This window comes from Alnus glutinosa, chromosome 4, assembly GCF_958979055.1.
Source record: "Alnus glutinosa chromosome 4, dhAlnGlut1.1, whole genome shotgun sequence".
NCBI classification, from domain to species: domain Eukaryota; kingdom Viridiplantae; phylum Streptophyta; class Magnoliopsida; order Fagales; family Betulaceae; genus Alnus; species Alnus glutinosa.
In genome coordinates, this window is record NC_084889.1 from 29,496,899 (window position 1) to 29,568,987 (window position 72,089).

Consider the following 72,089-nt stretch of genomic DNA (forward strand, 5'->3'; position numbering starts at 1 on the left):
GCTAATCAGTCCCCTTTTCCACTGCCGGCGACTTATTTAGGGTCTTCTGCCTTTGTGTTGTATTTTCCCTTGTTTCTATGTACAGTTTGCCTTTGTGTGGCTCAAGTTTTACTAGAATTTGTTTAGTTAGGGAATTTATTGTAATTCTAGTGAAATTTGTGATTCTGCTAGGCAGCTGTTTTTAAGCCAAATCCTTCTGGCTTAGAGTGTGAGGGGTATGTCCCTCATTTCTCACTATGTATACCCTTTGGGCTTTGATCTATGAGTAGCACATGCTATACCCTCTGGCTTAGAGTGTGAGGGGTATGTCCCTCATTTTTTACTATGTATACCCTTTGGGCTTTGATCTATGAGTAGCACATGCTATTCCGTTAAAAATATATATATATATATATATATATATATATAAAAAAGAAGAAGAAGAAGAATGAGTCACTAAAGTAATAAATCAAGAAAAGACATTAAGACAGGTCATATCCATTATCAATCTAGATATCGTACGAGGGTTAGGTCTAAAAGGAGCATTGGATCCTTTGGTTATTTTGAGACTTTGAGCAGCCAGCCGATAACTTACAATGGGGGAGCACTTTGTGGAAGTCAATGAATTGATTTATTTTGTTTGATAATATTTTTTTTTTTCATCTTGTTTTATTTTTTTCAAAATAAAAAAAATGTAAACAAACAACTAAAAATATAAAATATAAAATATTTAAAAATATTTTTTACTTTATAACACATCAAAATACTTTTTCAAATAAAAAAGAAAATACCCCCTAAACAAGATGTTTTTTAAGCCTTGAAAGTTGTTTTTATGATTGATTATCGTTTAAAAGCGCCATTTCGTTCAACATCTTTTGCTGCTTCTCTCTCAACTGAGAGATGAGCTTTTCCATATCTCTTGGTAGAAGTCTCACCACCTCCTCGTGAAGTTTTCCACCGCCTAATGCGGTTGTTCCGAAGGAGGAGAGATAGTCTTTTCCTTCCCTCCTATTTGTCTTCTTCTTTCTTTTCACTTTTTGTCTTTTTCTCACATTTCAACAGCTTCGATGGCTCTACCTCCACTGCCACTCATCCCCACTCCTCTTATGTTGAGCGTCTGGTTTTAGCCTTGTCCATCTCCCCCAACCACAACTCTGCTTTCTTTTTGAAGTTTTTAAATTTGTTTTTTTCAAAATCAGATTTATCAATTTCATGAAGTCTCGCTATTTATCAATTAAATTGAGATTTGACCACATCAATATTTTTCACTTTTATAAGTCTTGATCACCTTAAATTTATCAGATTTTACCAACTTTTAAAAAATGATAAATACTGATTTTAACTATTATATTGAAATCAATGATCGAAATTTAATAAATTTGTGGGTTAATTACCTTCTCATCCTCAAACTACCACTTATTTACAAGTTGTCCCATGAACTAGCACTTCACTTTTAACACTTCGTTTCCTTGAACTACCATTTTTTTTTAAAAAGAAAAAACCTAGGTGTACAAATTAAATTTACTAATAAACCCTTCAAATTAAAAAATTAAAAAAAAAAACACCACCCTAGGGGTGGTTTGGGGTGGCCGAACCAGTTGAAGGGTGGATTGACCACCTTAAACACTTTTTTGGGATGGTTCGGCCACCCTATTTGATACAAGGGTGGCTTTGCCACCGCTACCGATGGTTCGATGACCATCTTTTTTCTTTTGTCAGTTTTTAGTTTTTTATATTTGCATTTAATTCTTAAATTTTAATTATGTATTTAGTTTTTAATTTTGGTATTTGTTTTAGTTTTTTGTATTTTTTTTTATTTGAGAGTATTTCCATCATTTTTATGTATAAAAAACACATATTCTGTATGATTTAATGAGATGGACTAATGGTGAGGGTTTTTTGCAAGAAAATGACAGTTCGATGAGGTTGATGTCACATGTGGTAGTTCATGAGAGCTATTTGTAAAGGGATTTGATTCTTGTACAACACCAATATAACAACTGTACAACAACCCCTCACATGAGGGTGAGCCCCAGTATGTGGGACCCACCCTCATGTGAGGGATTGTTGTACAGTTGTTGTATTGGTGTTGTAAATCTAACATTTTCCATTTGTAAATGAATGTTATGTGAGGGGGGAAAAGATAATTAACCATAAATTTATGTAGTATAATACCCTAATTTTTTAAAAAGATCTCGGTCCATTTATGCTTATAGACAATTTACGTGACATTTTGGTTTGCATAATCTAACATTCCCCATGTATTTACATTCTCATGAATGTGATGCTTGAGAATATGGATTCTCATAAATTTAACCATTCTCATATTTGGAAATGATTAATAATCTTATAGGATTCATGTGAATATGAGATTTGCATGTTTGATTTAGTTCAAGGCATCATGTTAAAAATATTTATTCTTTTCAAAGTATCATTAAGTTTATCTCTTTCGGTGTATAAGGCTGTTTGATACAATTATTTAAAAATTTAATAAAAAATGATAGGGAAGAAAAACTATAAATAAATTGTCTATACTATTTGAATTTTTTTTTTTTTTTTCTACAACCAAATAAAACTTTTTTTTTTTTTTTTTTTTAATAAAGTAGTTCCTCACGTTTGTATACAAATTTTACAATGGCCACAATCAAACCTAAACAAATGCTTAGCGCCTTATTAACAAAAACATATGATACGCGAATATTCTTGTAGTTTAAAAGAAAGAAAATATTTTCAAGGTCAATGGAATGTGAATTTCCACCTCTTTATAAGGAAATCCACATTTCCATCAAAAGATTTGGCATAAGTGCTGTAAAAAAAAAAAAAACCTACAATACCTATGCTATATTTTATTTTGCTGCTTTTTTGTTTTGTGGGTTGCTGTCTCATTGTTTTTAGTTGTTTTGATCTTACCGTGGAGACTTTTGTAACCGAAATTGTGTTGGTTCCTCTCTTTCATGCAGTCTCTACATTAGACTACGACAGCATATATTCAGCTTCAACCTCTTTGTAGTGGCTGTGGCTAGTTCTAAGTGGGGGTTTAGATATGTTTGCCTTAATCTATGTCTTTTTAGCTTCTGTAACCGCCTCGTGCGGTCCCTTGAGAAGATCGGGTTTGTTGCTTGATCTATTTCTTACTTGTAATTATTTTCGCATTGTTTTGTTTGTGTTAGATCTGTTGTTGGATAACTCACTCTATTTTTGTTTTGTTTTTTTTTTTTTTTTTGAAGGGTATTTTTGTTTTTATGATCACCTACTCTCTTTTTTTTCAAATCAATAATGAAAAGAATCATTTATTGTAATCATTTCCTTAACCGATTAATATATATATATATACGATTGTTGTCATTGTCATTACTTTATTTTTATTTTGGTAAGTTGTCATTGTCATTACTTACAAATAGTTTTTTGCTTTTAGAACTTCATTGTCATTAGGAGACAAGGGATGGCTTCTTTCAGCGAAAAAAAAAAAGGTTGAAAAGCAAATTTAGCTGATTGCTTTGTGGGTCCACAACTTTGTCCTCAGATTTACTTTAATTTTTCAAGTAATAAACACTAAAATGTTTTTTACTGAAGAAAAAAAAAATAAAAAATAATATATATATATATATATATAGCTGATTGCTTTGTGGGTCCACAACTTTGTCCTCAGATTTACTTTAATTTTTCAAGTAATAAACACTAAAATGTTTTTTACTGAAGAAAAAAAAAATAAAAAATAATATATATATATATATATATATATAAAAGTAGAATTCCTTATATCAACTTTATTTGATATAAGGGTGGCTTTGCCACCGCTACCGGTGGTTTGATGAGCATCTTTTTTCTTTTGTCAGTTTTTAATTTTTTATATTTGCGTTTAATTCTTAAATTTTAATTATGTATTTAGTTTTTAATTTTGGTATTTGTTTTATTTTTTGTATTTTTTTTTATTTGAGAGTATTTCCATCATTTTCATGTATAAAAAACACATACTCTTTATGATTTAATGAGATGGACTAATGGTGAGGGTTTTTTGCAAGAAAATGACAGTTTGATGAGGTTGATGTCACATGTGGTAGTTCATGAGAGCTATTTGTAAATGAGTGTTATGTGAGGGGGAAAAAGATAATTAATCATAAATTTATGTTGTATAATATCCTAATTTTTTTAAAAGATCTCGGTCCATTTATGCTTATAGACAAAATTTACGCGACATTTGGTTCGCATAATCTAACATTTTCGAGGTATTTACATTCTCATGAATGTGATGCTCGGGAATATGGATTCTCATAAATTTAACCATTCTCATATTTAGAAATGATTAACAATCTTATAGGGTTCATGTGAATGTGAGATTCGCATGTTTGATTTAGTCCAAGGTATCATGTTAAAAATATTTATTCTTTTCAAAATATCATTAAGTTTATCTCTTTTAAGTGCATAAGGCCGTTTGATACAAATATTTAAAAATTTAATAAAAAATTGGAATAGGACTTGAAATGAAAAAGATGCTTAAATTTTGTTTTGTTATATTTAATATCTTTTAATATAATAAACCGTTAACCCTGAATTTCAAACCGATGTGAAACCTCGGAGGTCCACCAATAGGGAAACAAAGTATTGAAATGGGAAAAAAGAAAAAAAGGAAGATGCTTAGCAAATGCCAAAGGGCGGTCCATGTGGGGATGCAATTTGCCTCGGGCAGGCCGGCCTCACCAACAACGCATAGTGTACGTACCGTTCCAAGCAGGCGGCCAATCACGCCAGTCGCCAAGGCAAGTTACCAGTAAAGCCTTTACGTATATTGCCTTATCGTCTAAGCAACTGGGAGTCACGGACTTTTCAAAGTCCTCTCTTTTTAGTCTTCCTTTACGGTCAGCGCCTTCAGTCTTCAGTCCTCCCTTACCCTTTCAGAGCCGAGCGTAGACATGGGTTATGAATTTTCTTGCTTGAGTTGTTCTCTTTGAGGGGTGCCGTCTCAGTTTGCACGCCTTTCACGCAGCTTGCAACTCCGTACTGGGAATTCAGTATCAAACAGAACAGGTATGTAAAGGTTGCAACTTTTTTTGATTTTGTTTGTAGTTTTGTATCACTGTTTTGAGTTTTTCTTTTTGTTCTACAAGTCTATTTCCATTCTTCCTTGCACTTTTTTTTGTTGTTGTTAGTTTTCTGGAATTTCGACGTACGGAATGTGTTATTCTCACATACATAAACATGGCCATTCAATTTTGACTGATGGGTGATCAGCCACCGCCTTATGTGAATCTGATTGTGTAGTGGTGTACTGTGGATACTGTTTCTTGTCGAGCTTAATGAACTTAATGGAAAATGGGCTTAATCGTAACTAAGCTGATGAAGCTGCTGTTGTTGGTCTCAGTCATATAGATTAATTTGTGGCTAATGGGAAAAATTTCATTGTAGAAGTATGGGAAGATCTTGATCTATGGAAATGAAAAACTGGGTGTCGGTTTTTTGGGTGAGACTAAATGCTTACAGGAATGGTTAGAGTAGTGGAGGAGGGGGTGTCAATAGAAAGGCTAAGTTAGTCTGCAGAGTGGACGATGGCCACATGAAGGATAAGAATAGTCAAGAGAGCTTCACGAGGAACCAAAACTCTGAGAAAAAGAACCCCTTAGGGAGACCATTTTTACTATTATTTTTTTAAATTTTTGTTCCTTTTAATCTCATGTATTTTTGGGTGTTCTAAATTCGTTTTAATGTAAGACGTACAATTGACCAAGTCAATGTTCTCCAATGGTCAGATACATCATGGAAAATGTACTTTAGTAGTTGTGAAGAAGGCAACTACATTTTTCAGCTCATGAATTCTCTTCTGTAATAAAGGCATAATAAAGGTGATTCTGTAAAGTCCATAACTCTGCTGGTGTATCGACATTCCAAATTTCTTCTACCAAAAAAATGAACTACCTGATCCTTACTCTTTCTTGTTCGTTTATGAGGTGATGATTCTAAAAATCTATTTGTTGGGAGAAATCCCCTCTCAACCAAACACACCACGACGAACACAAGAAAAAAGAAAAAGAAAAAGGAACAGTGAGGAAATACAAAGCAAAACATAGAGATTAATATGGTCCCTCAATGTGAGGTATGTCTACTGGTCACACCCATATTCCATTATAAGGCAAAAAAGAGAGTACACAAGTTATCGTTTATGGCAGCTAATAATGATACAAATAGCCCCACACATTTAGGTTTCATGTAAGCAAGAAAACTACCAAAATGCCTCCACATGATTTTGGTCAACAATATTCAACCCCCAAACCTCTAGGCCAACTGTCGCTAACTAAACATCAGACTCCTACAAACACAACACGATCAAGTTGGTGTTTTCCCAAGCTTGACCGCCCGCCTTTCTGCTTATCTAATGCTTGAGGTGGGCTTATACATTTTATTCACAATGGTACGACTGACATACTCTAGCTAAAGGTTTCTGACTCCTTCACTTAAATACTATTGTGTTACTCTTGTTTTCAGAATTGGGCTTATGTTAGCTGATGCTGGAAGAGTTTATAGGGAAGTGTTTTTTCTCCTGATTGCAGTGTTAATAACAGATGTTGAGTTGAAGTCAAATTTGTATGCCATAGGTCTATTGATAATCATAATCACGACTCTATGAAACATATATTATTTTCACTAGAGACTATCCTCTAGCTTTGATTATAATTTTTGTCCTCAAAGTTTATTATTTATGTTCTTTTCCTTGTTGTTTCCTTAAAAAACAAGAACATTTTTTTGAGCATATTATGAAAAATGAAAATTAAGTTTCCGAAAAGGAAGAACAAGATTAGAGCTTATATTCTTCTTCTTAGAGCTTGTTATTATTATTATCGTTATTTTTAGAATGTGGGAACTTCTGTGTTATATTTAATCATGTATTTATGAAAAACATTATTTTTCACTAGTGACTATCCTCTATCTACCAATATAAATTTTGTTCTCAAAGTTTATTATTTTAATTTTTTTTGTTATAAGTAATCGAAATATTATTAAAAAGTGAAAAACGTAACCCTAGTACACATGAAATATACAAGAAAAAAAATCTAGTTAGAAGGAGAAAAGAGAACAACAAAATCATGAAAATTCAGCACATTTGGAAAGACAAATTCAGCTGTCCAATAGTAAAGAGTATTGAAGAAAAAAGACTTAAGTTCCATCACCACCCTCGAAACTTCTATCATTTATTTCTCTCTGAAGACACCACAAAAGGCAGGAGGACACCATCTTCCATACAGCTGTACTCTGAATACTACCAAATAGCCCCCTCCAACAAGCAAGCAAGTCTACTACACATCTAGGCATAACTCAAGACAACTCACCACGATTGAAAATAGCTTTCCATAATGCACAAGCAACCTCACAATGGAAAAGAAGATGATCTACAGACTCCCTATCCTTCTTGCCCATACAACACTAATCAACCACAATGACATGCCATTTTTTTAAAGTTATCCATGGTAAGGATCTTCTTTAGTACGGCTGACCAAGTAAAGAAAGCCGCTCTCAAAGGAGATTTATTCCATCAAATACTCTTCCAAGGGAAGGGAGTGCCATCCTTATGAATAGGGACACTGTAGAAGGATCTAATATTGAACAATCATTTTTTTGGAGATGGCCCAACAAAGCTTGTCTTCACCTCCCTGAGTACAAAAATTGAAAAACGAAGCAAGGATATTTACTTCCTAATCATGAGCTACTCTAATAAAGCTTACATTCCACTGAAGGGAGCCAGTAGAAAGCTCCAAATGAAACGCTACGAAAGCATCCTTTCACGCAAGCAATACTATATAGATCCGAAGAAGCTTCCTTAAGGGCCTTATCCCCACACCAAAGGTCATGCTATAATCTAATTTTGGAGCCATGTCCTAACTCAAATTTAGCAACACTAGAAAACATCCCTAAGCCCCTCCAGAAAAGCTTATTTTCCTTAAAAAAAATAAGAACAGTTTTTTAGCATAAATTAGGTTGCTGAAAAGGAAAAACAAGATTAGTGCTTTTTTTTTTTTTATAAGTAATAGCAATTTATTGAAAAGTGCAAAGGGGAGCAACCCTTATACACGGGAAGTATACAAAAGAGCCCCTAAAAGGGTCGAACAGAAAATAAATTTAAAAAATCTACAAAAGTATAGACACTTAAACTATGATGTGGCGCTATCCAAAAATAGAAAGTATTGAGCAACCGCTTCCGAAGCTCCACCATAGATGTCTCTACATCTTCAAACAGACGAGCATTTTGCTCCCTCCAAATACACCACAGCAAGCATAGAGGAGCTAATCGCCAAGCCTCTTTAGCATGACCACTCCCAATTGCTGTCCCCCAACTATTCAATAACTCCAACACCGTTCGTGGCATAACCCACTCAATCCCAAATAAAATAAGAACGTAGCTCCAAAGAGCCCGGGCGACCTCGCAGTGAAGCAACAAGTGATCAATAGACTCCCCACTCTTCTTGCATAAACAACACCACTCCGTTACTATTACATTCCTCTTACGCAAGTTATCATGCGTCAATATTTTGCCCAAAGCTGCTGACCATACGAAGAAAGCCACCCTTGTTGGAGCCTTAACACGCCAAATATTCTTCCAAGGAAAAAATGGAAGAGATGGGCCATCTTCTCCTTCTTCTTCTTCTTGTTTTTAGAATATGGGAGAATTTGTGTTATAATTTATTCACCATGTAGGATACCCAGATACTTTGTCCCACGTAGTGGGCTCAAGGCAAAATATGTTCTCCTGAATTCCTGCGTATGTGATCTTATTTGTCGTTGAAAAAAATATTATTGAACAAGAGAAAGAGCAAGAATTGAAAAATTGCATTTGTTACATGAGATAAAACAAAAAAAATGGAGAAGTTTTGTGACAATCTTGAGTAAGCGCTAGAGATTGTGAGGGGTGATTGAATAGCCTTAGGAATATAGTGTTGTTTTCATCTGTTTAGGGATGTGGCATTTGATTTTTTGGAAAGGCGATGGGGTTAAGGAACTGAATCTCATATATGAAATAGACAAAAACATCTTTTTTTCTTTTCTTTTTTTGTTTTTTTTGTTTTTTGTTTTAGATGAACCAAAACTTTATAGAACAAGAACAACCACAATTACACGCCAGAATCAAATCTGGTCCACGGGGATTTGGAAAAAGCTTATGATCATGTCAATTGGGATTTTCTCTTGGTTGTATTGAGGAGATGTGGATTTGGAGAAAAATGGTGCTCTTGGATAAAACATTGTATATCCTCTGTGAGATTTTCAGTGTTGGTTAATGGCTCTCCCAATGGATTTTTCAGCAGTTCACGTGGATTGAGACAAGGGGATCCTCTCTCACCCTTGTTATTTGTTTTTGTGATGGAGGCATTGAGTCGAATGATTTCAGCTGTGGTAGGAGGGGGCTTACTCGAAGGATTTAGTGTGGGTAATGTTTCATTCTCACACTTGTTATTTGCAGATGATACTTTGATTTTTTGCAATGCTCGCCATGCTCAGTTGCGTTATCTTAGAAGCCTCTTTCTTCTGTTTGAAGCTGCTTCGGGCTTGAAGGTTAATTTGGCCAAGTCAGCTTTAATCCCTGTGGGAGACGTAGTTCAAGTGGAAGGTCTTGCCGATATTCTAGGGTGTGGGGTTGCTAATCTACCGGTGAAGTATCTTGGCCTTCCGTTGGGGGCTTCCTACAAATCTATTCATATCTGGGATGGTGTTATTGAGAAGGTTGAACGTCGGTTGGCCAGCTGGAAAAGGTTATACCTTTCCAAGGGAGGTAGAGTTACCCTAATCAAGAGTACTCTTTCCAACTTGCCCACGTATTTTTTGTCTCTTTTTCCTATCCCGGCAAGTGTAGGTGCTCGTATTGAGAAGCTACAACGAGACTTCCTTTGGGGAGGAATTGGTGATGAATTCAAGTATCATTTGGTGAAATGGTCTAAAGTGTGCACTCCAGTTTCAGAAGGCGGGTTGGGTATTAGAAATCTGGTGGTGTTCAACAAGGCTCTATTAGGCAAATGGCTGTGGCGTTATGGGATTGAGAGGGATGCTTGGTGGAGAATAGCGGTGGATTCCAAGTTTGGAAGTCTATGGGGAGGTTGGTGCTCCCTAGAGCCTACATGTACTTTTGGGGTGGGGTTATGGAAGAACATCAGGAAAGGGTGGGAGAATTTTGTAGGAGTCTCTAGATTTGAGGTGGGAGGTGGGGCTAGAACAAAATTTTGGCTTGATTTGTGGTGTGGGAACTCAACTCTTAAGGAAGCTTTTCCTGTGTTATTTGGAATTGCTCGTGCGAAAGATGCTTCAGTTGCGGATAATGTGGAGCTTGTGGGGGGCTTCAATCAGTGGAGCGTGTGCTTTTTCAGAGAAGCGCATGATTGGGAAGTGGATACCTTTGCTGCGTTTTTCCAGGTATTGCACTCGGTCAGTCTTAATAGAGGCAGTGAAGACAAATTGTGGTGGACCCCTTCCAAAAAAGGTTTGTTCAAGGTTGGGTCTTTCTTTAGCTCTCTGACTTGCGATGTGAGAAGTCACTTTCCTTGGAAGAGTGTATGGCAGACTCAGGCTCCTCCGCGGGCGGCTTTTTTCGCTTGGTCTGCGGCTCTAGGCAAGATCCTAACGGGGGATAACCTCAGGAAGAGGCATATCATTGTGGTGGATAGATGTTGCATGTGTAAGAGAAGCGGGGAATCAGTGGATCACCTTCTCCTTCACTGCGATGTTGCATACGCTATGTGGAGTGCTATTTTTTCTCGTTTTGGTCTGTCTTGGGTTATGCCTCTAAGAGTCCGTGACTTGTTTGCGTGTTGGTGGACGGCTGGGAGGCAAAGGAGTGCTGTTATTTGGAAGATGGTGCCGACATGCATTCTCTGGTGTGTTTGGAAGGAAAGAAATGATAGGTGTTTTGAGGACTTGGAGAGATCTTTGGAGGAAATTTTAGCTTCTTTTTTTCATACTTTGTATCTTTGGACGGTGGCTTTTGTGTCACCGTTGTCGTTTACCTTTGATGAATTTCTTGTTTGTTTTTCACTTTCTAGCTAGGTGCGTTCTCTTGTATACTGCCGGTGTATTGAGGGGCGCCTTACGCTTTTAATAAGACCTACTTATTACTTATCAAAAAAAACAAAACAGGACTCACAGGGAAGCACATAGCAGAACCCCAACCAGCAAACCCCTACTGCATCAAAGCTAGCAGTTTACAGCAATCAACTAACCAACAGAAATCAAACAGGTTACAACAAGGAATGAAGGTTCCACCTATACACCAACTCTAAACAAGAAGAGTTTATCTTCTTGTTTAGATAAAAACATCTTGTGGTGGCATGACTGATATATTTCTAGCCATGCACTATGAAAGCAAATTACTTACTAAACTCTCTCGCGAATTCTTTTTTTTTTTTTTATTTTATTTTCTGTTTTTGTGGATTGAAATTAACATTGTTTGGAATCCCAAAAAACGAGTCAATGGTACTAGTGCCTTAACTGACATGTATTTACCTAGTGTTCTTTTAGTTATTAATTGTTGAGCCACTAGATGGTGGCTCTCCCCTCTCCCTCTTGTAGTCCTGATAAGCTTAATTTCCTATGTTAATTTGGAAGTCAATCAGGTGAATGTCTCTAAATTAAACTACAAGCTTAACAAAATAAATAATATTTTTATGGTCCACCAAATTTTATCCGGAATGTGTTTCTCTTCCTTGCATCAATATAATAAAGTTATACCTACCTGGAATAGTTACCAAGGTTTTAAATTTCAAAAATATGAGAGATATCGGAGTTGTCTGGCAAAGATGATACAATATCAGGCCAATTTTTTTGCGGCCACCAATATTTGATTATTTTATTAGTTTGATGTTTTCTGATAGATTTTTTATTTATTTATTTATTTATTTTTATTTTTTCTGCTTTATTGGCCGGTAAACTTGGTATATCACCAGATATGTTTCATTTTATTTTCCTAGAATTTTCATATGTTTTTCACAATATTTATGATATTTTTGTAAATATTTTCTGATATTTTGTGGATAAATATGTTATCTCGGCCGATACATTTCTGAACAATAGTTTAAATATTGTTCTTGTTTATCATGACTGGTACCAATATAGTGCGAGATATTGAGATATATTAGCAATATTTTAAACTATGATTGCTACTGACATTTGAACTTTAGATCTTTCTCGTGCTACCCCTTCTGCTTCCTTTATTTAAAAATTTCTGGAGTTATATTAAATTTTCGCTTTCAAAATTAATGCAGCGGTAGCACATGTATATATGCATTCTGAATATTTATTTTATACTTTTTTTTTTTTTGCAGATCTAGTCAGTGAAAGATGGCTGGTTTTGAGAAAGACGATATACCTATGCTTTCAGACACAAATGGGCAGTCATCGCACGAGCATGTGGATTCCCAATTCCAGAAATTGGCATACAGGACAAGGAGTGCATCAATTTCCATTCCTATGAACTCAGTGGAGTCCTATGAAAGTGAAACTATCCTTGTGGGCCACACTGGTCCATTACGTAGTGAAAGAAGAACTCCATTCACACAGATGAGTGGTCCATTATATGTTGGCCGTAAACCTGAAAACCTTATCCGGCCAAATCAAGCTATAGCAGGATGCAAAACGGTGGAACCTTTGAAGGGAAACTTTCCTTCTTCAAATGGAAAGGATCCGGTTGATTGGCCGCATGACATCTACACGGGCAAAAATGAACATTTACTGAGGTCTGGGCAGTTGGGGATGTGCAATGATCCTTATTGCACAACTTGCCCAATATATTATGACAATTTCAAAGCAGCTCAACAAAAGAACTCAAAAGGTTCATCTGTATTTGATACTAAGGTGTTTTTTCTTTCTTAACCTAAAGGGTGTTTTTTCTGTCTTATCCTACTACAAAATATTTCATGTGGCCTTGTATTATATGCTTTTTTTGTCCAGTTTGTTACCACATGCTTGCATCATAGCTAAAAAATTCACTCTTGATATCTACCTTGTTGCATAGATTTTAAGTTTGATGCTGCTTCTGTCACATAATAGATTTCCTCCCTCTAGAAGCTTGGTATAAATAGCAAGAATCTTTCTTGTAATTCATTAATTATTTTCTTTTAAATTTGTTTCAACTGTTTGTGTAAGCCATATTTGCCATTCGTGGTCATGCATGCTCTGTATGTGGCTCTGTGGAATGATGTTCACACCTAATTTTCTTAGTTATACAATTCCTAGCATCTGGCAGTTTCAGATTGAGATGTCAAATCCTATCTATACATCTGACATTCAGCTCCTAGATGGTAAACCTAAAAGATTTTCATAAATGATTTTCAACATGCATTCACCTAGGCATAGAAACGGCATTCATTTAATCGAGATATTATGGTTACAAAATAAAGAACTTGAGGGCCCAGAAGAGATAAACCTTCAATTAAATCATCTTCAACACATTAACAAATACCCTGGTCAAAATTATGTTGTTATATATGTTAATCACCAATTATATATGTTATACTGTGTTTTACACAGTATTCAAAGTAAGTTAGCTTTGATGAAAATAGGTCCTGCTGACAAACCAAACTGGGTAATCTCAAAGAAAGGAGTATATACTAGTGCTGAAACATGGAATGCTATTCATACAAAGCATGCTGAAGTGAATTGGTGGAGGTTGGTATGGTTTCCTCTTGCAATTCCAAGACATGCCTTTATATTGTGACTTGCAATTAAGAATAGCTTAATGATGGGGGAGAGGTTACCGAGTTGGGGATATAAAGGAGACATTTTATGTCCTTTCTGTCGAGGATGTACAGAGGGCAGGGACCATGTGTATCAGTGTGGATTCAGTAAAAAAATTTAGGGGGAAGTTTTGAAGAAATGTTCAGTTGTGAATCCTTAAACACTTGTGAAGAAGTTGTGGAGTGGGGGGTAACAAAGCTCAAAGTAAAAAGTTTGAAGATCACATTGTACAAATTAGCATTGGCGGCAGTAGTATATCATATATGCAGGCAAAGGAATGATATAAATTATAAAGCATGTCAATATGGTGAAAACAGAGGAGCAAATTCTTAAGGGGATTGATTGGGAAATTAGGAGTTTGTGATGGGAGCAGGAAGATTCAAGAAGTTGTGCTATAAATGGGGGATTCAAGACGAGGTTCTCTGAAAATAGAAAATTGCAGAGTTTGGTTGTATGTAGAAGTTTGCAATTGTCTGTGTAAGTTTGTTGTTTGTAATGCAGTAGTTTGATATCAGGTTGTAATTTTGTAAAGGGTGTTGGATGTTTGAAGTGGTAGGTGTCTTTGTTGAAGCTGCTGTTGTTAAGCAGCTGAGGTCCAGTTTTTAACTGGAGTGTCTGGTTGTAGTGTGTTCGTTTGTTTTCGTAAAAGTTGCTTCTTCATTAAAAAAAAAAAAAAACACCAATTATCCCAAAAGCTCAAGTTTATCGGAATTTTAATTAATGTTTTAACACTCCCGCTCACGTGTAGGACCAGACAACACGTGGTCCATTATAATTGAAATGGAGGATAAATTGTTGAGTTAAGGTTGGAACTTAAGACCTCGGTTTTGATACCATATTCGTGCATGTTGAAAAATCAATCGCCTCATAGCACACGCACTCGGCAATTACTGGATCACCTCAGATTCTGGGGGTGGCCCTAGGGATTATTATGCAAGTGGAGTTCTTGACTTGCATTGTGTGAGGTACTTGTTGAGGCTTTGCTTGCCACTTGAACTCCTCTCTTGGGGCTACCGAAAGCATTTTCATTAACTTTTGTAACCAAGTGTATTGCACTTTCCTTTTCGGTGTATGGGTACTTTTTTCATTAAGCTTGAATTTCTCTTTGTCAAGCATGAACCATTCCTCCATTCCCCAACCCCAGGAAAAGAATAGTAAAAGAAACACAAAAGAGAATAAAACACATGCTTTCGTCTTCAAAGGGGATGAAAATTAATTGTGGTAGTGGCCATAAACAGGTTACAAATGGTTTGTAATTTAAGCGCTGCAGTCCTAAATCTAGTCTTGTATGGTAATATTCTCTTTGTAACTATTTCAGTTTTCCGAGAAATAAGAATGGATTATATAAGATATTTTTTCATTTTGTTCTTTGCTTTGGGTTGAAATCAAAATAAATAGTTGGTAGATTGCTGTGTTGTCTATAAAAAGGCAGAAAATTGTGTGGGGCTGGTATTTGAAGTGCGAGTGTGTGGGTTTTTATTTATTTTTTTATTTTTTTATTTTTTTATTTTTTATGACGAGGAATCATTCCAAGATAGAGTCACTTCGTGTATCCACTCCTATTGGGTAAACCTCGAACCCGTGCAAAGTTCCCTCTCTACACGGATCGGGTAATACTCTGGCTTCGCTGATAGGCTAGCCCCAAGGAATTATTTGCACCCAAGTGGATAGAAGTTTTAGTAACAGTTTTGGCGGCAATGGACATAATTGCTGTGATCAGGGTGATGGGTCTAGCAATCACATCTGTGCCATTGAAGTGGTAGTGGATTGGGATTGGTAGAGCTTGATGGTGATTTTTACTGGAGGAAGTGTTGGTGGTGGATACAAGAGCAGAAGGAGGTGATGCTTATAGTGCTTTTTAATGAAGGTGGTGCAGATTTCAATGGGGGTGGGGTTGACAGTTATCATCAATAGGGGTTGTGCAGATTTCTGTGGAGTTGGTGGTTATACTTTACTGTCCAGTGGTGTTGCTGTTGGAGGTGGTTTTAGATGTCAATTCATGTCGGTTGTAGTTGTTATCCAAACACTTTGTTTATCTATCTTTCTAGGAAAAAATTTCTTGAGGTTGTAATGCATTTTACTGTACCATTTTTCCTTTTGACTTGTCATGTTTTACTATTAATAACTTTTGTCATCTAGAATAATTGTATACAAAAACTTTTTGTTTTTAGTATGCATACAAATACTAAAATGATCTTATGCAGTTTTCCTTATTTTGAATGTTTATAGTTCCATAGTGCTCTCTATGGGGATGCTAAAGGCTGGGCTAGGAGATTTTATTCTTTTCTCCAACAATATATTCCTGGTGTCATGAATCCTCATGCTAAAGTTGTGCAACAATGGAACAAATTTTTTGTCATTTCTTGCTTGGTGGCAATTTTTGTGGACCCATTGTTTTTCTTCTTGTTGTCTACACTAAAGGTATGCTTCTCATCCTTTATTTATTTTTTAAAAGATAATCTTTTTATGTATAAAGTTAGATTCATTTTGAAGTTATTAATGTTGATGGGTTGTGCACTTGATAAGGCTCTACTCATATGGTGTCTCAAAATTTTAACATGGGTATAATGAGATTTATAAGAGCATCTCTAGCGATAACAGTCAAAGTAGCTATTAAAAAAGTACAACTCTCTATTTTAGCTACTTTTTTTTCTATATTTTCTCCAACAGATTCTCTATTCTACTCTCTACTTGCATTTAAATATTATTTTGTATGGGAAAAAGTGTGAAAGAAATAGGGAGAGAGAGAAAGAAAGAGAAAGAAGGAAAAGGAGAGAGAAAATAATAAAAAAACTCTTTGTAATGTGAATAGTGAATAGGTAGAAGAACCTATTTACTATTCACACTAGAAGGAAAAAAATTATTTTACCTATTTTGCTGGAGGCGAAAAATGGCTCATAATAGTCAAATTTGACTATTATGAACCATTTGCCTATTCTATTGGAGATGCTCTAAGGGAGACTAAGTAAGGGATAAGCAGAAGCTATCCGATTTGGATGCCAATCCAAGAAATCCTGGAGCCGTGATACAAGAGTCTCTAACAAAGTCATAAACCCTACTTGATTGAGAGCTAACATTAGATGTAGTGATCCGTCTGCATACCAAGTTGCCACCTCACAATTTTTGTTTTTTGTGTTTTGGGATTATTCTCAAATCTTATTAAGTCCAACATATGGATGCTAGATGCTATTTGTTAATCGGTTTGCATGAGTAAATATGAATAGAAAGAGGAGGTTTGTTTCAATGATACATAGCCTACTTCACACATATTATTATATATGTTGACAAATAATCCAGATTGACTAAATACCCATGTACACCAAACTGTCCAAAATGCCCATATAACAAAATTCCAACAATCTCTTCTAACACTCCCCCTCAAATTGGAGCATATATACATATAAACCCTGCTTGGAATAAATAAACTCTAACCGATTACAACACAGATTTTGTAAACATGTCAGCTAACTGGTTTGCTGACTTATCAATTTTTTTTTCTTACTTATAAATAGAAAAAAAAAACTAGTCTGCTGACTTCACGAATGATCTAGATATATCTCAATTGAGTATCTTGTCTCGAATGATCCAGTGCCAAAGCAGAGGACAAGGTGATGGCTCATACCATTAGTCAATTGACATGGTTACAATATCTTGTAGTAGATTGTCCATCTAAGGGAGAACCTGCTTAACCTGCATCAGTAAAACCTTCTATCTTTTGAGATGTTCATTTGGTCTATAAAGTATCCTAAGTCTAGGAGTTCTCTTCAAATATCGAATGATAAGGGTGACTTCTTCTCAATATGAAACCCTAGGAGTCTCCAACAACTGATTAATAACACTAATTGCAAATGAAATATCTGGCATGGTAATATTAAGATAATTTAACTTACCAACTAAACCACAATACCTGCTAGGATCTTCAAACAATTCTCCTTCATTCTTCGATAGTTTCTAATTAGGATCCATTTGAACCTCAACATGACGAGCACCAAATCAAGTACATACTTTCTAATTAGGATCCATTTGAACCTGTCTCTTCTAACTAATCAAGTACATACTTTCTCTGAGATGAATTGATACCTGTTTGAGATCTAGCAACTTCAATGCCCAGAAAATATCGAAGTTTTCCGAAATCCTTTGTATGAAACCTTTGCTGCAAAAATTGTTTCAATCGAGCATTGCCTCTTGAATCATCTCTGGTAATCATGATATCGTCCACATATACCATGAGAATATAGCCTACGCTAGCATGAAAGCTGCATACATCCCCTTTTGATTTCGCACAAGCCATTACATAATAGCCATCGCTTTCTCGGAATGTGGTTTCGAACCTTCCACCAAAACAATATAACCCAAGAATATAACTTTGTCAGCATGACAGAGCACCTCTTAAGATTTATATATGTTAAAATTCTTACTTTTTACTTTCCGATTTAAATACACTCCACAATAGCTTCTCTTATCTTTTCCTCTACCATTAAAATATGATTTTTTACTTTTAATTTATTCTTTTTATAGTCATTTCTTTTCTACAACCTAGTTCCATTGTCAACACTATAGCTCCTCCTCCCCCTCCCTCCCAGCAACCACAACAACAACCAAAGCTCCCATCTTCTTCTTCTTCCTCCTCCTCCTCCTCCACCCCACCAAAACCATTCTTTCCATCCTACCTCTCTCCTCCATCCCCTCCCTCCACAACTGCCCTCGCCACCTTCCTAGCCAACATCTCCCACCTCCTCTCCACCACCTCCATTGCCGACTACAAGGCCTCTCGCTTTGATATGCTCCGCTTGTACTCTGATGGGACCTTCAAGCCTCCTCTTAGCTCCAGCCTGTCCAACCCCAGCTCCGAGTTTCTCTACCTGGGTCTTTTAGCTAATTCCCATGGAATTGCCGACGGGGAAGCAGAGAATTCGAATAATGCTAGAGTCTTGGCCTCGACCCAGTATCAGAAACTGGGTTTGCCAGAGCTCAAATCGCTTCCGAAGCACAGTTTCAAGTAGAGTTATGGAAGTGTTGGAGTGGGTTCTTCTGGGAATGAGGGAAAGGTGAGGGAGAAGTTTTATGTTGAATAAAATAATGGATGGGGTAGCTACAAGGTTAGTTTAGGGAACACTTAGGGAATACTTAGGGAATTTGCTGGAGATGGGTTTTTGGGGGTTATTATTAAATTTAGTGAAGGGAAAGGGGTTTAGGAAAGCTGCTGGGAGTGCTCTTAGAATGCTAGGCTTCAATATGTTGTACTCTTCTAAAAGGAAATCTATCCCTACTAGTTGTCATTCTCATAATATTCTCCCCAATCATTGTAACTAATTCTCCTATATATGTGGAATGGATTGAGGGCGCAAAGTGTGGGAGATACAACCGTTCTTTATTCAAGTTCTCTTCCATTTTCTTTTCTCTTAACATGGTATAAGATCTTAGTTGATCTTTCCCTTGCCTCTTGTAGCTTAAACTTCTTCATTCTTCCTCCTTCTTCTTCTTCTTCTTTTTTTTTTTTTTTTTTTTTTGTCATTTCTAGTTTTTCCTCATTTCTCATTTTTGGTTGATATGAATTAAACACTTTTATTATTTGCATAATGTAGTGCGGTGTATGAAGAAAACTGTTGAAGATTTGCAGCTGAAATGTTTTGATTTCCTTTCCATACACGTTCTCATTTATTGTAATTCCATATTAGTGTGTTGCTTCTCTATATAAACAAGTGTAGATGTATCATTGAAGTATTGGGAAATAATAAGATATTTTCCTTTCTATCTTTCATCTTGGTACATAGGAATTTAGTTACACGTGATTATGAAAAATAAAACCTAAACTTAATGAAAAACTAAACTAAAAGGGAGAAAATATATGGAATTTCGTTTCTGGTCTCCCACCCTCTTTTTCTTGAGGCTTAGCAGTCTATTTATAAGGAGCGAACAAACCCTAGAAGCCTTAGAGATCCCATAAAAATCGTACTTCAAGCTCCTAGTCAAATTAGGAAGCAATCCTAGTATAAATCGGAATAGATTCGTCCAGATTTGCGTTCTTATATTGCGAGACATTTTTGGCATAGCAAACATCCGAATGAAAATCCTATTTCGCAATGATTTTTAGTATTTTGAGTTAGCCGCTGGTTTCAACTTAATCTGTTATTTGAGCTGAAAGTTATGAGCAAAATACTAAGAAGTGTGCAAAATCTGAAATTTAATTCAATCCGATTTTGACTCCAATTAGAGAAATTCCGATTTAATTTTTTCATTGATTCGGTTAAACATAACCACATCATCTAGGTCTTTTCAAAGTGTGCTTTCTTTCAAACTTTGCATTTTTCACCTTAAAGCTGCTGTTTTCCTTTAGTAACCTACAAAACACAAATCTAACATAAAACATTAGATTAAGACACAGTTAAAGAATTAACTAGTGTAAATTAAGGGGTTTAAATATAAAATATTTGGCATTCATCACAGGTATGAAGCATTTATGCATTCTTATCCTCAGCTATTGTAAACAAATGTGGGAACACATTTTCTAGGGCTCCACAAACCACAGCTAGTGCAGAAAACATTTGCCATCCATTCCTAATGCACTTCCATAGGCTACACCCACGTACCCCTCTCACCAGGGTTGAGGTTGTAGACTAAAGAGAATGTCTTGAATTTCGTTTTTGTTGCTTGAAGTCTTTTCTTGACAATCTTAGTTTAAGAAGAGAATGTAGAAGATGGAAAAGAAGATTTTTCTAAAACAGAAAAATATTAACTATGCAATAGATGAGGATCTAAAAAGATAAGAGGGTGATTGACTTCGGAAGCAATAAAGTAGAATGAAAATCTGGAGAAGTCGGGCGTTGAGGCTCCATCTTTTTGAATAAATTTGCCTTTGAAAAATCAGATGATACGACAAGAATGTATGTTTCAGAACTCTAGAAAGAGCAGTAATCTGGCTAATAAGTTAAGCAGTTTCCCATGACCTGTGTGAAACACTCCATCATCTGATGGCTGATGACATCAAGAGCCTGCTACTACAAATCTAGATAGATCTTTATTACTGCCCTCCTGCCAACGTCATGAAAATTCAGTGGTCCAGGGTCAATCCTTTCAGTTCACCTGTTGGCGATTTCTTCAGCTATTGATACTTTAAACTTTTTTATTTGTTGTTCAGTGAGACTTTTGGAAGCTCAAGAAACTCGTTATTTTATAATTCTAAACATAGTAGAATGCATGGAACATGGGTATACTGACAAGTTCTTTGAACTTCTATCACTTTGTATGAAAATCATATCAAAGCAAGCAATAAAGCCCGAGGAATGGTTAGTGATCATCATGATTGGATCCTCTTCTCTATATATACCACTTTTTTGTGGTATAATCTGGAATGTTATTTAATGTTTAGGCTGTGCGATAGCTCTTGATAGGTAATTGTCATTGTATTTTCTGCTTGGTTGCAAACTTTTACAAGAATCTGAGTTGTTTTTCTTTGCCTTCTTTGTGGTACAAGAAGCATAGAGAAAAATGGAGGAAGAGGGGAGGAGGAAAATAAAATTAGGACTGGATAGCAAATGGTCTTTCTACTATAAATCTATAAATCACATCTATTTCCTTTATTTAAAACATGCAATTTTTGGCTGAAAATATTTGTTGTTCATAGTCTCTATCTCCTGTGACCATGTTCCTAACTTCTTATAACCATGTTTTAGATTTGAAATATATAATTTTCTTGTGGTTTACTATTGCACAAAATTACCTGCTTTTCCCCACTCCTTGAATGCAGGATAATAAGTGTATAGTTATTGACTCGGCCATGACCAAAACAATTGTGGTTTTCAGAAGTTTAACTGATCTCATATACTTCTTCTATATGCTTCTTCAGGTAATTGCTCCTTCTCCATTTGCAGAAGCTGATTTTGTTTTTATTTATTTTAATATTAATCAGGTAGTTTGTTTAATTAACCTGCTAATATGGACCATATGCTGAAGCTCATTTAAAAATTTCATATTGTTGTTATTGTGTTCTCAATAATATAGTAAATACTCCGTCAAACTATCTTTGAATACCTACTGCTGCAGGCATTATTGGTTTCAGAGTTTTAGTCTGCCTTTGTTTTATTTATCTACCAACGTCTTTGCATTTAGAAAATACCTAAACATTGCAACATAAAAAGCCTGCTTAAATTTGTTCTTTTAGATTTGTTTGATATATCTCAAGTCATGAGACTGAAACAGTAGCAAGAGAATCCATATTAGATTTGTTTGCCACATGGCAGATCACAACATAAGTAAAGCATATAGCTGAAACTGTAGGGGTGGCCACGTTTCCAAGACCTGGAAAGCAAGAGCAATGGCTTGTGGCACCACACTAACTTTACTGGTTGATATGTGACTCCACTGGCATCTGGGGCAGCATCATTCTTATTTATCTACTATTGGAACCTCGACTCCTGCTCCGTGAACTACACTTGCTCCTTCGCAGGTCTTGTCTCAACTCTGAAGCAGTTGTTATAGTTGGAATTTCCCACCTCTAAATAAGCTGATAAGACCTTTGGAAGATACAGTGGCAAAAAGAAGTATATAAAATATACAGAAAAAAATATATTGCCTTCCATGAGACAGACCAGCCCTTTCAAATCCTCCAGATCTCTAAGCAAAAGTAAGTTTACATAGGCAGTTGGGTGATGAACATAGACAGCTAGACCTAAGTTTCCGAATCCAACTAAGACTCCATCGATCACAAGTCCTACTAGGCTAAGGCACACTAGATTAAATCCTTATGAATACTAAAACTCTTTTCAATATCATTAAATAAATCCTTTTTCAAGTGCTAATTATAATCATTGTCAAATTTGAAACTGTTTGATTGTTGGGTCCAAGCTTTAGAAAATCACGACAAACTCAGGTCTTGGAAACCTATTGGTTTCGTTTGGCAACCGATTCAGCCACCTCGAGTTTGATGAAGAATTTTTTGAAGTACATATAAGTGATTGATGTGATATAAAGCACTTGCGTTTCGAGGTAGGTGATGGGTCTCATATTCGCTTTTGGCATGATTTATGGTGTGGGGATAAGCCTCTCAAGCTCTGTTATCCAGCTTTGTACACTATTGCTCGTTCTCCTGATGCTTGGGTGGTGGATAATTTGTCTGTGGTAGGAGGCGTGGCTTATTGGAATGTTCTCTTTACGAGCTATGCTCAGGATTGGGAGGTGGAGATGGTGATGTCCTTTTATGAACAGCTATACTCTATTCGGCTTCGGCATGGGGAGGTTGATAGGGTGGTGTGAAATCTTTCTAAGAGGAGGAATTTTGAAGTGAAGACTTTCTATAAAGCATTAGTTTGTCACGGGGCAGCTTCTTTTCCTTGGAAAGGTATTTGGCGTGTTAAAGCTCTGAAGCGGGTGGCAATCTTTGTTTGGACAGCGGGTTTAGGGAAGATTTTAACACATGACAATTTACGTAGGCGTCGTATTGTGGTGGTAGAGTGGTGTTGTATGTGTAAGAAGCATGGGGAATTCGTTGATCACCTTCTACTTCATTGTGACATGGCACGGGTTGTTTGGAGTTTTTTTTATAGCTTGTTCGGGGTTGAGTGGGTTATGCCTAGTAGTATCCTGGATTTATTGAGTGGTTGGGGTACTTTGCTTAGTCGTGGTCTTGTTAACTGTATTTGGAAGCAGGTTCCTTTGTGTGTTTTGTGGGGTTTGTGGCGTGAGAGAAATTCTAGGCTTTTTGAAGATATGGAGGTACAAGTTGGGGCTCTTTGTAGAAATGTGCTTAATATGTTATATCTTTGGGGCGGCTGAATTGGGTGAGAAGATTCGTTCTTCTCTCCCCGCGTTACAATCTACTAAACCTTTCTAGAGCTATTACCGGAAGGCTAGGGATCTCAGGGAAGGTCACTCAGTGAAGTGGAATGAGGGGCTGTTAGCAGATTCCTTGGCTGCTTCAAAGACGCCTATCTGTTCTGCTAAAAAGGAAGTGGCTGCAGTGCCTCCGTTGAAGAATTCTGTGGGTTCTGCGAAGAAGGGTTTCCTTCGAAAGGGGTTCCTCAACCCTCGTCCTGCTGCGATAACCCCTACCGCGTCTCATGAGGCCAAGGATGTTGGGATGATAGGGCTTCACTCCCCACCGGGAGGTCGCATCATTCCTTCATCTGTAGAGGGCAATGGTTTTTTTCAATCTTAGGATTGGCCTGTCGGGTATGATCTTAATGAGGAGTTAGTTGTTTGGGAGAAGGATGGTGATTTTTGGGATGGGTTGCCCTTAGACTGGTCGTTGGATGGGGTTAAGGGCGAGGAGTCTTTGGCAATCCCTGATGCCATGGAAGATGATTTTCATCGGGACAAGATGATAGCACGCCAAAAGACCAAAGGAAAGATGGAGCTTTTGAATTTGAAAAGTTCCATTAATTACGGCGTTGCAAGCGCTCCCTCTAGGCGCGGGAAAGGCAAGGCTCTCATGTAGTAGGGTTTTGTGCTCTTGTGGGTTTAGATGTTTTCGGGTTTTAGGGCTTACCTCCTTGTGGGTTTTGTTGGGTTCTTTTGTGGGCTGTTCTCGGGTGATCCTTTTGGGCTTTAGGGTTTTGTTGGGTGCTTTTGGTGGGTTGACTTTGGTTGTTCCTATGTATACTCCCTGTGTACTTAGGGGCGCCTTACGCTTTTTCTAATAAAACTCTTCTTACTTATAAAAAAATGTTATATCTTTGGGTGTCGGCGCGTAGCTCGGGTAGTATGTCGTTCGCTGATTTTTTACTTTCTTGTTCGTTTCTTTCCTCTGATTAGGGGTACTTTTGTATACTTTCTGTGTACTAGGGTTGTGCCCCTCGACGCTTTTTATTCAATTCTTACTTATCAAAAATAAAGTAGATAGAAGTTTTGAATTTTTTGTATGAAAAAGTGAAAAAAAGTTTGTTTTGTAGTGGATTTTTTGTTTGAATACTAAAAAAAAAAGATTGATGTGATATAAAAAGTAAGAATGTTTTGAAGTTATGTTTTTTAGAAAAAACTTGCATCAAAATTGAGGTTACCCAATCGGTTACCAAACACACCCATTGTGTTTAGTCCAAAGTTCTTCTGTGTTTTCTCCTGCTTATAGTTGTATTCGAGCTGAGCCGAGCTGGGGGTTGCTGAATTTGGCTCGAATACATAGAATAGGGGCTCAAACTCGGCTCGAGCTCGAGTCAAGTTTTGAAGGGTTCGAATTCGGCTTGTTAAGAGCCTAGCCAAGTTCGAGCCTGGCTTGAAATCGGCTAGCTTAACAAGCTGAGCCTCCAATCGAGCTTGAGAGAGGTTTTATGGTGATTGATGATTGATGATTGATGCCAAATTTGAGAGTCTAAAGGGTGGGTGGTGCTCGAAAGAGGTGTCGGGTTCTTTTGGAGTGGGTGTATGGAAACATATTAGGAGGGGGTGGGAGAAGTTTCGCAATTTTGTTCGTTTTGAAGTGGGGAATGGATCACATATTAGTTTTTGGCATGATTGGTGGTGTGGGGATAGATCCTTGAAGCAATGCTTTCCAGCTTTTTTTAGTATAGTGAGGAACAAAGATGCGTTGGTGGCGGATAATTTGGCCGTTCATAATGGTGTAATTCAATGGAATGTTCTTTTTACGCGACAAATCCAGGATTGAGAGTTGGATATGGTCATTTCTTTCTTCGATCGACTATACTCCGTTTTGGCTCAACATGGAGAGGGCCACAGGTTAGTGTGGAATCCCTTTAAAAAAGGTTTATTTGAGGTGAGATCCTTCTATGAAGAGCTTATAGGAAAGATGGCCCATCTTTTCCTTCTTTTCCCTGGAAGAATATATGGCGTGTTAAGGCTCCATCAAGGGTGGCTTTCTTCGTTTGGTCAGCTGCTTTGGGCAAAATATTGACGCATGATAACTTGCGTAAGAGAAATGTTATAGTGATTGAGTGGTGTTTGTGTAAGAAGAGTGGGGAGTCTATTGATCATTTGTTGCTTCACTGCGAAATCGTCCGAGATCTTTGGATCTACATTCTTATTTTATTTGGGGTAGAGTGGGTTATGCTTCGATCGGTGTTGAAGTTGTTGAATAGTTGGGGGCCGGCGATAGGGTGTGGTCGTGCTAAAGAAGCTTGGCGGGTAGCTCCTTTGTGCTTATTGTGGTGTATTTGGGGGAGCGGAATGCATGGCTTTTTGAAGATGTAGAGACATCTATGGTGGAGTTACGGAAGCGGTTGCTCAATACGTTATATTGGACAGCGTCCCATCATAGTTTGAATGTTTTTACTTATGTAGACTTTTTAAAATTATTCTATGTTCGTCCCTTTTAGGAGTTCTCTTGTATACTTCCCGTGTATAAGGGTTGCGCCCCTCTGCGCTTATTTTTATAAATTGCAATTATTTATCAAAAAAATAAAAATAAATAAATAAATAAATATATATATATATACGAGCGAGCTAACAATTCGAGCCGAACGAGTCGAGTCGAACTTATACGAGCTGAGCTCATGAGCTTTGTCTGAGCCGAGCTGAGTTTATATGAGTATGTCTCATTTAATATACGAGCAGATTATTGTATTCACATACGGCTCATTTATTTTTTGAACTGAGACCGAATTGAGTTTACGAGCAGCTAGGCTCATCTAACACCCCTACTCCTGCTTCATTATATGCATAGACGATTGAGTATATAGACATACATATGCATGCGCACTTGTGCGCGCGCACAGACACACGTGTACAGTGCCTTCAAGGCACATATGAAAGCAGTTTAAAGAATGCTTCGGTATTTGAAATCTTCACCGGGTAAAGGTTGGTTGTTTGCCCAACATGATCACTTGAGAATACTATCTTATAGAGATGCAGATTGGGTTGGGTTAGTCATAGATCAAAGATCCACTTCAGGATATTGCACTTTTGTGGAAGAAAATCTAGTTACTTGGCATAGTAAGAAACAGTCGGTGGTAACAAAACTGCCCATCAAGTCCCTTCCTCTAAATAAGGATTGAAATCAGTAAGGAACCCAAGAGAATCCGATTGTACTGGAAATGCACATGGTCCAGAATCACTAGCATTGGGGACAAAATGACCAATAGCTCAATCAAATTTCACCTCCTCGCATACAAATCCTTAGTCAATTTATAAAGCCAATAACAAACACAAATTGGACAAAATGAGAGTGTTGAAGCTATAGTTGATGAACTTTTGGACGTGAACAAGTTGGAGGTCAATGAGGTCGGCATAAATGGAGAGGAAGTGCTTGAAGTAGGCAAAGCATGGAGGGTGATCAACGTTCCAGGGGACTGGTCATCTTAAGTGGTGCAGCATTGGCAATGAGGATGGTGGATGTTGACGAATCTGAAGGTGAGATGAGAGAGGGACAAATTGAATTGGTGGAAGTAAAGTTGGGGAAATTTTGAACTGGGACAGCATTTAGTTTGTGTGGGTTCATGCTACTAATTGTTTGCCACATGCGAGATATATATATATTAAAACTCGATAACTGAATGGACCTGCTTATTTGTGTAAATTCAAAATCAAACCGACTCTCTACCATCATAGAAACTAAGGGGGGCACCGGTTGGGAGAGTGGGGCCCTTTTAAATTCGTGTATTGGTAGATACACTGTTGCCTGTTCTTTGCGTAACATTGGAGATAATGTTGTTTGGGCATTTGGGGGGGTTTATGGTCTGAATGATGACAGGGAGAGGAGGGATTTGTGGGCTGAATTAGCGGGATTGATGAGTTGGTGGGAGATTCCTTGGTGTATTGGGGGAGACTTTAATGTGGTTCGTTTTCCTGGTGAGAGATCTAGTGGTGCTGGCTTTTCTACAGCTATGGAAGAGTTTTCTGACTTCATTTTCATGCATAATTTGGTGGACCTTCCCCTTGAAGATGGCCAGTTTACTTGGTCTAATGGTCAGGAAGATCAAATTTGGTCGAGAATAGATAGGTTCTTAATTTCTCCGGAGTGGGAGGATCGTTTTCCTGAAGTATCTCAGAGGAGGTTGACAAGACTTTTCTCCGATCATTTTCCTTTGTTATTGGATTGTGGGACTAATAGAGGAGGAAACAGGTATTTTAAGTTTGAAAACATGTGGCTGAAATACGAGGGTTTTGTTGAGCAGGTGAAGAAGTGGTGGATGTCTTATGAGTTTTCTGGTCTGCCTAGCTTCGTTTTGGCCAATAAACTGAAGGCCTTGAAGGCTGATTTGAAGAAATGGAACGAAGAAGTGTTTGGTGATATAGGGAAGAAGAAGAAAGAATTATTGGAGGGTATTCGAGAGCTGGAGTTAATCGAAGAACACCGTTGCCTAGAGGAGGATGAAAAAGTTCGAAGGGTAGATATGGCGAGAGAGATGGAGAAGACCATTCTTTTTGAGGAAACAAGCTGGAGGCAAAAGTCTAGAGCTTTGTGGTTAAAGGAGGGGGATAAGAACACAAAATTCTTTCACAGGGTGGCCAACTCACACCGTAAATTCAACCAAGTGGACTCTATGATTATTAACGGTATAATTTCCAGAAATCCTGTGGAGATTAAGGAGCACTTAGTTCATTTCTACAGTAATTTGTACTTGGAGAATTGCTCGTGGCGGCCTAGGGTGGAGGGCCTATCTTTTTTATCCATTGATGCGGAGGAGAGCATCAGGCTAGAAAGAGCTTTTGAGGAGAAGGAGGTGTGGGATGTAATCAAGGATTTGAATGGAGACAAGGCGCCGGGTCCTGACGGATTCACTGCGGCTTTCTTTTAGAAGTGTTGGGATTTTTTAAAAACTGACATTATGGATGTTTTTGCAGAATTTTATGCTCGAGGAAAGTTTGAAAAGAGTTTGAATGCTACCTTTGTCTCTTTGATTCCTAAGAAGACTGGTGCCATGGATGTCAGAGACTTTCGCCCTATTAGTTTGGTAGGGGGGATTTACAAGATTATTTCAAAGGTTCTTGCCAACAGATTTAAGTCCGTTGTGGGCAAGATTATCTCCAACACTCAGAATGCGTTTATTGGAGGTCGACAAATATTAGACTCTGTGCTTATTGCAAATGAATGTGTGGATAGTCATATTCGATCGGGGGAACCTGGACTCCTGTGTAAGCTAGATTTGGAGAAGGCGTATGATCATGTGAACTGGGATTTCTTGCTCTATTTGCTACAAAGATGTGGTTTTGGGGAAAAATGGAGGGATTGGATACGTTTTTGTATTTCCACGGTGAGATTCTCTATTCTTGTAAATGGAACCCCTTCGGGTTTCTTTAATAGCTCTCGTGGATTGCGACAAGGAGATCCTCTTTCTCCGTTGTTGTTTGTGGTGGTTATGGAGGCGTTGAGTCGGTTGTTGACTGCCGCATTGGACCAGGGTAATTTGACAGGGTTCTCAGTGGGTTCCAAAGAGTCAGAGGCCCTAGTTGCGAACCACCTGCTGTTCGCTGATGATACTTTGATTTTTTGTGGTGCCCAAGAAGAACAAATTCGACATCTGAGATGTATCTTCTTAGGTTTTGAGGCAGTTTCTGGTTTGAGAATTAATTTAGGAAAATCAGAAATTGTCCCAATTGGTGGAGTAGAGGATGTCGAAAGGTTGGCTAATCTTCTTGGATGTAGGGTTGCCTCTTTGCCTATGACTTACTTGGGTTTGCCGTTGGGTGCTTCTTACAATGCGAGGCTTTTTGAAGATGTCGAGAATGTAATGGTAGTTTTAAGGAAGCGTCTTCTTAACACGCTATATCTATGGATAGCTCCCCATCTTTGCCACCTAGGTGTTTCTACTTTTGTAGACTTTCTTAATTTATTAGTTGTTCCTCCTGTTTAGGGGCTCTCTTGTATACTTCCCGTGTATTAGGGTTGCGCCCCTCTGCGCTTTTTTATTGAATTTTAAATTACTTATCAAAAAAAAAAACAAGTCCAACTCTATTTGGAATGGTGTTATTGAAAAAATGGAAAGGAGGTTGGCGGGTTGGAAGCGGATGTACTTGTCGAAGGGTGCCCGGTTGACTCTTATCAACAGTACGCTCTCCAACATTCCCACTTATTACTTATCTTTGTTTCCTATTCCAGTGAGGGTGGCTAATCGTCTTAATAAAATTCAAAAGGATTTTCTTTGGGGAGGCATTGGTGATGAGAAAAAATTCCATCTAGTGAATTGGAACAAGATTTGTACACCTTTGTATGCAGGTGGGTTGGGAGTTCACAATCTCATCCAGTTCAATCGAGCGCTCTTGGGTAAATGGTTATGGAGATATGGTAGGGAGAGAGAGGCTTTATGGCGTTTGGTGATTGATGCCAAATTTCAGAGTCTAAAGGGCGGGTGGTGCTCGAAAGAGGTTTCGGGTTCTTTTGGAGTGGGTGTATGGAAACATATAAGGAGGGGGTAGGAGAAATTCCGCAATTTTGTTCGTTTTGAAGTGGGGAGTGGATCTAATATTAGTTTTTGGCAAGATTGGTGGTGTGGGGATAGTTCCTTGAAGCAATGCTTTCCAGCTCTTTTTTGTATAGTAAGGAACAAAGACGCGTTGGTGGCGGATAATTTGGTGGTCCATAATGGTGTAATTCAGTGGAATGTTCTTTTCACAAGACAAATCCAGGATTGAGAGATAGATATGGTCCTTTCTTTCTTCGACCGATTATATTCTACTTCGATTTGTCAGGGAGAGGGTGACAGATTAGTGTGGAATCCCTCTAAAAAAGGTTTATTTGAGGTGAGATCCTTCTATGAAGAGCTCTTTATGAAAGATGGCCCATCTCTTCCATTTTTTCCTTGGAAGAATATTTGGCGTGTTAAGGCTCCAATTAGGGTGCCTTTCTTCGTATGGTCAGCAGCTTTGGGCAAAATATTGACGCATGATAACTTGCGTAAGAGGAATGTAATAGTAATGGAGTGGTGTTGTCTATGCAAGAAGAGTGGGGAGTCTATTGATCACTTGTTGCTTCACTGCGAGGTCGCCCGGGCACTTTGGAGCTACGTTCTTATTTTATTTGGGGTTGAGTGGGTTATGCCACGAACGGTGTTGGAGTTATTGATTAGTTGGGGGGCGGCAATTGGGAGTCGTCATGCTAAAGAGGCTTGGCGGTTAGCCCCTCTATGCTTGCTGTGGTGTATTTGGAGGGAGCGGAATGCTCGTCTGTTTGAAGATGTAGAGACACCTATGGTGGAGCTACGGAAGCGGTTGCTCAATACTTTATATTCTTGGATAGCGCCACATCATAGTTTGAGTGTCTTTACTTTTATAGATTTTTTAAATTTATTTTCTGTTCGACCCTTTTAGGGGCTCTCTTGTATACTTCCCGTGTATAAGGGTTGCGCCCCTTAGCGCTTTTCAATAAATTGCTATTACTTATCAAAAAAAAAAAAATACGTTGAGCCCATTTAAAAAATATATTTTATTTTATCACTCACATTTCTCACGTGCAACTTGTGTGATCAAAAGGCCAGTTGAAAAAAGAAAATATTTTGAAATAATTTTTGTTGTTTTCTTTGTTCTAGTTTAGTCCTAAAACAATGATATGCTTTTGCATTCATATTCACTTTAAGCAAGCAAGAAGTATGCGGTATTACACTTTTCTCTGTTATCCTTAGAAAGTTTTTTGATCTTGCCATTGTACATAGTCATCTTATATCACATATTATATGCATCCTGGTATATTTATTTATATTTATTGTATCCTATTGAACAATAAGGTAAATAGAAGGAAATAAAAATACTTTATAATATTAGAACTTTACTGGTTTCACTTTTCAACTTTTAAGCAATATCTTAATAAAAAATTTACTCGCGACATCCAATGTCTCCAATTGTTTTACCATTGGTATGGTCTTAGCTTTGGTTGGACCCTTTGTTCTAAAATTGACTAATTTATCTTCTTCTTCTTCTCCTTTTTTTTTTTTTTTGGCAGTTTAGGTTGGCTTTTGTGGCCCCCGATTCGACAGTGTTTGGTGCTGGAGAGTTAGTTGACGATCCAAAAAAAATTGCTCTCAATTATATTCGTGGCTTCTTTTTTGTCGACTTATTTGTTGTACTACCGCTTCCTCAAGTAAGGGCTCTCTCAGTCTTTCTCTTCCCCTTATCAACTTTGTATTCATCACCATCTACATATATGTCACATCCATATGCTTAATGTGTCAACATCTTATTGAACATTCAAATTTTAAGCTTAATGTCGAATTTGTTGTGGATATGTGTTCGTTGTTACTTTGTCATATTAAATTAAATTAAATTATTTTAAATTTTTCTTCGAAAAGCATATGCTTTTTTAAGTTTATGTTAATTATGTGCATTTTGCTCATTTAATATTGTTGATATTTGTTTAGACTCTAATTGCTAGATATAGGTTTGAAGAACTTATCTTTTGGGAGGTGACTTTTGGAGTGAAAGGTGTTTTGGATCTTTAAGGGATTGAAAGATAAGTCGCATTGAGAGAAGCTAGATGGAATTGATTTACAGTGTAGCTTGTGGGAAGAGTGAGACGGTATTTAGGAGAGAGTCAGGCTAAACAACATTAATGTGGTTTTTCACAAGATACCTCGATATTGTTATGGAACTATATATATATATTCAAGCATTATTTCTCTCACTACATTAGTGAAGCCCTCTCACTAACCCAAGGGGGCCACTCTATTGTCTCAAAGTTGAATTGAGTTCATCCCTTCTTCATAGCAAGTTACAACCTCCTTTGTAATGCCAGTCCCCAATAGGCTCCCTAAGCCCTGCTCTAGACCCTAGAAGCCACAAATTGCATCATGGCTCTAATCCAGGGTGTGTAGTGGGACATTGACCCCTCAAGTATCATATTATTTAGGTCTCTTAAAGTGGCGTTTTAATCAACTGTGTACAGTGAAATGTGCCTTCAATATTATAATGTGTTAAGCCATGATTGACAAAAAGATATTTAGAAATTTGGTATCTAAGTGATGTACTATCCCCAACGGCACATGGAGGAAAAGGCCACTTCACCAACAAAATTTTACTGAACAGGAGGCCAACTTCAAGGTCTATAGAACTGGCCAACTTCAAGGTCTGTACATAATTTTTTCTTTTTTGTGGTGAAAGGGTGAAAGTGATCAAACCTGGTCTCTATTTGATTGTATGTGTGTGCGCGCACACCCGATGTAGGTGGGTGGGTGAGCATCTTTACTAGTGTCCTATAAAGGAAATAGCTCATAATTGCTTGTTAAGATATCTATTTTAAGCAAAGGATGCATGTATATACATCTTCAAATTGCATAAATCTCTTATAAAATGGTTAACTGGATCGATCAATCTGTTTCTCTACGAAGTAATGTGACAGTACATACTCCTCTTGGATGATAAGCATAACTCCATTTTCTGTTCTTGTCATAATTATTTCTTTTTCTTTTGCTGTTGTTGCAGATCATAATATTGTTTGTTCTACCACCATCTTTGGGATCAACAGGAGCAAATTATGCTAAAAATCTTTTACGACTAGCCGTTCTTGTTCAGTACATTCCTAGGTTGTATAGGTTTCTACCTCTACTTACTGGTCAGTCTCCAATTGGCTTTGTATTCGAGTCAGCGTGGACAAATTTTGTTATAAATCTTCTCACTTTCATGTTGGCTGGCCATGTTGTTGGGTCATGCTGGTACCTCTTTGGGTTACAGGTGGGTGGAAGTTGTCATATCTTCTAAGGATGCTTGTTGAACTTTCTTTCTTCTAGACAATTTGGGGAAACTACATTTATCCTCCTCTAACTACCAATTTTATTTTTTTTGCAATGTCTTTGCCCCCCTTCCGTGGCCCAAAATGAAGGGTATTTTGTCATTTTGGGTTGTAGAAGGGGAACATTGAAACCCCGATAGTAGATTGGGAGGACATTGCAAATATGATGTTAATTAAAGGGGGTAAATGTAGTTAACCCTGACAATTTTCTTCTCCTTGCTGTTTCTGGAAGGTTCTTGAACTTTACACTTTCCCTTGTACATGCATTTTTGTTTAAGCTGGAAAAAGATATTGTCTAGTGAAGTATGCAATTGTTTTTCCTTGTTTGTAAGTGGCCAATCATTCTGTTTAGTGTTTACTACCTGCATGAAGGTTTTTGCTTAATGATTCACAAATTTTTCCTTTTACCCCCTCTTTCTTTACCCAGAGGGTTAATCAATGTCTTCGAGACGCCTGCGATGACACTAGAAATAACTCATGCATGAAGTTCATAGACTGTGGGTATGGAGATGATTTTAGTGATTTTCTTTCCAATGAAAACTGGAGTAACTGGAAAATAAATCAGAATGCTAGTGCTTGTTTTACTGGAGATGGCTTTTCTTATGGAATCTATATTCAAGCTGTCAATCTTACTACGGAACGGAGCATCATAACCAGATATACATATTCATTATTTTGGGGATTCCAGGTATTACTTTTATCTATCTCTTCATTTTTTCTGTATCTGGACATCTGAAATATATTGTACTTACTCATGCAAGTTGAATTTTGTTTTGTATAGTGTTTAAATTAAATTAAAGACTTGTGCGGTAGAGAGAGTTAAGAAGATACATTGCAAGTTTTATGATGCTGCTTGTATAGATATCTGGACATTGCTCCTCACGTTCAATTCATCTTTTTGAGTTTTTAGAGGTTGTGTAGTTAGATCTGTGTGAATGTTGCTGGAACTTTTTTGGCATTTTTTTTTTCTTTCATAGCAAAAGAATGCAATAAACCAGCAAGATCATTCTGAAAATGTAATTTTACTGTAAAAATCTCATCACATTATCTTCCATTACTAGGTATCGCTATTTCAATCCTTGTCTTATTTTGTATTGTTTTCCCATCTTGTCTTAAAAATCGGATTCAAAATCCAAAGTTCTTATGATGTTGCAATTTGATTTGTGGTTTAGCCATTGCCTTTTCTCAAACATCTGCCTCTTTGATTTTACTTCCTTCTTGGGTAATCCTACCATTGGGTGGGAGTGTTTATATGTTTGTGAACTTGGTTACTTTGTTGGCCAACTTGCTCCTGATCTCTTATTTGGCATTGACCCAAAGCTCAATGGAACATGTTGTAGCTGTTGTTTTGTGTATTAATATTCATACTTGTATCTATATGATATGTTAGGTCATGACAACAGAAAAATTTGTACGACCAACTCTTCTTCAAGATAATGCAGAGTGGCCTGCACTATGTGTAGCAATGGCTGGAAATAAAGATAACAATTTGTTTAAAATGATCTATATGCCCTTGACACTACAAATTTTTTTAAAGCCTATTGCAATTCCAAAATTTTATTTGAACATTTAGGACTTTTTTTTTCTCCTTGTCGAATTGTTAAAAAATGTCCTTAAATCACAATTCATTTAACTATATTGTTCTATAGTTTTATGTAGATGGTTAGCGTAAATCCAACTCTTAAAGTCTATCATTCGGTTCTATGCCTCACTTTTGCTTGCTTAACAAACTCAATGTTTGAGCTGGAATTGATCCAAGAATCTGTGGTATATGGAGTTGAATTGCATATTTACATATTTGGAATTTGTATGTTTTTTTCAACTTTTTTATTGTGTATAATCAATTATCTCTGTTCTCACATTAATGTTAGAAGATGCAATTGGCCACTGGTATTAACTAAATGAAGGATCCAAATTAGTCACCCTGCTGCAAACGACAAGACATGTTTATAACAATTGGTTGAGAGGGGTGTTTTACTAAAACTTGAGTTTTGTTCGACCAGTTCATGATTTGGAAGTGGGATCAGTTGATGCTCTCTTTTTAGGCTCTAATATGGTGGTAATATATTGATTTATTCATAATGGTCCTCATGTAGGAGGATGATGTCTATGAGAAAGTCTCTCCTTGACAAAATGCCAAAACAGAATATTTTAATTGACTAGGGTGAGATCCCAAACCACTGTAAATCACTCACATAAGTAAGTATAGAGCTAAAAGATTTTCATTCTTTAAGTAGAGTACATGAAGTGGATATGGCCCTACTGTCTATGCATGGTGTGTCGGGGCAATAATCTGGGTCTTTTAAGTGGATATGGAACCTCAAATTTAGTCACTTGTTTGAACATGGGAGCCATAGGCCCATAATTATCTTTATAGGGGAAGCCTCAATTGCTGAAGGTTATTCATGATATTGACCTCAGAATGCCTGAGGTGCCTTGGACTGGTCTAGGAACATAATATCTCATTTAAATGGCTACTGTTATATATGAAATAAAATTGAAATAAACCTAAAAATGAATCAAATATTATCCCATATATGTTGTCTCATGAAGTTTTAAGCCCAATTGAGTGAGTTGTGTATGTGTGATACCTGAATAGCAGCTCTAATTTGACTATATCAGGGTCTTGTGATTATTACAATATTTTGACGTGTCTTCTAGCGTCCACCACCATTGAAGAAAATTACTATTGTCTCGAAATGATTTTGCTTTTAGATTATAGTGTGGGTTTTTCATTATAATTTAGGGTTAAATACATTTTTGCCCCCTGAGTTTTAACGGCTTTATTTTTTCTCATCTCGGTTTCATTTTGTATCATAGGTGGTACCTCGTTTATCGGCATATACCGAAATTGTACCTCCATCCATCTGACGTCAAGAAAACTAATGGATTTTCACATCAAATCAATCAAAACTTGCCACGTGTCATATGCCTCATTAAAAAAAATAAAGAAAAAATAGAAAATATTTAAACAAATATTATAATAAAATAAAATAAATAAAAATAAAAATAAAAGAAAATCAAGGGATGGCTCGACCCTTCATTTTTTTTTTTTTTTTTGGCCTTTTGGGAGTGGTTTCAGCTATTCCCTACAGCCGATTTGGGGGTGGCCATGGGGTTGGCCGAGCCATCCCCAAGGGCCCAAAGGGGTGGCTCGAGCCATCTGACACATGGGAAGTTTTGATTGGTTTGACGTGGAAATCCGTTAGTTTTCTTGACGGCAAATGGACAAAGGTACTTTTTTGGTATATGCCCATAAGCAAGGTACCACCTATGATACAAAATGAAACCGAGGTGAAAAAAATAAAGTTGTTAAAACTTAGGGAGCAAAAAGGTAGTTAAACTTATAATTTAATTTTAAAAGAGATAATTGCACCATTGATCCCCGGGGTTGGCCTAAATTACAAATCACTCCCTGTGGTTTAAGAAGTTTATGGAAGGTCCTTGTGGTAAAGTATAATTATAAATCAAACCCTGAACACGTTTTTCATTCGCCAAGTTAACAGATTTTGTTAGTTAGCTACATCACAGCCAATAAGAAGCAGACACGTGTCCATTACAATACAAAAAATATAAAATCTAATAAAAATATAAATAAATAAAACAAATATATATATATATAAAATACTGAAGGGATGGTTGTCGGTTGGGGTGGGCCACGCACCACCCCCGGCCATGTCTAGGGGTGGCTACCCAACCGGCAGCCACCCCTTTAGTTTTTTTCTTTTTTTTTTTTTTTAGGTTGTTGGTTGGGGTGGGCCATGCACACCCCCGGCCACGTCTAGGGGTGGCTACCCAACCGGCAGCCACCCCTTTAGTTTTTTATTATTATTATTATTATTTTTTTTTTTAAAAAAAAAAAAAAAGAAAAAAAGAAAAAGAAAGAAGAAGAAAGAAACCAAATATTTTAAGAACCCTCCATGAACTTTTTGAACCACTGGGAGTGATTTGTAATTTAGGCTAACTCCAGGGACCAATGGTGCAATTATCTCATTTGAAAATCTATTTGCTAAAACATCTTAGAAAAGAGAGTAAAAAATATAAATAATAATAATGAAAAGAAAGGTTATAGAAGAATTCATTAAATTCAAACAACTGTTGATTTTTGCTCAATGGTGACAATTGGGTGGGTCGAATTAAACCAATATTAAACAACAAAAAACAGTCATAAAATGCTACTCAACACATATTTAGCCACTGTTAGTAAATTTTTTATTTTGGCCTATTTAACAATTTTAGTCACCCTAAAACCATTTAAAATGTTAAATTTTGGTTATTGTGGAGGTAATATTATTATTTTTAGTGCACCATTTAACAATTTTTTTTTTTTTTTCTGTAGTGTTGACGCTTATTATTGTCATTGGAATATTTGGTGTTAAGAAAGTTCATTTAGCTTACTTTTTTCAGCTTAACATTCCCTTTTCCATTCTCACGCTTCTTTTCAATGACAACATTATAATTTATTTTAAAAATCTTTTTGCAAAAATATCTTAGAAAAGAATAGCAAAAAATGTAAATAATAATAATGAAAAAGAAATCAAATAAAAGAAAGGTTATAGAGGAATTCATTAACATTAAACAACAAAAGAAGTAATAAAATGCTACTTGTCACAAACTTAGCCAAATAGCGTGGGTTTTTTTTTATTATAATTTAATTTTAAAAATCTTTTTGCAGAAACGTCTTAGAAAAGAATAGCAAAAATTATAAATAATAATGATGGAAAATAAAAAAAAAATAAAAAAATAAAATAAAGGTTATAGAGGAATTCATTAAATTCAAACAATTGTTGACTTCTGCCATACGGTGACGGTTGGATGGATCGAATTAAACCAACATTAAACAGCAACAAAAGTCAAAAAATGCTGTGTATCAGATTTAGCCCCCCTAAAACCATTTTCTATATTAAATTTCGGTTCTTTTTCAACTTATATTTTATTAATCGTTGTTAGCGAAATTTTTGCACAGCTATTGAACGTATATGCACCCAAGTATGAAACTGCGGGAAAGTTTTGGCATATCTAATAATTTTGGCCACCCTAAAACCATTTAAAATGTTAAATTTTGGTTATTGGGGACGTAATATTATTAATTTTAGTGCACTATATAACACTTTTTTTTTTCTTTAGTGCTTACGCTTATTTTTTTTCCTTTTACTTCCAGCTTAATTATTCATTTTCCAATTCTCACGTTTTTTTCAATGACTAATTATAATGTAATTTTAAAAATCTTTTTGCAAAAAAGTCTTAGAAAAGAATAACAAAGAGTATAAATAATAATAATGTAAAATAAAAAAAAGAAAAAAGAAAAGTTTTTGTTTTTGTTGTCGTTCCTCCACATCATTAACATTAAATAACAAAAAAAAGTCATAAAATGCTATTTGTCACAAATTTAGCCACCGTTTAACCATTTTATATATTAGATTTTGGTTCTTTTTCAACCTACTACTTTTATTAACCATTGTTAGTTAAAATTTTGAATTTAAATTTTGGTTATTGGGGAGGTAATATTATTATTTTTAGTGCATTATTTAGCAATTTTTCTTTAGTACTGATGCTTATTATCGTCATTAGAATATTTGGGCTTATAATAGTCCCTTTAGCTGCTAGCTGAACTATTCTTCGTCCTATTCTCACGCTTCTTTTCAATGACCATATTATAATTTAATTTCAAAAATCTTTTTGTAAAAACTTCTTAGAAAAGAATAGCAGAAAATATAAATAATAATAGTGAGAAAGAAAAAAAAAAAAAAAAAAAAAGAAGGAAAAGAAATGTTGTAAAGGAATTCATTAAATTCAAAGAACTGTTGATTTTTGCCCTATGGTGACGGTTGGGTGGATTGAATTAAACCAAAATTAAACAACAAAAAACAATCATAAAAAATGATAATTGTCCCCGATATAGCCACCCTAAAACCATTTTATATATTAAATTCTGGTTCTATATAACATTGTATAGAAAGCCCAATTAAATTTTAAATATATGTGGGCCCAATTCAATTTTAAATATGCCATTTGTCGCAATTTTAAATATGCCACTTGTCGCAATTTTAGGCCAACTCTATTATGGATTAGGCTATTATATATATGATGATTACATAATAACATGGCATGTTCCCTTTAGTAAAATGATTGGAAGTGTGTTCATAAGTGATTCAATCAATTTTGTTCTGAAAGTTCTTCTAATTAATGATACCCCCTGAGATTGCTTCTCTATGTGATTCTATGAAGCAAATCAGTACGCTGGCTGGAAATCAAGTTCCAAGCTATTTTGTTTGGGAAGTCCTTTTTACCATGGCCATCATTGGACTGGGTCTCTTGCTCTTCGCTCTCCTTATTGGACATATGCAAAACTTTCTTCAGGCTCTTGGTCGGAGGTACAATTTTTCACTATGGTGGTGGTTCCTTTTTCATAAATTTTTTTCATGAAAATCTACTTGAGAAGGATATAGTATATATAGTGCACGTTCAATGTTGGTTGATATAAGCAATATTTTTTGTTTTGATCACTCTTTTGATTATATTTCTTCCAATAAATGAGTTGATGGACTAGGTTAAGGAATGAAGTGTGTGGTACTGGTAACCTATGTTAGGGTGCTAGCAATTGACGCTTTAGTGTCATGAATAACCTTTGGTTTTTATTAAGCGATATGTACCCTCCATTAAAGTGAAAAGGAAACTTGCCAATGCTGGTTGTCAGAGGTAATAGTTTTTGTGTGCGTGTGTTTTGGAGGGGGGACAGAGAGGGGAAAGATGGGAAGATTTAACTAAGTTGGTCTACTCTTTTTCCTTTGGTACTTCAATGGACTGTTGCCCGCCCAAAAGGAAAATGTATAATAAATATGGAAGCTTCTCTTCCATTTGGATAAGAGAATTTATGGAGGATAAGTGGTTTTAAAATTCCAGGAACCACAGGATTATATAGCACAAGGGAATGTGTGTCTCTTCAATGGCATGAATGTTTTTCTTCTTGAAGCCACCCAAACCTTAAACCTTCTTCTAATCAAGCCAGAGTCTTTTTTTATATCCATGCTTACTACTACCTAACCTGCACATTACTGATCTGCTGCTCATCATTGTGTTTATGCTGCCTAATGATTTCCCTGTATTTGTTGTAGTTTGCTTGGAAAATTTACAAAGAAGATGAGGCATGTTACCTTCACGTAGCCTCACTTACTTTATTATATAGGCTAAAAAATATTACAATGACTAAAGTACCCATGTAGTAGTCTAAACCTTAACAAACTCTTCTAACAGTTTTGTGCTTGTTATTTTCCAAAATACTCATGTTTATCCATATTCAACTGCCTAGAGAGGATATATGACTATGGAGTCCTTTGGACTTGAATAATTTACTTAGATTGCTTGTTTGCTAGTTCTATATCTAATTTTTCATTTTACCTCTTTATTAAATGATATTTTGTACATAATGATGGTAAAATCAAATGGGTTTGAAGATATATATAAAAAGAGGTCCTAACCCTAATCAATCAATTTTAAAAGACAAGTCATCTTTGTTTATTGTTTCAATCCAGCAACCTTGTGATTTTTAGCTATTCAACTACCAATCTCGTTAAAAAAGCGTAGAGCACCCCTTAGTACATTGGGAGTATACAAAGGAAATACCTAAATAAAAAGAGAAAAGCGAGCGAGAAAAACAACAAATTAAAAGACAAAGGGTGGACAAGAGCCGTAGTCCAAAAGTACAACAAAGATGACATCACATGTGCTCAGTTGTCCTGTACTTCCTTTTTTCCTTCCTTTTATTTTATTTTTAAATGTTCTTTTCTTTCTTCTTTCTTCCCTTTTTCTCAAATTTTCTAGTTCATAACTTTGGGCTTGATTATCAGTAAAAGGTGACTAGTTTAATAGGAAAAAAAAAAAAAAAACTCATCCCACCATTTTCTGTAACTTAAATTATAACCAATGCTGAAGTTTAATTGGTACTAGTTTATTGTTGGAACAATACCCAAAGATCGCGACTTTGTGTGGAATCAAATCTCCAATCACGTTTGTGACCCTTTTTCTTTTGCTTTTTAGGTGTAGGCAGACAAAATTCCTGGATCTTGTGCTTGACACTAATCTTGCTGTATATAAGACCCCCATAGGTTGTACGCTCGTGCATTGCTAATTAATTTCTTCATTTCCCTTCTTTTGTCTTATGTAACTTTTTCCTTAAATCCATTGACAAAACGTTGTCGGAAACTATTTTTTTCATATTTCTCTAGTGCCCTGATTGTTGGACTATCCATCTCATTCATGTCAAGTTTAAAATATTGCAAGTAATTGAAGCACACAATGTGCAACTCTGTGGCTCAAACAAGAGGTACATTCTTGTGTCTGTTTTTAGTTCCGAAGTCAAAGTTACATGTAAAAATAATAGCCATCATTCGGTAAATATAGTTCCAAACTTGTGTATTCAGTTATAGACATCTATTTTTCTGATTTCATTCATACTTGTCAATAAATCCAACAAAGAAAAAATATATTTTTACTGTTGGAATTATAATTGTACCACCAAAGTTTTGGGCTTTTTTTGACCGGTTGCCTTTTCTTTTTCTTCTTTTGTTGTTTCTCCCCTAGGAGGTTAGAAATGTCTTTGAGACGTCGTGATGTTGAGCAGTGGATGAGCCATCGACGCTTGTCAGAAAAACTAAGAAGGTATGACATTCTCAGCACTTTGCTTACATTCTTGTTGGCATGTTATATGGTTTTCTCCTTATCAAAGTGTATTTCTGTGCCTTTGACTTGGACTAATTCTTTCGCCGGACAGATACCTAGAGTATCGATATACCATACCTTTAATTTACCTTTCCAAAAATTTGCATGGTGGGCCATGAACATAGATTAAAAAAATAAAAAAATGACATCTCCATGACCATTATTTTTCACCAACTTGATCCTACTCCTTCATACTTTCTCATTCTTCTCTCCTTTCCTCATGTTCTCTCCTCTCTATCCATGCATTCTCTACTTTGTCTGAATAGAGCCTATGATACATACTAGGCACATGCCAAGAGGCTAGTACATATCATAAATAGACCGAATATGCCCCTCTTTCTCCTAAAACTGAGACCATATTAGTATGTAATGATAAAAAGTATAAAATAAAGGGGATCGTTTCTTCCCCTATTCTCTGTCTCTTTCTCCACCTCTCTGTTATGAAGTGATGAACATATAGAAAAATGGAAGACAGAAGCACTGAATTAATGCTGAATTCAACTCTACTTAGGGTGGGAGCAACCTTAGTGCAAAGTTAGCAATTTTTCTCCTATGAATATACACTTGTGACTTTTTTTTTTTTTTTTTCTATGCAGCCCTACAGCAGTCACACTCCACAACAGACACCTAACTGTGAACACTTTGCACTAGTATAGCTTTCGCTCACCCGCGCGCACACTTTAAACTAGGCCTGGGTATCGGGTAAATCGGTGTAGAAAACCCTATTTTCGAGTTTCTACCCGAAATAGTCGGGTAATTACCCGACACTTTTCCATGGAATATTAGTTACGAAATTCTCGGATAAGTCGGGTAATTCGGTAATTAGTCGTTCGGGTAAGTCGGGTAACATATTATTAGTGGGCTTTTTAAATTGGGCCAAGCCTACTTTGATGGGATAAAATGGATTTTTTGGGGCCAAGCTAAAAAACCCCAGGTCAGACTTGAACTGCGTTTCCACGACCGTGGCCCAGTTCTTTGGGTTGGGTCTGAAGCCCAAACTCTCTCTAGATGTCAAGAGTGCTCAAGTTGGGTTTAAGCCCATCCTGAAGAAGGCTAGAGGGTTTGTAACTGCGGGGCGTGAGCTCACTTCTATAGTGTCAGAGTCTGGTTTGAGTCTGGGTTCGGTTTCGGATCCGGGTATGGTTTCGAATCTGGGTACGGGGTCCAAATGCGGTTTTGGACCTGGGTTCGAATCCAAGCACCTTTTCGCTTCCTTTTCATTTTCCGGTTACTTTTGTGGCTTCGTCGGCAGCTGTTCAGGAGAAGATTTTTGATGGCCATGTGGATTTGGGGTGTGGGCCGGCAATGTCTAAGCCTCTAAACTTCTACTTCCGCAGGTCCAAGGCTAAGAGAGGTTCGAAGGTCAGTGACGCCGCAGAAGAGTGGATGTCAAATACTCTTGGCCTTACGGGTATGGCGTTGGAAACCGATGATGCTGGGTGGTGGAAGAGGAAGGAAGCAAGGCTGATCTGGGTGCTGGTTCTGCTTTGGGTTATACTAGTTCAGGGTTTTCTCTTTCTCAATCTTTGTCGGAGGTGGGTTCGCCAGAACGTAGGGTTCCTCCAAAATTTTCCTTGGAAGACTCCACGCCTAAGACTCTGATTCAGTATAAGCGCAAATGCAAGGACATGAGGAAGCCAAAGTTGGTTGTGGGTCAAAGAGAGCACGATGATGTGGGCTTTCTCAGGCGGGGTTTCTCAAGTTGAGCTTGTCCTCTCCTTTCCTGACAGATCGCGGTGCTTTTGCGTCGTCCCACTCCTCTAGCACATTGCTTGATGCTCCTTCAGTGGTTGAGGCTGTAGGTGGTGCCTAGTCTTTCTCTCCGTTGAAGTGGTCTCTTTTTTGTTCCATGGTGGGGTTTGGGTCTAGGGGCAAGAGGATAAGATTGTGGCTTTCCTCTTTGCCCTTGATGAGGAGCATATTTGGAAGGATAAGCTTGTGGGTGGAGAGCTTAATGGGCTTAGGGATTTGGATTGTTTTGTGGGATGTTGTTTGGGGCGGGTTGGTGTTGAGGTGTTTGTTTCTCGTGGATTAAGCTTAGGTGCTGTAAAAAAACTACAGCATAGGTGCTGTAATTTTTTCAATGTTCAAGATCTAATTTTATTCTCACTTTTTTATAAAACACTTAAAACTAGATCTTGACCATTGAAAAAATTACAGCGTCTATGTTGTAGTTTTTTTACAGCACCTAATCCTAATCCACTTCTCGTATACTTCATGTGTACTAGGGGCACCTTACGATGTTATTTATAAGATTTGCAGTTATTTATCAAAAAAAAAAAAAACAATTTCAAAATTCCAATTTTCAGAATTGCATGAGCCACCTCTAACATTACATGGATTACCTTCAATTTGCATCCTTCAATAATCAAACAAATCAAAACATAAACGTAGTTAGTGATCAATAAAAATAATAAAAGGGCATATAATGAAGTAAATTATCAAGTAAGAAAACAATAATATTTACCAAATACTTTCAGCAAACATTACTCGACAAAGTACATCCCTCAAGCCGTAATCGTTGTCAAGTGTAATGGAATTAGACAAAATTTCTACTACAATGCAATTTTTAAAGTAATAGTAAAAAGCAATTCAATCAAATAAATTGAATAATTTGAACAATGTCAATGAACAAATATTACCTGAATCAAGCTTGTAGCTCTGTTCATCTTCAACACTAGACAAAGGCAAGTTTGATTTGTCATGCTCACTAATCCAAGAAGATCTCAACCAATTCTGACTACATATAAGAGCCTCCACTGTTTTCGGAGCTAAAGAACTCCGACAAGGATCTATGATGTGACCTCCAGTGCTAAATGCTGACTCAGAAGCAACGGTGGTAAGTGGAATAGCTAAGACATCTCGAGCTCTCGGAGAGAATCGGATACTTTGCTAAATTTACCTTCCACCACATTAAAATATCAAAGGTTTCACTTGGTGTATCAACATCCTCCACAAAATATTGTTCTATCTCTATCCGACACTGCATCAAATTTCTCCTTGCCAGAAATGAATGGAAGTCCTTTAAAGCATCTTTCTCTACTTTATTAGAAGTATGAGTACCACTACCCACACCAAATGAGGTTGAACTTGTGCAACCCCGACCTTCATTTGACAGTCTTGCCCCACTTCCTCCAACATTCATAGCATAGTGATTATATAACTGATTCAAAACATTCTTTAAGTTGGAGAAAATCTTTTTTGTTTTCCCCTCACCTACATTACTCATGAACCAAAACTCCAATACTTCTATCTTGTAACAGGGATCAAGCACAAAAGCGACAAACAAGAGGATAATTTTCTCAAAGTCTTCCCAATACTTATCATATTTCGATTTCATTTTGATCGCCATGGTACTCAACAAAATATTATCACTACCACAGTACTCTGTCAAACAATTACAAACCTTTTGGAGTGTTCTGAAATACCTGTTGGAAGTTGAGTACAAGGAACCCGATATCTTCACTGTCACATCATAAAGCACTTGGAAATTTTTTGAAAAGTGTCCAACATTAGCCCAGTCCTCATCAATCGGAGTCCCCAACCCCTTTTTCCTTCCACCATCCTCACTCAAATAGTTTGTAAAATTTGAATCTTCGTCTAACATTAGATCAAAGACCCTTTCATACTTCTCCGCCACCTCTAACATGGAATAAGTAGAGTTCCATCTAGTGGGAACGTCAAGAGTCAAGGAAGCATTACACCCAATTGTGTTCCTTTTTGCACAAGACTTAAATTGGGCCAATCTCTAAGGGGATCCCTTCACATATTTCACCATATTTCGGATCCTTACAATTGAATCATCTATATCCTTCAAACCCTCATGCACAAATAGATTGAGAATATGGGCACAACACCTTACATGAATAAACTTGTGACGACAAAGAATATCATTATTGGTCATATTTCTTTTTTTTAAACCAAGCAATTGCACTATCATTAGCAGTTGCATTGTCAACTGATATTGTCAACAACCTTCCCATTCTCCATTCCACCAAACATTGCTCTAATTGCTTGCAATTGTTTGCCCCTTATGATCCAACACTTGGGGAAATGACAATATTCCTTTGTGATATTTTCAAGTATGATCAATGAAATGTCCAATGAAGCACATGTAATTCATATTTTGAATTGAAGTCCATGTGTTAGTAGTCAAACAAACCCTTTGGCCAGTCATAAAAAACTTGGTCTTCATTGTATTCTTATTCTTCAAATACAACTTGACACAATCCTTCATCACTACATAGCAGGAATGAAGCTTAAATCTAGGCTCAATAACCCTAAACAATTTCTTAAACCCCATACTCTTCACAGCCGAAAAAGGCATCTCATCAACAATAATCATCTCACAGAGTACTAGGGTTGTGCCCCTCTGCGCTTTTTAATGAATTTTTTCTTTTAAAAAAAAAATCATCTCATAGAGTGTCTCCCTAATAAATTTTTCATAATACTTGGCAATCATTAGGTTTTTACTACTACCACCACACTGAGTCTGCCTAAATGCAAAAGTAGACTTAGATTGAGGGCTATCTTGTTTAGCTTTTAAGCTCTTGTTTTTTTGGCATGTCTTGAAATGGTTAGAGGTCCCCATAGTTTTTTGCATGACAGTTATATGAAGCCTCACAATAGTTACAATATGCCACGGGTTCTTCTTCGGGACTATCTAGATCTTTAGTAAAATGTTCCCAAACTGTAGATTTCCTCACAACATTTCTAGTTCTTTTTTTCTTAGGGAGTGGTGGTCGTCCACCACAAACTAGCATAGAACCAGTAGATCTATCATTCTCAAACTCATTAGATTCACAGTCATCATCGATATCTACGGGACTCATTAAATTATCAATAGGAGATGGTGGATAATGATAACAAGAAGTAATAGCAGATGCAGAAGATATAGGTGTACCCATTGTTGTAGGACCTATAGGTGTACCTTTAGGACCAAGAGTAGGTGCATCCATCTAAAAACAGTAATTTCACAAAAAACAAACATTACAAACTGCCAGAGACTCTCAGTCACAAAGAACTAACCAGATTTATCATATTTAAGCTACTACAAGCAATTCAAAGCAAACTTTTTTACAGTTGAGTGTATGAATTGGCATGATACAATTGATTGATGTAAGAGGGTTAGTTATAGTTGGGATAAAATTACTGACAACTATTTTTGCATATACTGTTCGGTTTCATTTTGGGCCAATGAGCTTTTACATGTCTTTCATATGTACTATGATTCTCTCTAAAGGAATCCCAAAGCAAGTAAGATCAAGCCAGCAAGGATAGTGAGTTAAAGAAAATCATTGGGAAATCAACTCTCTGGAAAATAGTACGCCAAATCACCATGTTCGGTATGCCACTATGTAACTCTCTCTATGCAAGCATTATAAAAATCATCCAACTCTGTCTGAAAACAATGCTCTAAACAACAAAAGTTACCTCGATTCAGTTGAACACGAGAGTGAGAGAGACAGAGAGACGAGAGTGACTGAGGCGAGAGAGAGAGAGAGAGAGAGAGAGAGAGAGAGAGAGAGAGAGAGAGATGGGTGGCTAGGCGAGGGCCGTGGGCAGCTGGGTTAGGGCAGCAGATCTGCAGATGGGCATGGGCAGCAGGGAGGGAGTGACTCGAGCTCTAGGGTTAGGTTAGTTGTGTTCGGTGTTCAGCAGCAGCAGATTTGGCATTTGGGAAAAAAAAAACTAAGTATATATAAAGTATCTAAACAGCGTCGTTTTACTCATTATCAAAACAGTGCCGTTTTGATAACGAGTCAAACAAAGTCGTTTAGAGACTCTCAGGTCGGCACCCGATGGAAAAATTTCTTCCACCGATTACCGACCGACTATATTTTTCAGAAAAAATATTTATTCTGAATTTCGATTTTTTAATTAGAGGGTAGGCGGTTCAGTGACACTCGGTGGATTTTTCGGTGGGCAGCAATCGGATAGTTTGCCCACTGCTACATTAAATTCACTATGCATTACATGCAAGACACAAACACCACTCTTCACACATACACAAACACCCATGTTGAGCACTAAGTGCAAGACACAAACACCACTCTTCACACATCACACGACTATACTAAGTACCCCAGTGTACTGCTCTTCTTTTCTCCCATCCTCCAAAAAGCAGAGCACACTCCACACGCATAGAGCCCACGTTGCAGCCTCTGTCCAATTGGGGCCTATCAATCATATCCCCCCCACCCCCCCCCCCCCCCACAAAAAAAAAAAAATCAAGATGAACCTTGTCCTAAGATTCAGATTGGGAATGATTGAAGAGCTGATCCGCCTCTTCCCATGTTGCATATTTCAAAGGCAAGTATTTCCACTGAACCACAGTTTTCTAAGGCTGTCTCGCTTTCCTTAGAGTGAACATTCTCAGTAAGGAGTAGCTGCGGAGTTTGACACTTACGGCAGAGAATGAAATGTCCTTAGCAATCAAAACAAAAGTTTTTTTTTTAATTTTTTTTATTTATTTATTTCGTTTGCATTGCATCTCTTCCTACGGATATATGTATTTTTTTTCAAAGGGATTGCATGACACTTGATGGAAGTTGATGCCATAGTTGGGATAGCAAGCCATAAACCAAAATTCATGGTTTCTTGCTAGGTTTTTGGCCTAAATATACTAACTTCTACGGTGAAGTTATTTTAAGCTTGCCCAAGAAATTAGAGATCAACGCCCTTATGTGACTTGCCAACTACTTGTTTAACCAATTCTCAAATTCCTATTGGTACTCCTTGAGAGTCCATTGTTGTCGGATCTGAGATAGTGCCTCATCAAATTCTTCATACTTAGCTGTCCCGAACTTGGCCAACAATCCTTTCTCAAAAGTTGTCCAATTCAAGACAGACCCCTCCTCGGGGTGCACCAGTTGCAATCATTTAATCCATTGATTAGCTTCTTCCTTTAAGTGAAAGAAGGCTAAGGCAATTCACTGTTTGGATGGAGTTCCCTGGTGTTTGAAGTATTGGCCTGCCGAATTGAGCAGCTCCATCTGATTAGAGCACCAAGGTAACTCGGGAAATCCATCTTTACATATCGGGATAGTGTGGAATGGTTTGTTCTCCCTCATCTTCGGTAGTAATGTGTGAAGAAGATCATTTCACCATCAAAATTATGGGTGGTCGCTCAAGATGGTTGTGAGAACTTGTGAGAATTTCCAATGTCTCTTTCTTTGTGTCATCCACCTTTTGCGATGTCCCGGTGGTAGCTTGGGCTCCCGCCCTTATTACCACTTCCAGGTAGTGCATCTCTTCATGTATCTTGTGCATGTCACCTTCTCAATCCTCTCCTTGTAAGTCATCATTGGCTCTAATGCCAATTGATGAACCTGCAGAAAAATGAAAGACAAACGAAACTAACACTGAATTCAACTCCAGTTAGGCTGGGAGAAACCCAATACTGTACACTTGTCCGACTCTCTTTTTTATCTACACAGACCTACACCGGTTACACCCCATGGCAAAAACACCTAACCATGAAAAAGTCCCACTAGCACAGCGCACACAGACGTGTTAAACTCACTCTACCCATTACATGCAACATACAACACTTTACATATACACAGCCAACGTTGAGCACCACATGAAAAAACAAACAACACTCTTCACACATCACAATATTAACCTTATTTGGAAAAGGAAATATTGATGTGAAGTTTTTTGTCCTTGCTCCTATGTACACTGAGATTCTTTCTTTCTCCTCCTTTTTTTTTTTTTTTCCCAATTTTCTATTGGTAAATTACACATGCACCTGGTAAGTTTGGAACCTATGATCTCACCCTCCACCTTATTATTACAAACGAAGGAAGTGCCATCTCATTGGCTTCTTTCTTTCTTTATCTATATATAGCGCTTACAACTGTTAATTTGATCTTTAGATTCTTTTTGTACTTCGTTCTTTTGGGTTTTTGTGGGTGTCCTTGGCTGGGTTTTCTTTGTTCTTTGGTTTTTCCTTGTTGGTGATCCTTTTGTATACTGCCTATATACTTGGGGTGCCTTAGCTTTTTTTAAAAGAAAAAATAAATAAAAAAATAAAAACTGTTAATTTGATCAGGTTTGTTCATGAGGGATTTCTCTTCTCAAATGGCCCTTTTAGTGCAGTATTTATTGACAACCTGACCCATGTAATTGCCTTATTATGTAGGCAAGTACGACAAGCTGAACGGTACAATTGGGCTGCCACCAGAGGGGTAAATGAAGAAGTGCTTTTGGAGAATTTGCCTGAAGACCTTCAGAGAGATATAAGACGCCATCTCTTCAAATTTGTGAAGAAAGTAAGCATCATATTGTCCGAGCTTCGTAACATGACTAATTTCTTGAATGCATATTGCACAAATGTTGTTTCAGTGTATGCTGTGAGAAAATTGGGCTTGAAGACTGAACGATATCTTAATCCTTGCATGGTTGCTTGTTAAAAATAACATCACGGTACATACAATAACAGTTCTTCATTTGAATCAGAGTGTAAAACTAATGGCTGCAAAGGACTTAAAAGGCAACAAGGTTGAAAAGGGCTGCAGCATCTTTTCTTCATAAGTTGTTGATTCAGTAAAAAATGGTATTCTTGGTCTAGAGTTCTTTCTTCTAAAGTGTATTAACTCAATCAAAGATGGAAACCTTGGTCCAACCCCTAATGCTGTCGCATCAAGTTCTTTTCAGAGGAGGAGAATTTATTAGCAACCAGCTGTAGAAGGAAACCAAGATGCTATGGCTGTCAGTACAGGTGTCTCTAGCAGACTATTTTGAAACTTTTCATATCGAAAAGTCAAACTTAGGATAAGAGGGTGCTCCAGGATTTATGTTAGCGTGGTTATTAGCCCAGTATTTGATTTTTGTGGTGATGGTTTCCCAAATTTACGGAAACAGAAGCTAGTTACTTAGGGTGAAAGTACTTCAGTGTCAAGGAGCTTAACGGTGAAGAAAGCTAGTTGCTTCTGGGTGGCAGCTGCTATTCTTTAGTGTCAGCAGCTAGCGAGCTGTACTAATTGCTTTTCATAGAACTGTGAGTATTTCCTTATTAAGTAATCTATAATCTGTTTTGATAGTGAAGGAACAAATTGAAATTGAGTTTGTTTTGAATCCCCCCCCCCCCCCCCCCCCCTTCCTTCTCTAACTTTCCTTTCTTGCTGATCTTCTCAGCTGTTCTTTCCTTTTCCCTAGATGAATTCTCAGCAGCTCTTTGTTTCCTTTTTCCCTGCTGAAATTCTCATCAATCTCATATCATAATCTCTCCTAGGCTTCTACTCCTCCTCTCTAAATCCTATTCCCCTCTTCTTCTTTTTTACTAAGTAATCGAAAACCTATCCCTCTTATCTAAATCATTTTCCCCTCATTATCATCACTTTTCTAGTAAGACAGCCCCTTAATCCTGAAGTTACAAGGCCGTCCCACATCAGTTATTGAAATCAACCTCTCCCTCATCGTATGGCCATCATTAAAGTGAAGAAGTGAAGGGGGCTGGATCCATCTAAAAAGAACCCACCCCCAAAATGAATACAATAGTAAGTGAAGGATAGCTTGGACATGTGGGGTTTTTTGAGTTTCTGGTGTTTCTCATATGCCTGTATTATAATTTCCCATTTTTAATTTGTTCACATTTCTTTTATGTTTTATTGTTGGCTATTGGAGTTTCAAGTTTTAAGGTTCCTTATATTTTCTTTCTTTTTCTTTTTCTTTTTTTCTTTTTCTTTTTTTTATTTTTTTTTTTATTTTTTTTATAGATAAGTTGAAAACAAACAAAGCTATAGTATAGCTAGAGCTGAAACAAATACACGCAGAAACTTTAAAGAAACATAGCTAGCTAGAGTTTAAACATAAGTAAAACTAAAGCTAAAGCTATGACTTATTAGAAGAGTAACAAGCCTAAGGTGGATCCTTCCCACTAAAAATTGGAATGGAGGAAATAGGAGACGGATAGGTGGGAATGCTGCCAGGAATAAACTTGGCTGCGGCCCAATGTGTTGCATAATGAGCACAAAAGTTTGCACTTCTGTTGACCTTCCGAGCTGACCATGAAGAACCAGCAGGGATAGAGTCAATAGATTCATATATAGTATTTGAGATACGCCAATCCTGTGAAAGAGTTGGCTGTTGTAGAACTAAAATAACAGTTTGGGAGTCACCTTCAATGATAAATTTCTTGAGACGTAAGGAGGATGCTAACAAGATAGCCAAATGGGCAGCTAATGCTTCACCCAGATTCGGAGAGCAGGGAAAAGTAATCTGAGAAACCATGTCAAGAATTTGGCTTTTATGATTCCGACAAACAGCAGCTTGGACTGAGAAGTCTTCGTGAATGGCTGTATCAAAGTTAACTTTGAACCAATCATCAAGCGGATGAATCCATTTTTCTATCAAAGGAGTTGATAACTGAGTCCAGGCCATGGAATGATGTTGATAGATCTTGTTAACATTTCTGGAAATCTAGAGAGCATCAAAAGAAATACCATCATGAAAAGCCTTATTACGATAGAACCAAGGGAGATCACAAGAGACCGTTGCAAAGATTTGGAAACGGTGATGATCTTGTTTCGGAATAGAAAGGGAAGTGTCGGGTGAGATTAAAGCTTTTATCCAATCTATCATATTAGAAAAAGGCAAAGATGTGGAATCAATTGGCCAGGAGAAATTGCGCCAAATTACTCTTGCAAAAACACAGTTGAAGAATAAATGTTCCAATGAATCTACATCTGTCTTACAAAGAGAACAAGAGAGATCGGATGCCATTGAAGGAATGATAGACTGTAGTCACGCTTTAGTAGGTAGAATGTTCCAGGCAATTTTCCATAAGAATAGCCTCAAGCGATCATTTAAATTCAGCTTCCAAATAGCTTTCCACAAGGGAAGAGTCGGAGGGGATAAATTAGTACCCAATATGGCAAGATATGCTGAATTTGTTGTAAAACAACTCGAGCAAGAATGAGTCCATCAGAAGCTTGGTTTAAAATCAATAGAGATACGAATCTGTGAAATTGCTCTAATAGAGATAGGATCAAAAACTGATTGTAAAATCCGCATATCCCATTGTGTAGTCCCGTGCAAAATCAAATCTGAGACAAAAAGAGATGGGAGATTCCTATTATTCGAAAACTTTGGAGAAGGTCGAAAAGAAGGAATTGTTGGAATCCAAGCTGTAGTCCAAATAGGAACATGCGAAGATGTTGAGACTCTTAAGCAAGCTCCAGAAATAAGAAAAGGTTTGCATTTCTGAATACCTTTCCATAGCCAAGATGATGAAGGAGGATCTGGAGCTGATAATAAATTGCCATAGCTGATATATTTTTTTCGGAGTTGCTGAACCCAAAGATTATCGGAATTATTGAGAAGTTTCCAACCCAGTTTTGTGATGAGGGCCAAATTTGTCGATTCCATACCACGAATACCCAGACCACCTTGATTTCGGGGAATACAAATTGATTTCCAAGATTTAAGAGAAAGATTCCGAGATTTGCCTAGGAAATTCCCACCAGAAATTCTTAAATGTTCTATCAAGTGTCTTACAAATAGAGGATGGGAGAAGAAAAATACTCATCACATAGGTGGGGATTGCTGCCGCTGTTGCTTTTATGAGAACAGTTATGCCTGCTTGGGATAGGGTTTTTGCACGCCAACCATTTATTTTGGAGAAGACCTTATCCAAAACGGGTTGAAATGCTTCTTTCTTAGATTTGCCAATGATAATAGGAAGACCTAGATAATAGGCAGACGAAGATGTAACTTTGTATGGGTTGATTCCCTTGATGCTATTGATGCAAGAGACAACAGTATTTTTGCTGAATAAAATAGAGGACTTGGCTTCATTTACTTTTTGCCCAGAGCAGCGATAATAGAATTGTAGACAAGACTTAATGATACATGCCTATGAAGAAGTCGCTTTGGCAAATATAATGAGATCATCTACAAACAAAAGATGAGAAATGGCAGAACAGTTTCTTGCAATTCGAATTCCTTTGAGAAGAACAAGAGATTCTTGTTGTCGAAAAAGTCTTGATAAGACCTCTGTCCTCAGAATGAAGAGGAATGGAGATAAAGGATCGCCCTGACGAAGACCTCGAGAAGGAGTAAAATACCCAAACGGTGAACCATTGATGAGAATGGAGAATGAAGACAAGGAGATACAGATACGAATCCAATTAATACAAACAGGGTGGAAGCCTAATTTTTGCATGATAGCTAAAAGGAAATCTCATTCCATACGGTCAAAAGCCTTTTCCATATCAATTTTTACAGCCATCACACCTCCTCTTCTCTTTTTCGATTTCAGGGTATGTAGAAGCTCATGCGCTAGAATAGAGTTATCCTGAATATTCCTAGAGGGAACAAAAGCAGATTGAAATGGTGATATAAAATGATGTAGAAGTAGTTTGAACCTGTTAGCTAAAATCTTGGAGATGATCTTATAGATGATATTGCAGAGATTAATGGGTCGGAAATGATTGACTGGGAAAGGACCCATCTTGATTTGTGTCTTTGAGAAAACCCATCTCCATAAAACTAAGATGCTTAAGTTGAGCTCGGGCAGATTATTATTTATTCCAAAAACTTAAACTAATAGAAAATGGTGAATGGATCGTTTAAGGCTATGTTTGTTAATGTATTTTGGGGAGTGTTTTGTGTTTTTGGTTTAAAAATATGTTTCGATGTGCCATAAAAGTGTTTTTAGAAGTGTATTTTGGTGGAGTCCATATTTGAGGGAATGTTTTCTAATAGAGTACACTTGCTTATTTTTTAGAAAACTCCATATTTTGAGAAGAGAGTGGCCGTCTGTTCACCTTCAATGGAGGGTGGTCACATGGCCACTCTAATTCTTTTTCCTTTTTATTTTATTTTTATTTTATTTTTTTTGAATTTTTGTTAAATAATAATTTAGCTCCTACCCCTACAAAATACAAAAGTTGAACACGTTTTTTGTGAAGATATTCCTATAACAAGGTAAGAATACAGTTTTAAAATAATTTAGCTCCCTCTTTTTCCGGCGCCGTCTGGGCCGGTTGGTTCGTCTTCTTTTGGGTTCTCTCTGGTTTGTCCTCTTCCTAGGGGTTTGGAGGCTGTTTCGTCGGGGAAGGGTATAGCAGTTCCAGAGGCGTCTTTTGCCTTTCCAGCGCCGTCTCTTCGGCCGGAGATCTCGTCGCCGGCAGTTTCAGGGGATTTTCCAGTTCTGTCTTCCTCTTCTGGGGGAGCGTCTAGCAGCTTGAAGGTGGATCCTATTCGGGTCACTGCCTCTAAGCCTTTCGGTGATTCTCTGGTAGTATCCCAACTCACGGCCTCTCCTTCCGCTGGAGTGTTTGAGTTGGGGGAGAAGCTGCGCTCTTCTCTCCCCGTGGTTTCTAAGCCTTTTCAGAGGTATATCAGGAAGGTGAGGGTACTTAGGGAAGGGGTTTCGTGGAAGTGGAATGATGTGCTACTTTCAGATTCCCTGAAAGCCTCGAAGATGGTCGCCGACTTAGCTGTTAATAAGGCTTCGGTTGCAGAGCCTCCAGCGAAAAAGGTTGCTGAGCCTCCAATGAAGAAGGACTTTCTTAGAAAGGGGTTTCTCAACCCTCGCCTATTTTTGCCAACCACTTCCTCTTCGCCTCAGAAGGTCTTTGATGGAGGGATAGTCGGGCATTCCTCCCCTCCTAGAGGCTGCTCCAGTTCTTCACCTGTTGAGGGTAAGGGTTTCTCCCAATCTCGGAATTGGCCGATCGGTTTTGATCATAACGGGGAGATTGTGGTTTGGGAGGATGATGTTGATTTTTGGGATGTTTTACCTTTGGACTGGGCGTCAGATGGTGCTTTTGGGGAGGAGGCGTTGTCCATTCGGGATGCCATAGAAGAAGAATTTCAGCGTGACAAGATGACATCACACCAAAAGTCCAAAGGCAAGAGAGAGCTTTTGAATATGCATAGCTCTATCAACTATGACGACACTAAGCCTTCCGCTAGGAGTAGGAAAGGAAAGAACCTTATGTTGTAGAGTTGTTTGCTTGGGTTGGTTTGTGGGTCGTTCCTCAGGCTTTTGGTTTTTGCTTGGGATCTTTTGAGGGTTGTTGTTCTTGGGTTTTTCCCTCTGTTTTTTGGGTTTGCTTGTATTCCAGGTTTAAAGGTTTTGGGTGGGGATGTTTTTGTAATTTGGGCTTTATGGGAGTATCTTCTGGATTTTGGGTTTTTGGGGGCGTTGGGTATTGTGTGTGCGTAGGTTCTGGGGGGTTTTCTTGTATGGGCTAGTTGAGTGTTCCTGTGTATAGTTCTTGTATATTTAGGGGCGCTTTTCGCTTTTTTAATAAAGTTTTCTTACTTATAAAAAAAAAATTAATGTATTTGTTTTGAGGGGGAAAGTCAAACTTAATACAGAATACAAGAATACAGTTTATTAACAAACAAAACCTTAATCATTATTCTAATATTTTCCTTTACATATAGGCTCAAAACTCTCATTTACATGTAGGCACTAACTCACAATCGATGAGTGGGGCCAACACATGGAATTTTAAACGTGTGGAGATGGTGTTCAAACTTAAGACTACCTACTCTAATATCATGCTGGCATCCAACTTTCATAATTTGTCAGGGCTCTAGTACCAAGAAAAACTATCACTCGGCTCAAAAACTTAAGTTGATGGAGAATGGAATTTAATCATTTACTACTATTCTAACAAGCCCATCAAACTACTAATTTTCAAATCTGTTTTGGCTGAGGCACTTAATGCATAGAGATATTAAGCGTGGTCCTTATAGCCTTGATGAGGTCGTAATCTCCATATCTTTTTCTGTTATTACGATCTCTATGATTTTTGGAGCTCACTGAACCATATTTATGTTTTGAGTTCTAAATAATGAATTTTACGTTGTTTGATTCTCATGCATCCTGGAAATGCTGTGACAGATCTGTTAGTCTAAAACAATAACCTAGACGAAGCCCCAAGTTACCTTCAGGACGTCTTAGAAGAATTGAATGGGGGGAAAATCATTTTAAAACTTATAATTGATCGCAGTCTTATAGTCATAATGCTGGCTTGCATTTTCTTTAAATTCTGGATAATAGATGTTTCCTGCAATTGCTATTTATTAATATGTATGCAAACTCTTTGTAGACATCAAAATGCACATTCAAAGTAGTGAACATTGCTGGTACCACAGTCATTGAGTTTGGATCTATTCATAAGCATGTTATGAGAATTTAAAAATATACCGCAGGTTCGGATTTTTGCTCTGATGGATGAACCAGTCTTAGATGCCATTTGTGAGAGACTCAGACAAAAGATATACATTAAAGGAAGCAAAATTTTGTATCAAGGTGGTCTGATTGACAAGATGGTTTTCATTGTACGTGGAAAAGCAGAGAGCATGGGAGAAGATGGGAATGTGGTTACCTTATCTGAAGGGGATGTTTGTGGTGAGGAACTTCTCTCATGGTGTCTTGAGCATTCTTCAGTAAATAAAGGTACGAGTTTAATCAATAAACTAGCTGTTTAGAATTTTCAAGGGCCTAGTGGACTTGGCCAGAATTCTGGCTTCTCTGTAAGATGTCTGCATTTGAAGACAACAGCATATTTTATCAACATGGTTTCCATTGCAGATGAGAGAAAAAGAAGGATTCCTGGACAGAGATTGCTTAGCAGCAGGACTGTAAGTTGCTTAACAAATGTAGAAGCATTTTCACTCCGAGCTGCAGACCTTGAAGAAGTCACCAGTCTTTATTCAAGATTCTTGCGGAATACACGTGTTCAAGGAGCCATAAGGTTGTTTCTATGTCAACCTGTATCTGAGTCTCATAAAAACAAGTTAATTGTTCTCATTTATCTTTTCTTCCTTCCCTGCCAAGTAAAATCTTTAATGCGAAAAAATCCTTTTCAGAATATTCTTTTTCCTGCCCATATAAGCTACATAGCTAAAAACATAAGGCCCATTTTTCTTCATAAATACTAAATAAAACACAAGAAACTTGGTGGGAAGGCAATCTTGAAAATTTGCAAAGCCAACATGGGGTTCTAGTAGATAACATAATAGATCCTACATATTGGAGGAGTACTTTTGATGCGAAAACTTTTTGGTGCGGTTAGATTAAGAAATATATACATACATATAGCAAACATCCTAAAGACAATCACTTAAAACTTTGATTAATCAAAACCTTAAGTAAGTTTGCACTTGTAAGACTCCATTAAACTTCGGATGGCCTCTGTAAGAGTGAGGGCTTCTCCTGTCACCTATTTCTTTTTATCAAATATCTAGAGAGATGGGGTTGGATTACATGGTATCCGAGCATTGCATTGGGATAACCGTGTATAGCAAATTAATTCTTCTCTCTTTTTCTTCTCTTATGTTTTTATTTTAATTATTATTATTATTATTATTTTGTTTTTTGTTCTGCATTAAGTTTTGAAGGTTTACATACCACTCCTCAATGTCCTCATACTTGTAGGAAATTGCATACTATACGTACCACACACATTCATGTATTCACTCTAACAAGCTTTTCACCAAATTTTTGGAGTAATTTGGGCTATTTTATGAGGCTTTTGAGAAGAAATCCAGTTGCTTTCCAAATTAGCTGTAGCTTCTCCTATACTAAAAGAGTTAAAGCCCTCCTAAAACCGAGCTAAAAAAACTCAAGACATTGTTCTTCGGAAAGGGCATGTTAGTTTCTTGTCAAACACCCCCACCTAATAATGTGAAATTTGCTTCATTGTAGGTATGAATCACCCTACTGGAGATCTCGTGCCGCAATCCTCATTCAAGTGGCCTGGAGGTATCGGAGGAAACATCTAAATCGCACAGATACCTCGCAATCTAGTCATTCGTCAAGTACGGCGCATCAAGGCACTTCTTTGATGGTCCCCTTCCTTATAGATTATGGCCATCATATGAAGCTCTAAGATTCGATTTTACCAATGGAGCCTTGAATCATGACCTTGAATCATGACATACACAATTTTACTTAATAGTGTATCCAAATATTGTATGATGACATTCACAGTTTCTCTTGTGTATATCTCCATGTAGATCATGACCAATTATAACCATCATATAGCTCAAAAAACCAATTTTACTGATGGTGCCATGTAACAAACACCTTGTGTATGAAGCAATGTGGCAAACTAGGTATGTCCAACCTTCCAATCCCTAAAAACCCTAGCTGTGTGTATGTGAGCCTCCTGGGCATTTAGGCTTTCATGAATATAGTGTTTAGGGGAAGCCTCGAGTTCGGTTTAGTGTGTACCCAACCTATAGGGCTAGCCTTATTTTTAAAACCTAGGTAATTTATTTCCCAAACTTTACATGCTAGCCAAGGAATACAAAACAAACACAAGTGAGTAAACTATTTTCCACATATTTCAATTAGAAATCATTTTGATGACCATTTCTACCTAGACTTTTTTACGCTAAAAGTTTCCATAGTCCATATATTGAATTTTTGTAATTTCCATATATTGAGATATGATTAAACCCTGGCTTAGTTTGGTTCAATTGGAAATCTTTTGAATAATCAATGGAAAATGAAATTTGAGCCCAAACACATAAAGAGCAATTTTCAACAATATTTGGCTATGTTAGAAAGTAATTTCACAATTTCACTGAGATAAGTAACATTTTTTTTTTTTTTTTTCTTTTTAACAATACTTTTTAGTAAACTGTTATACAACTGACATGACGTAGCAGTAAAAATCAACCATTTTTTTTTTTTTGTTTACAAGTACTAATTTAATGGCTTATTTTCACTACTACATCATCAAGTTGTACGGTTTTTTTTTAATTCTTCTGCCCAAAAAAAGTAAAACAAGTTATCAATAAACTTCTAGTTGTATAAAGAGTGCATATGCATGTCATTTTATGATACAAAACTAACAAAAGAATTGACAATATCAATTAAGAGAATGTATACTTTAACTATCTTTATTCTCAAATCAAATAGTTTTATAGAACATTTTTTTAAGACAAAACCACACCAAGTAACTCTTGATTCTTTTTGTGACATTTTTTTCCCCCTAATTTTATTTAATTAAGGAGAATATATAGCTCTAATCTTTTGTGGGTACCCTACGTAAAAAAAAAAAAATAAAAAAAAAAAATGTAGGTACCATAGAATAGCCCTTTTCTTATTTAGTGTAAGTATGTTAGAATAATTCACTCAAAAAAAAAAAATGGTATGTAATCTGATAATTATAAGAAGATGGTATATGATTACACATCTCGTTAAATCTTTAACTCTTTCATAACTGATCTATATCCCCACTTGGTCCACGTGGCAACTTCACATTTCTTCCCTTTAGAGTTGTTATTAATATATATATATATATATATATATAGGGAGAGAGAGAGAGAGAGAGAGAGAGAGAGAAGCACAAAGAAAACAAGAGATTTGAGGTAATTTGCTTTAGAGTTTTATTGTGATAATACAATGATAATGGCTATTTATAGGCCGTAAAATATAAGGAGTACTGTAAATCAGGTAATGGATATGATTTTATGACAAGATCAGATATATTCTGCTGCATTCATCTAATAAAGAAAGCCTATGATCACTGAGCTTGTAACGTACATAAATATATATACATTAGCTTTCTCATTATCACTTTCATAGTTATAGCAAATGTTTTCCTTTTACCATCACAATTATCATAATAGTTAATCATTTGATATATTTATCACTATCACCATGATAACCATTATCACTGCTACTGCGCGCTAACAGTATTACTGAAACAGCTACCTACCATGATAAATATATCAAACAATTGACGTTGTGCGTGATTATGGTTCTTGTTGCAGTTAAGACTGTACAGGCGGTATCAGCCTTCTGTGGACCGGCGGACAGATAGTTAAATTCGCTCTCCGCTAGGGGTGCGGATAAGGCAGCAGATTGAGGCTGAAATCCGCCCGTGTAAGGCAGTGTTCAGTATATATACCAACCGATACAACCAATGCCATTATCATCCATCATTAATGTTGCTTTATTGCGTCGGGCGTATGTAGAGTGGGGTTTCGACAAATCGTTAAAAGAAGCTACATCTCACAACAAAGCCCTAGCTAGGTCATATATATTTCAGTTTTCTTCTTCTTCACTTCGGCAAGAACAATTTGGCCACAAATTCAGCAGCTGGGAGGATTTTTATTTTTATTTATTTTTATGGTTTTTTGTTCCAAATTCTAAATAAATTCAGTTTGCTGTACCTCTGGAATGCTCTTTTTTTTTTTTTTTTTTTATAAGAAATTTCATTTCATATATAATCAGATAACAACAAATCATCAGATACAATATTAGAAAGACATAAAGGAACAGATGAAAACCAAACATGGTTGAAAGCATTAGAGACAGCATGCTGTGCAAGAGAATTGGCAGCTTGATTTCCCATACGTCCCACGTGATGAACAGTAGCCGACATAAAATCTTGAAGAATAGTTTTGGTCTCCAGAACCAGATTGCTATAATATCCATCAACCACATTTTCATGTTGAAGAGCAAGAACCACCTCCAGAGAATCCCCTTCCAATAACACTGATTGAAGACACAGAAATCTTCCGAACTCAGCTCCCTGTCGAGCGCCCATGGCCTCTGCCACAGTGGAATCAGATACATACGGGTGAAAAGAACACATTGAAGCTACAACAATTCCGCTAGAATCACGGGCAATAATCCCCAATCCTATCATTTTCTTCGAAAGATCAATTGCTGCATCCCAATTTATTTTGACAAAACCCACAAGAGGCTTGGACCATCGTGTTAAAATTGGAACCCGGGGCCTAGACAGAGAGGCCACAATCATACTATTCGTGCTGCGGTACTCATCCAAAGACTCTTTTGCACATTTAATCGAACACGTTGGAGGAGTCAACAAACCCTCGAACACAAACTTATTCCGGCGATACCAGATCCTCTGTGCAACCATTACAACTAGCTCCATCTCTTCCTTATCCAATCGTTGAAATAAAGCACCCATCAAAGATAAGACATCATTAGCAGAGGATGAGGACTTACTTATAGGGGTGGGACATTCAGCCCAAATCGTTTGAGCAGCTGGACACCTCCAAAGTGCATGAAAACACGACTCTGCCTCCCTACCACACATTGGGCAAATAGGATCTTCCACCACTCGCCGATGACAAAGCTTCTCTTTAGTTGGTAGAATCTCATTACAAGCACGCCAAATAAACAACTGTACCGACCGAGGGATACTCAAGCTCCAAATGAATTTCCAAATTGGGTTAATAATTGAAGCATTTGAACAACTCCCCTGAAACCTTGTCCTCCTCTCACATTCAAGATGGTAAGCACTATGTACTGAAAAGTGACCTGTTGTGGTGCCTGCCCAAACCAACCGATCATGCATCAAATGGGGACAAATGGGAATGTTGCAAATGGTCTCCACTAATTCCACAGGGAAGATACGTTCCAATAAAGGTATATTCCACCATTTTGACTCCATACTAATTAATTCACACACCTTTGCATCCGGTTGTAAAACATTTGCTAGAAGTTGGATTGTATGAGATTGAGTAGATGGGAGCCACCGATCCCCCCAGATTTTCACCTGTGATCCATCCCCAATGCGCCAAATTAAACCTTCTTGTAACACAGGTTTCGAATTCCAAATACTGCGCCATGCGAATGATGGACGAGCACCAAGAGAAGACCCCTGGAAATCGCCATTTGGATAGTACTTTGCTTTCATAACCCTTGCTACTAAAGTTCCAGGAAACTTAGTAAACCTCCAACCTTGTTTTGCAAGCAAAGATACATTAAAATTGTCCAAATCTCGGTACCCCAAACCACCCGAGTGTTTCTTCCTTCCTAAACCTTTCCAAGCCATCCACGAAATTTTATGATCATTCTCCTTATGCCCCCACCAGAACTTCGCCAGCATAGAATTAATTTCGCGACAAAGAGTCTTAGGAAGCCGAAAAACACTCATAGTGTAGGTGGGAATCGCTTGGAGGACAGCCTTAATAAGGATTTCCTTTCCGGCATGTGATAAGACTTTTCTTTCCACCCATTTATACGTTGCCATATTCTTCCTTTAATACCATTGAACGTTGAAATTCTCGACCGTCCAACTAAAGCCGGTAGACCCAGATACTTTTCATAAGAATTAGTTGAACTAACACCCATTGCTTGAAGAATAGACTCTCGAGCATCCCCCTTAGTGTTACGACTGAAAAAAACTGAGGTCTTACCACGGTTAAGTTGCTGCCCCGAGGCAATCTCATAACTATCTAAAAGTGCTTGAATAGACCTCCACTCCCTTAGATTTGCTCGACAAAACAATAGACTATCATCTGCAAATAGCAAGTGATGGATAATAGGCCCTCTATGAGATGAGGACACACCCGTAATATCCCCTAACTGTGCGGAACGTTGTAACATTGAGCTCATAGCCTCCGCACATATGATAAAAAAATAGGGGGATAGAGGATCACCTTGTCGGATACCGCGAGTAGGCACAATATTACCGTGAGGTTGGCCATTGATAAGTACTGAATAAGAGACAGTACGAACACAAGACATTAGAAGATGAATCCATCTATTGGCGAAACCAAGTTTCCTCATTGTGGCTTCCAAAAAATCCCATTCAAGGCGGTCATACGCCTTACTCATATCCAACTTTAAAGCCATAAAGCCCTCTTTTCCCTTCAACCGTGAATCCATAGTATGGAGTGTTTCGAAAGCTACCAAAACATTATCCGTTATAAGACGACCCGGGATAAAAGCACTTTGCTCCGGGGATATAATAGAAGGTAGCACAAGTTTTAGCCGGTTTGCAAGCACCTTGGCTATAACTTTGTAAAGCACATTACAAAGACTAATGGGCCGGTAATCCGAAACGTATGTGGGAGCAGAACCCTTAGGAATTAGACAAATATTGGTAGTGTTCAAACCTGATTCAATAAGTCCTCCATTAAGAAAGTGGAGGGCTGCCCTTGTAACATCTGAACCAACAATAGCCCATGACTGTTGATAAAAACCCGCAGAATATCCATCCGGTCCTGGAGATTTCAAAGGGTGCATCTGAAATAATGCCAAACGGATCTCCTCCCCATGAAAAGGCTGAAGAAGCCTAGCATTCATCGCGGGTGTAACACGAGACTCCATAGTTTCCAAACAAAAATCCACCCCGACAGGACCTTGAGACTGAAATAAATGCTCAAAATAAGAGAGAAATTTCGAGCTAACCTCCTTAGGATTCCTCCAAACCCGGCCCTCTCCATCAGTAACGGAATGAATCGTGTTCATTTTACGGCGCTGATTCGCCCAAGAATGAAAATACTGCGTATTCCGGTCCCCCTTAAGGTACCAATTCTGTTTTGAGCGTTGCTTCCATCGCATATCATCCCGCTCCAAAATTTCCTCAATTTCAGCTTGTAAACGTTTAATAGATACAACTGAAGCCGGCCTTACACGTTGTTGAAGGAGCAGTAGTTGAGCCTTCTTCTGTTTGAGTATATCAGCATCCCTTCCAAATTTCCTTTTACTCCAAGTAGTGAGGGACCTTTGGCAATTAGACAACTTGGCTTGCACATCCACAATAGGTCTCACCCCCAACACTTCTTCCTCCCAAGCATTTCGAACAATATTTTGATACTCCTCATCCTTCACCCATCCAGCCTCGAATTTAAAATAACGTTTGAACGGCCTTCGGTCTGGAGGATGCACAGAAAAAGACACCACCAAAGGATGGTGATCCGAGGCACATGCAGGTAAGACATGGACAGCAGCCGACTGGAAAAGAGAATTCCAACCCCGATCAGCTACTGCCCTATCCAAACGTTCTTTAGTAAACGTACCGTCGGAGTGATGGTTACACCACGTAAAACGTGGACCCGAAAACCCTAAATCACATAAACCACAAGCCTCCAAAGCATCACGAAAACCCACCATTTGTGATTCACGCCGAAAAGCCCCCCCTTCCTTCTCCGATTGTTCCACGATTTCATTGAAATCACCGGCACAACACCACGGTAGTGGAAGTAGCGTCTTCAAATGTCGTAATAAGGCCCAAGATTCCCCCCTTCGAGCTGAATCAGGGTTACCATAAAAACCCGTAAATTGCCAAAAAGGCTGTCCTTCAGCATCTTTAACCACAGCATGAATGTGAGATTTTGAATAATTAAAAATCTCGAGATCCCAGTTGTGTCTCCAAAATAAAGCAAGACCACCACTTCTGCCAATAGGATCCACAACAAATAAACCTTCGTACCCAAGACGACACCGAACAGATTCCATCTTTTTTTGAGAGCAAAGAGTCTCCATAAGAAACACTAAACGTGGTTTTCTTTCCTTCACCAATTGATGAAGGACATGAACTGTCTGAGGGTTACCAAGCCCTCGACAGTTCCAGCTGAGGCAACTCATTGTGGCAGGCGGGGCTGAAAATCAGTCACCGCCATTGCCAACATATCAGATGGGATGTCTTCAAGCTTGAACTTCTTAAAACCCGACCCTTGAATAGCCGGGAGTGATAATTGCAAGTCCTCATAGTGTCGTTTGCGCACAATCGCCGAAATAGAAACCCCCTCTACCCCTTTTGACTTCCTCTTCCACATTCGAGAGACCTCTTTAGATTTAGCAATAGACACTGATGTTTTACGAATAAGAGCACGTATAGGAGGTGAACCATGCACACAAACCGACTGATTTACAGTGCCCAGGAGTGAATCCAATCCTGCAGAGATGAGTAATGTGCTCCCATGAACAGCACAGTAACCCAATCCACATTTCAATGGGATCGAACGATGAGAGGCATCTGGCGAGTTGATGGACGGTACAGGAGGAGAACTCGGGTTGGAATTTCTAGTATAGTAAGGGTGGAGACGTGTAGTCAAGGGTGAACGTGGTGACTTTCTACTAGTTCGGGAATAAGGATTTATGGACAATAGTGCTGGATTGGAGCTGAGCTGAAATGGTTGGGTGAGAGGATTAGGTTGAAGCTGGATGGGCCGTGTATGATGAAGATTTGATGTGGATAGCAGATGGTATTTAATGGCAGACGTGCTACAAAAGGATGGGTTAAAATGATATATAGGTTGGGCTATAGAATAGTTGGGTTTATCAGGATTTAAGTAAATGGCCTCAGTAAGTGGTTTAAATTGAAACGGCTTGGAAGGATGAACCATTGGAGATGGGATTTTGGCCTCGGCCCACAAGGAAAGGAAGTGGGTCGGGTGGGAAAATGGTTGGGTACCGGACAGCTCATTTCTATTTATAAGAACTGAATTCAAAAGGGAAAAGATAGGATTGTAATTACCAAAGGAGATAATATCTGGAGCAATGATCAATGGCCGATATTTTGGAGAACCTTCTGCATACGTGAAAGTCTGGAATTGCTGGCCCTTATCTTGAGCCGTTGGAAAGTGGACAAAACTGCCAGCTGGTAGAGTGATAACACCCGATTCATGCATCTCAGAAGATATGAGCGCCTGATAAGGTAAAAACTGAGGATTCACTTGAGTACATGGCAGTGAAGGGGGCGACGACACGTGGCTAACAAAATCTGATTGGCTAATTTGTGGGACGATTAGCAGGGGAGTCAACTCATCACCATGGCTGAAACTGGAGCTTTCCTCAGAACGAAAGTGATTGGGTCCCTCCGACAACAAACCTGAACGCAAATCAACCCGAGGTCCAAGAGAAAACAAACGTGGATCTAAAACTGGAATGGCTTGGAGTGGGATACTATACTGATTCTGCATGAACACCTGTGGAGGAGCCGGACAGTTGAGATTTTTATGGCCTAAAAGACCACAAGTCTTACAGTAGACTCCAAGCCTTTCGTAACGAAAACTTATCCAAAGGGGCGCTTTGCCTTGACGAGGAAAGGTGAAACCCGGGGGTAATGGCTTAGCTGTGTTGAGTTCAACTTTAACATGTAAAAATTGGCGACAAATAAGGCCAGATGTTTCTGAATTTTCTACCTCCAAAAGAGACCCGATAGCTTTACCTATCATAATCGCATTCCTCACGGTCATATTTTGGCGAGGAAGACCATGCACCTGAATCCAAAATGCACAGTGCGATAACTCCACCTCGGCTAGAGCAAGCTCGGGAGACCATTGTTGAAGAAGAATGAGAGAACCTCGTATATTCCATGGACCACGATGGAGAATACGGTCAACATGGTCCGGATTAGAGACTCCTAGAAGAAACTTATTCGGAGCTAGAAATTCTACTGTCAAAGGTGCTGCAAAACTCCAAGCCACAGCCAGTGTTGCTCTAACGGTCTGGGTGTTTAGGGGCTTCAGAGAGAGGAGTTTTCCAATAAGCGCCACCGGATTTTGATTGGAAGGAAACTCGGCTATTGAATCAAGAACAGGAAAATCGAAATCAAGAGCTTCTGTTTCATCTAATAAAGCATGGAAATTTTCCAGGGAAGTCATGGCTAAAGGAGAAAAGAAAAGAAGAGGTGGAGAGGGAAAGATGTGTGGTCGAGGGAGACAAACAGTGAAGAACAAATCCTAGGTTTTCTTTCCAGGAGGAAAGAGGGGAGAGCTCAAAAAATCTTGAGCGGCTCAGCACATGAAGCTACCTCTGGAATGCTCTTAGATTGCTTGAAAGGAATTTACGTAGTCCTTTTTTATGAATTTGTTGTATACATTAATTATATCATGAATTTGCCTTAATTTTCAAGTTGTTTTCAATTTTTCAATACTTTAGAGTCAAAACTCTGAAAGCTTACACTGTTGAACATAAATTCATCAGAATAGGCAGCAAAAAATATTTTTTACATGATTTGAAGCAAATTAAATTAAAACCCTAGCAACATAAGAGAAAGGATTTTTCATTTTTCTAACCTATGTACCTAGGTTCTTTATTGATAGAATATACATAGGTTCTCTATAGATCTATATTTAGAAAGTGAAGCAATCAAAAGACAGCAGGCCGGATTGGATAATTTTCTCATTTTGATTTCATTCGTCCCAAACAGTGAACTGGCTTTAAAAGTATTATGAAGAAGATGTTTGAATATCATGTAAAAGACAAGAGACATACACCAAACATATATATATAATAGTCATATAACTAGAGCTAGCTATCATGAGAGATAGGTTAAATGTTTTCCAAAGAACTTAATTGCTTGATAATCACTGCAAATTCATCTGAATGGCGACCCGACAAAGGTTGTGTGATCGAGCAGGACAAGAATCCTCTTCATTTCAAGTATAACGAAAAAAATATATATTTTATGATCAAAATTTTATTTTGTTGTAGATGTCGCGTGGCAACATATTCACCACGGACATCGTGTGGTTTTATGTGAGAAGTGCTCGCAATTACTATGTCCAAATCCCCTCTGCATAGGACTTAATTAGCTTCTCTTTTTATATTATATGCAATTGCAATTTGCAACTGTCTATTTCTGTATGATAAGGCACCCATAGCCACCTCACCTGTGCTTCATCTATGGCAATGATTTTGAAAATACTTTTCTATTTTTAAAACTAAATATATATTTTTGTGGTAACAATTAACAAACAATTGATAACACAAAATACTTGTTAAAAAGTTAAGTTAGTTAACCATATCAAAAAACAATTGCCACATCAAAACGCTTTATTAAATCCAAAAAAAAAAAACTAAATAGGTCTGTGCTAGAATTGTTTTGCAAGTGATGGAGCAATGAAAGCAATAGCATATTAAATGTCACTCTCCTTTTGGCTGACGCAACTTTACTATAAATACTACAAGAAAATGGTCTTTAGCGACGACCCTGAGTCGTTGCTATAGCCCTTAAAGTGGTTGCTATTGACTATTAGCAACGACTTTGGTTGTCGCAAAAGTGGTCGCTAAAACATCGTCGTTAGAGACTAAATAGCGACGACTTTTTATTTCGTCGCTGATAATGACTATTAGCGACAACAGTTGTCGTCGCTATTATTACAAATAATGGTTGCTAAAAATGCCTCCCGAGATACAATGTCGTCGCTAATGATGTACACATTAGTGACGATATTGTGTCGTCGCTAATGGTGCACACAACAGCGACGACTCAGTGTTGTAGCTAATGTGCACACAACAACGGCGACATTGTGTCGTCGCTAATGGTGCACACAACAGCGATGACTTAGTGTCGTCGCTAATGTGCACACAACAACGACGACATTATGTCGTCGCTAATGGTGCACACAACAGCGACGACATTGTGTCGTTGCTATTGTGCACACAATAATGTGCACACAATAATGTGCACACAACAGCGATGACATTGTGTCGTCGCTAATGTGCACACAACAACAACGACATTGTGTCGTCGCTAATGATATTTTGCATATTAATTAGCGACTACGTAAGTCATCACTAATGATAAATAATTTTTTTTAATAAAAAATTGTGTCAATTACATTTTTTTTTTTTGCCAATTAATATTTTAATGTTTGGTATGAATTATCTAAATTGCATTTATTAATATGCAGAAAAGATAACAAACCAAAAATAGAATTTTGGTTTGCCCTCGGCTCACATCTTTAAACAAAGCATCTATCTATATTTATTAAAAAAAAGAAAAAAAGAATACAAGAAATAACTAAAATGCAATCCCAATTGCCAAATTGTTTAAGCATAACAATCATTCTCAAAACGAAATATGATAAAACATTAAGTATTGAAAAACTAAGTCTTCCTCGTCAAATTACATCTAGAACATTTGGTGCATCCAAAAATCTGATAAAACATTAAGTGTATCCAAAATTTAATTAATGCAACTATAATTTAACATAAGCCACAAGAGTGTCGGCAGTGGTAGATTCCCCTGACAAAAGAACAAATAAATAATCGCTATTAGCAAACTGAAGCCCAAATAGAAATATAACACTACACTTCAAATAAAAATAAAAACTATATTTCAATAAGCAATCATTGAGATCCTCCTTCAAAAATATATTGGAACACTAAAGCATGTTCAACGCGTCAAATCCAACAGTTGAATACTACAGAATTAAACTACTTAAAGAGCCATTTTCTAAACTCATGAATCCAATAGAAATTCGAAGTGTAAAAGGATACACACCTAAGTCAAATAATAAACAGATACCAAATTGTACCAAGAAACAATACAATTACCAGACCGTATGCTAAAATCAACTAGGCCCTTAATCTCTCAGAGTAGATAAAGCAAGTACATGGATACGGAACTATTTATGAAGAGCATAACCGACCATAAAGTAAATTTCAAGAAATAATGCATCTGAAGTGAAAACACAAGCTGCTCCATTTTAAATACCTTTTATCTTCTCATTCAAATAAAACATCCAAATATACAAGCTATGCAACTTAATTCCAAATATAAAGTTCGAATGAAACATACCATACTCTATAGCACAAAAGACGTGAAGTTTTCGAATCGAATCTTTTAACCTTGCCCATCAAATTGAGCAAAATTATGACCTTGTGCTCCTATAACATATAGAAAAACAAATAAAGGTGTCAACTGTCAGAAATTAGCTGTTGTTGTTCAATTAAAGCATAACAAAACATATTTGACCCACAACCATTTTACCTAAAATACGTGACAATAGAAGATCATATTGGCGCTTTGATTCTTTCTGAATCTCCTCAACATGTCGGTTTGCTTCTTTTTTAATCTCATTGATACGTCGATTTGACTCATTTTGCATTTCTTCTATTTGTTGATCTCTTTTTCTTTCTTTTTCCAATAATTGATCTGACAACTTGATCACTTCGAGCTTTGTTTCCTTTAACTCAAGGTTGACTTGGGTGCCATATCACGAATGTGAAGAGGATGGGGTAGGTATGACATATTTTCCCATCCCTCTAACATGGCCAGAACGTTTCCCACCAAGAACTTGTGTAAATATTTCATCTTCATTTAAGACAACTTCTTCGTCAACCAACATTTCTTGCATCAAATTCTGCACAAGCAACATAAACTTTAATTAAATAATTTATGCAATTCAATTATATAATGGAAAAGTTATATTTCAATTACTTACGTATCGTTTTTCACACAGCGGAGTAACAAATGACCCATCTTTCTTTGTGTGAGAGGTCTTATAAAAGTCAATTACCTTAGGTTCCACCCCAGTTTGTCTCTTCTGCACATAATAGACACATGATTAACATATGCTCTAAATATAATTATTAAAATAATATAATAGTATAAAATTATTACCTTACTATGTCGATGACTAATAAAAGATCTAGACTCGGATGTGTGATTGGTCTTCAACATCGATCTATTCGCTTTATTACATAAGGACTTACGCTTCCAATCTTCGTTGGCAAATGATTCACATATCTTATGCCACGTGGTTTGTGACATATTCTTTTGAACTTTTGTCTTGGCCATTTTTAAGTCTGTATTACCACCGCATTTTAGGAATCTTTGATGAAGACCATAACGAAGTGTTTTATAACTATTTGATAAGGCTAACTCCACACTTGCATTGTGTTCATTCACATTCTCATCTAAATCCCACTCACTCTGAAACATAATAGATAAGAAAACAATAGTCTTAACATTTTATATTATATGTAGTAATTAACATAACATCAAACAATAAAACTCACCAAAACACGATTTCTTAACAGTTGCCGCTCATTTGGTGGGACACGAGTCCAAGAACCATGCCAAAGGTCAGCGTGTTGGCGAACAACTATTGTCACCCTCCTACTAAATTGACTAGCATTATCGCCTACAGGTCCTCTTGCCTCAGCAGGGATTTCTATCAGAACGGGACCATGCTCTATAAGATTATTGAACTTAATGGATTTATTCTGACCTCTTTTCTTCTTGCTGGTCATAACAGCTATGAGGCAAAATATGAAAACCTAGTTAGTAATTTCTGGTGAAGTAGTTTGTTCAATAACAGAGCTTATTGCATAAATATTATATGTGCACTTACAGGATGTATTGGAGGGTCCCTGTGTCATCATTTGACATGGTTGTACATCAGTTTCAATAGCCACTTGGGATCCTAAACTTGTGTCCCCATCTTTATCATTGAGCTGCAATGGCATAGAACGAGTCGTGGCCATACATCTTTTTCGTCCTCGATTCATTGTGTATAACTGATTCTACAATAGTAACAATGGATAAGAATATGTGAAAATATAAACATACAATAATACTCAAATGATTTCTAATGAGGCAAACAA

At 37.4% G+C, this 72,089-nt stretch overlaps 2 protein-coding genes across 2 annotated transcripts; one reads left to right on the plus strand and one right to left on the minus strand.

Annotated features, from left to right (window-relative positions):
• Positions 1-4,737: 4,737 nt before the first annotated feature.
• On the plus strand, positions 4,738-59,045 carry LOC133865716 (probable cyclic nucleotide-gated ion channel 20, chloroplastic). Its single transcript, XM_062302160.1, has 13 exons — positions 4,738-5,004; positions 12,270-12,798; positions 15,910-16,101; positions 21,428-21,526; positions 31,502-31,639; positions 32,977-33,225; positions 33,711-33,971; positions 39,512-39,657; positions 41,864-41,941; positions 50,148-50,277; positions 57,179-57,425; positions 57,561-57,723; positions 58,677-59,045. Exons 2-13 carry the CDS (start codon positions 12,286-12,288, stop codon positions 58,858-58,860), a joined length of 2,400 nt encoding a protein of 799 aa, XP_062158144.1. The 5' UTR covers positions 4,738-5,004; positions 12,270-12,285; the 3' UTR covers positions 58,861-59,045.
• Positions 59,046-70,615: 11,570 nt separating this feature from the next.
• LOC133865725 (uncharacterized) lies at positions 70,616-71,410 on the minus strand. Its single transcript, XM_062302172.1, has 3 exons — positions 71,104-71,410; positions 70,925-71,026; positions 70,616-70,843 (listed from the first exon to the last, which is right to left on the minus strand). The coding sequence occupies exons 1-3, from the start codon at positions 71,278-71,280 to the stop codon at positions 70,697-70,699; spliced, it is 426 nt and encodes a 141-aa protein (XP_062158156.1). The 5' UTR covers positions 71,281-71,410; the 3' UTR covers positions 70,616-70,696.
• Positions 71,411-72,089: the final 679 nt, after the last annotated feature.

Excerpts from the sequence above, each read along its gene's own strand:
- LOC133865716 (XM_062302160.1), top strand. The coding sequence starts at position 12,286 with ATGGCTGGTTTTGAGAAAGACGATATACCTATGCTTTCAGACACAAAT. Across the intron at positions 12,799-15,909 it reads CATCTGTATTTGATACTAAG|TTCCATAGTGCTCTCTATGG; the intron begins GTGTTTTTTCTT and ends GAATGTTTATAG. Across the intron at positions 57,426-57,560 it reads GCATTCTTCAGTAAATAAAG|ATGAGAGAAAAAGAAGGATT; the intron begins GTACGAGTTTAA and ends TTTCCATTGCAG.
- LOC133865725 (XM_062302172.1), bottom strand. The coding sequence starts at position 71,280 with ATGGCCAAGACAAAAGTTCAAAAGAATATGTCACAAACCACGTGGCAT. Across the intron at positions 71,027-71,103 it reads TTAGTCATCGACATAGTAAG|AAGAGACAAACTGGGGTGGA; the intron begins GTAATAATTTTA and ends TATTATGTGCAG. Across the intron at positions 70,844-70,924 it reads CGCTGTGTGAAAAACGATAC|AATTTGATGCAAGAAATGTT; the intron begins GTAAGTAATTGA and ends TTGCTTGTGCAG.